The 72089-nt window shown below is 35.4% G+C and overlaps 3 protein-coding genes across 4 annotated transcripts; 2 read left to right on the top strand and 1 right to left on the bottom strand.

Moving 5' to 3' along the window:
• Positions 1 to 1082: 1082 nt before the first annotated feature.
• On the bottom strand, positions 1083 to 7644 carry Smp_165570.1 (putative ras-dva small gtpase; the record flags this gene model as incomplete). Of its 2 annotated transcripts, none has more annotated exons than XM_018788802.1 (2): positions 1083 to 2018; positions 7409 to 7644. In XM_018788802.1, one exon carries the CDS (start codon positions 2004 to 2006, stop codon positions 1125 to 1127), a length of 882 nt encoding a protein of 293 aa, XP_018654307.1.
• Positions 7645 to 9530: 1886 nt separating this feature from the next.
• Positions 9531 to 38630, top strand: Smp_165580 (putative rad25/xp-B DNA repair helicase; the record flags this gene model as incomplete). Its single annotated transcript, XM_018788803.1, has 7 exons — positions 9531 to 9729; positions 9898 to 10575; positions 10789 to 11036; positions 21214 to 21498; positions 31808 to 32053; positions 36765 to 36995; positions 38208 to 38630. 7 exons carry the CDS (start codon positions 9531 to 9533, stop codon positions 38628 to 38630), a joined length of 2310 nt encoding a protein of 769 aa, XP_018654309.1.
• A 16074-nt stretch (positions 38631 to 54704) lies between these two features.
• On the top strand, positions 54705 to 68764 carry Smp_180060 (putative coenzyme q10 biosynthesis protein; the record flags this gene model as incomplete). Its single annotated transcript, XM_018788804.1, has 4 exons — positions 54705 to 54848; positions 55788 to 56042; positions 66638 to 66706; positions 68420 to 68764. 4 exons carry the CDS (start codon positions 54705 to 54707, stop codon positions 68495 to 68497), a joined length of 546 nt encoding a protein of 181 aa, XP_018654310.1. The 3' UTR covers positions 68498 to 68764.
• Between the last annotated feature and the right edge of the window lie 3325 nt (positions 68765 to 72089).

The raw sequence follows: 72089 nt of genomic DNA on the forward strand, positions 1-72089 counted from the left end.
CGCCATCACGTTTGTTCCATGATATGGCCACTATTGAAGTCTTTAACGTCGATGTCTTGCGTCAGAACCCTGCATGTAAAGTTATCATGTTTCAAAGCACTAAGGCTAACAGAGCTGAATAAGGAGTGCAGCCATATATAACTACATAATCCGTGTAACCGTGCTTTCGCAGAAACAGTTGCAGCAATTAGCTAGCTATTTTATTCATGCTAATCGGTGCTAAATATCACCGGCATGCGAAATAAATAGTGCAATTGAATTTATCACTCGACAGCCTTCAGTACCGTGAGTATGATTACTTGTAATTGTCCTCGTAATCACTATACTTACGTTGCTTGATTATTATTATTACTACTACAAGTGCGTGCTACGTATGTTGACAGATATAAGCAGTATGTAACACTGATTAGAAGTGGAATGTCTGTCAAAAGAAGGTCAAGAAGATTGAACTTAAGAAAACATAAGGGAATTGAGAAATGGAAGAAGCATGAAGTCTTTAAAGGACAATTGGTCAAAAAATTTCAAACGAAGTATTTAATGTATGGTTTTCATATTTTACGAAAGAACTCTAATTTTTCACTAAACAATAAATTGGTTATATCTACTAAGTCTTCGTTCATAATACTACTACTACTACATGCTATAATATCCCTAAATACATGTCCAATGGATCTTTTCTTCCATAAAATCAGTTTATTTTACTTAAAAGCCCAAAACCTGTAGCCTTGCAGAAACTATGATTTATCAACAAAAACCGCGCTCTACTGCACTCAATCAAGCTAATATTAATTGACTGGTTTGTATTTTAGACTAAGTTTTGCTAAATGTACTATCCCATAACTCAGTCCACTTCCTTCTATTATCGTCTTTTTCTGATGTAAAACTAAACAGCATTTTTGTGTTTATATTAGTGGTAATATTTGTAACCTAAAAATTTAACCATTATATGTTTGTGTTTCTAGTGTTTTTGCACTTGATACTAGTTTGACTATATATTTTTATTTATGTTGTCATTCATGGCCTAAACTCTATATTCTAAACCAACTGTTTCTAATGGCTACGTTTTTAAAAAGCATTTATATACTTAAATTAAAGATCTTATATTACAGTCATGTATAGTTTTTTTAAGATACATTACAGTCTGGTTTAATAATAGAAGGTTCTCGTCTTGTTTTGTCTCGTTTATTACTACGATGTCCACCAAGACTTAGTCGCCCTATCTTTCTTATAAATGCTATTCCAAGTGAATTTTCATTTTGAAACTTAGTATTTGTGTCAAGTGCCATGTTATTGCTTTCTTGTGCATCAGAGTGCCTAGGACGTTGATTGTATCCTGTGTGAAGGACTGTCACGCCCTTAGATGATGAATTTCCGAAAAGTACTGCAAATGCACTTGCTCTTCTTTCGTCAGCTTTACCAGACTTAGAAGGCAGCAAATCAAATAAAATTCTATTCTCTCCAGCTTCTTGATTTTGTTCCCATAGTACTTTTAAAATTTCAATCATACCGTAATTGTCGCGAGCTGATGCAGTGACGACTGAGCTAAAAGGTATCTTTAAGTTTTCTGCTAGTTGTTCAACATCCTCATCTTTTACCAGCCATTCACTTTCTCTAATGTCACTCTTATTGACAACTATCACTGTTATTGATTTTCTGTAATTTTCTTGTCTTTCATCTTGAATTTCTTTCAAAATCGTCTTTATCCTGTCTAAACTTGATGGGTTATCTCTTGCACACACTAAGACAAATGCAGAAGCTCTTCGTTGCCACAGTCTGTTCATTGCTGGGAACGTGTAACTTCCTGATGTGTCAATAAGTCTCAACCTGCATAGCTTTCCCCCAACTATAAATTCTCTGACGAAGGAGTCTTCAATTGTAGGTTCATATTTATCGTCCCATAAAAAATAACTTGACCCTTTGATTATTCGTTGGACTAAAGCTGTCTTCCCCACTTGGGCTTCTCCCATGAATACAACTTCTGCATGCGGTTGCTCTTGATCATCCATTGGAAGTAGTTCCTAAGAACAAAAATAATATATTATTATCAAATGTATTTGTATGGATACGGTTGAAACTCGGGATCACCTTTCTAAATTAAGATAAAATTAATTGGAGCTCCAAGGTATATATACAAACCAAAATAAAGGCTTCAACCGTTAAACAAATCAATGCCTAAGAGGTGAACATTATTTCTGAATATAACATTGCTAAACATAATAGGTTATGGTTTTTCAGTGCCCCCAAATGCCCTGGTACGGCCGAGAGTGGGGAGAGTCCGCTCTCCCTCTCCAAATGCTCTCATATGGCCACGCGAATATATGGCCTCTGCCAGGGAAGTCCTACTCACTGCCTTCTCGTGGCGGGGGTGTTGTTTACGAAATTGAGAGGACGAAAAGCGAATGTCTGGAGCTTTAACCGGGTTGATGGACGCGGAAAGTTCACCTAGGGGAGTTGGAAAACCCTGATTCCAAACCAATGGTGCACATGGGCTCCAGTATCCTGAGGGAACGAATGGCGTATGAACCTATTGCTGGTCACCGGCTACCATGGGACTGCATCTCCTTACGATGCTCCACTGCCTTGTGGACTAGACCTTCAGGTCAAAGGCTCGGGATGTGGCCCCCTAATAAAACCACCTGCTTCAGTTTGGCCACCTGGGCAGTATCACAGCCCTCACACAAATCAAATGAGATTTGTGATGCGCATATTTATCTGGTGCTTCCTTGTACCAATATTTATGTGTTTAAATAAAATAAAATAATAAAAATGGTTTTTCAGTTAGTGTCTGCCTATTTCTTGATCTGCTGATTAAAATAATGAAGAACATATCCTAATCTCTCCGTTCACCAGTAATGTTTAATAGATTGATTAAAAAGCAGTGTCATTAGTCGTCATAGATCTTTTGTACTTTAGTTCACTAGTACATTGTCTGTGACTCCTATTTCCGACTCAAAAACCTCTACTTAATTGTCAAGTTTTGTCATTCATTCATTCATTCGTGTGTACAAGTACATGGCTTTGACTAATAAAATTTTGTAGATTTTATTTTATGTTTAAAGGTAAAGGTAGACCAAATATTAATTTGGATATTTTACTTGAGTTCATTTTTAGTTTTAATAGGTTTTGAGTTGTGTTCATAGCTAATTTCACTCTATTTTTGTTATAGTAAAGCAAGTTTTTGGTATGGTGTTGTAATTTACGTAACCATACTCTTTATCCTCCTCAAGACATTTTTTGATCTCTCGATCCATATTCAAAACTTATGTTCTCACAAATATTCAAAACATAAATACTAATAGTTTGTAGAATTTTCGTTTACATTGATCAGACTTATGAGTGGGGGAAACAACATAGCATTGATGGAACGAAGTTTGTAAATTTGTTGATTTGTTTACAAAAGTGAGTTTCATCATTTTAACATATACAGTAAATAGCTCAAAACTTATTGCTCTTGTGTGTTGAATGAATTAATCAGTATGAATATATAAATGTTTATAACCACCCCACACAAAAACATCTGGTAAGTTATGAACCCTATCAACTTCCAGGATCACTATACTCCCGGACTGTTTGATAAGTATTTAGTAATATTACAACTTTGATATGATGTTTGTAATTTGGGTATCTAAACCATTAAATTCACGGAATATATAGAATGAAATTCCGAAAGGGATTGAATTTTTCGATCGTCCACTACATCATTGTGTTGATAATCGTCCATATTATTGCAAAGAATCACAAGCTGAATGAAATTCATCCTAATGGAAATAGTTATTTATCTAGAAAATGACATTAGTCTTCTTAACGTTCATCAAAACATTTACTATATAATGGTTTTATGTAATTGCATTAGTTTAAGACCATTTAAAAAACTGCCGAATATATAAGTAAATTTGTTAGTATTCATTATTCACTCATAAAACGTTTCATAACGATAGTGGTTACATGATGTCGTTTTCATCTTACGATTCTTAAAATTGGAGTTTCATATCAATTTTTTCGCCTGACTTTTTCAAAATGCTGAATCTATTTATTATTGTTATTATTATCAGGTCAATGAAGATTTGAAGAGCAAATTTTTTGGTATTTAACGAAACTCACTATCACCCCAAGTCTCCGGTAATTTGAATTGGCAAGATAGTATCCACTTCGTCGTCGATTGTGGGATTATAAATGAAAATAACTTTAATTCTCTTACCCGTTTGTAGCCTAACGACCACAGATATCTACAAAAAGCCTGCATTAATTAATGAATTATTTAATTAAGCATTGTTTTAGTTGTCTCTGACTTTATTAGATTAACGTTGCCACCCACACATCGACAGTCAGTTATTTTCCAAACACCACACTCTAAGAACCCCAATTTATTTGATTTTTTTGTTTTATGACAATCAGGAGATGAATATGACCTTGGTCGCATCCTGAATACTCATGACTCATACTAATTACAAAGGCAACACCCGAAAATTACTGGACATTCGTTGAATGCATACTTTTGTTTGTCGCTTGATAATTTCGATTACTTTCCTGATAGAGCTTGTAAATCGGCTGCTAGGCTCGATGTTTGAGTCACTAGATTGTAATCGCTGAAAATTTTTAAGAAAGTTTTTAAATTCGGTGAAATAAATATATTATGCGTAGTTAGTCTATGAATAACAGGATGGAGAATAGTGATTGGCAGTCAGTCAGTTATAAGGAACGTAGAACCTGCCAGATATGTGTATGGGACAAAGTTGGCATATCACAACACAGGGAGATGAAATTATCCGGTTGAATATTAAAGCAGTAGAATTAGTATAACTTTCAGTACAGATGATTAAGCGTAGGTATGATGGTTAGAGAAGAATGAATTCGTGAAATAAAATTTATAAATTATTGATATGAACTGGTTAGGAGCTCTGTACAAATCTGTGAATGTAACAATAGTCTACCTTAGTTTTCTATTTAATGCTTACATGTGATTACTTTACTCTCTTAATATTTGTCGTCATTTGAATTAAACTACTGACTATTATTAAGTACTATGGTTTGGAATCTTGGTTACTCAGCAAAATTATCTTTTCAGCCTCATGCTGTCCGTGCATTCTATCTATTAAATTATTTCCCGTCATCCTGATAACCACCTTGAGAGAAACGTTTTTGAATTGTTTTAACCTACTTTCGATAATCTAAAGATAACTTTTGTGTATGGGTAATTTAGTTAGTATGTTTTTATATTAGGGGATTTAAATCAAATGATAAAAATTTGTTGTCTTGCAATTCAGTTTTTTACTCTTATTTTTAGTATTTATGTGAGACATTAAAAATCTACAAAAACCTTACACAGCTCTGAGTTTTTACTATTTAACTTTTTTTTAAATGTGATTTTTCTACAGCTTAAAGACAGTTTTGATACCTTTCGAATTATTCTAACTTGTTTCTTGAAATTTCAAAGTTAATTTCTGAAGGTTAACCGATGATTTGAAATATACTAGTGAATAATACACTTTATTGTTTTTCTAGTCACGTTTGTATATCTCCTCAATGTTTCTGACGCATAATCTTAATGTATATAGTTTTCGATTGAGATCATGAACGAATCAATGTTAGACCACTTTCGGAAACCTGGAAGCACTGGATGGCCTTCTCGTCCCAGTACGGGACCTCTCGGCAGTGCACACGCGGGTCTGGGACACAGAAACTTCGGCCTCGCATGAGAACGCCTAACCTCTAGACCGCTGGGTTGGCACCCACCAGCGTTAATGTCTAACTTCAACCAATCCACGATATTGCGCGACCGTCCACCATTGTCTTTAGTGAGTAACTGCCTCACAACAGACATGGTTGAACTCCACTGGTCACGGCTTCTCACCAGAAATCCAGGAAATACCTCTTGAAGCTAGTCACTAGCGAGGGCATGATCAATCTAAACTCAACAATCTCCACAACCCTATACTGAGAAAACTAAATTGTCAGTTTAGTAGATAAGGTTACTGTCGTGTGTAGCCGCGCTACTGTTAGTATCTAACAAACTCCATTAATATATATATATATATAATGTGTATTTTGTGTCCATGTAGGAAAAAGTCACTGATTATTAGCTAATTATTTTTACAGTTGTTTTGTGGAGATCTGTGAATCAATCGGAACTTGTCAGAGTAACATATAGAAACACTCTAAGTATTGATTGTTTTGAAATTGTTTCGTCAAAAGAAAGTGACAAAAATGCCCACAAAAAATATAGTAATTCCGAACAATAGTAGTATGCAAGCAAGCTAAAAATATAAGGCAAAGAAATCGATTGGTAACCGGTGAAAAAGTATGACTAAAATACTATTACTGATATGAATGGGTTTAAAGAACAAATGCATTTGCACTACTTTGGTCAGTATTACCAACAGTCTTTTTTCATCGATCTTTTGCAAGACGCAACAATAAAACTAAGTAGTCTATGAATAAATCAGCCTTTATTTTCATACCCCTTTTCTGTTTTCATTTGCAATTCCCTTTACCATTAACTTCAATATTTTTATATTCTCCGTCTATTAAAGTTCTCCTACATGTTCTAGTTTCAAGTAAATCTGCAACCGGTGCTAGTTTCTACTTTATTTTTATCTGTCCGACTTAATGGTAATATATTAACCGTAATGAATAAGGCATATCAATTGGAAATACTTAAATAATGCATCTGTAAATGCTGATTGATGAATATTCATTCGTTCTATCTTTTGCTAACAATCATTAAACTTCAGTTTTGCCTTAAAGGTATTAAGTAGTATCAATAGTTCTTTTTCCGTGTTTCAACTGGTTAATTTTCGAGAACTTTATTTTCCTCAAATATAGTTTTTCTCTGTGATTTAAATCAAAAATAGATATAAAATAATGGACGATTGTTCCTTTTTGATTTCAAATATGTCAACAGCGAGTACTTTTTTGCCCACGAGTTTGTGTTCTATGTATTCAGATTTCTACTTTGACTCATGAAGTTAGGAATTTCACTTGTTGCTAAGTGTTCATTTTAAGCTGATACTTGATTAATAATTACCTATAACTCATTACTCGAACCTTACTACAAAATCCTGCTGGGCAACTCTGACAGCTGAGGTCACACAAGTTGAGATATGAGACATAAATCGTTAACTCACTAGATCTCCATTATATCAAATGTTTGCCGCCAATCCAATGGTCGGATGTAACTTTTAAACTATAGTTATGTATCAATAGGTTCGTATTTTATGAACATGATATTCATATTGGAAATCCATCGATTTCGGAATTGCAGACTGGGTGAGAACGATTATTTCAGCCAATTATAGTTATCGATAACCGATTCTTTGTTGTGTCCCATAAAATTAATTGGGTCTGACATACATCTGTCTTATATCACATGTCATTTATAAAATATTATAACTATTCTAATCAAACTCACTTTTTTGTTTGTGAAGTAATATCCAATTTTCTTTTATGTAATAAATTCCGTATAGGGTTGGACTGACCAATCACATGTGAACAGCATTAATGATCATAAATGTTCATAAGTACATGTGAACTCTGTATATGTTAGTGGTATGTTTTCGTTCAGGCGTAGTAATAATTACAATTTAAACATTAAAGTAGTACGTCTTTCTTTTGAATCATAATAACTTCCTCATTTTCGGTGTTCTATTCTAATACATTTACATAAGAATGCATCTATATTTTAACATATAATAGCTTACAGTTATTTTATATGCTACTTATTGTGTTTCTTCATAAGAAAACCATTCCTTGTACATTCAATTATTCTTTTTCCTATTAATAGTACTACTTTAATATTTACTGATGTCCTTATTGGACAGTTCACCACATACATATAGAGCTTATATCATAACAATTAATTCTATTAGTTACCTGTCCTAATTCTGTACTAACGTTATATTGGTTTATATAACGTTGCGGTTGGCTGCTAATCAGCCAATAATATCATATATATATATATATATATATATATATATATAAAGCTGGTAAAAATCTAATTAACTATAATTGCTAGGTGATCAATCATGGGGATGAGATGACTAAAATAAGAAAGCTGGGCACATAAAAATGTTCAGACTTTTCGCGATAAATAAATAGTTCTTTTTCCAATTCGATCTTTTTGTCTATCTCAAAAGGAATGGTGAATTCGATAAGTATTACAGATCTAATTAATCATTTCAGCGTTTTATGTGTTACGTTTGAATTTTGCCATGATGTTTATGATATTTACTTGGTCATCAAAGTTATTTGTTATTTAATCCAACCAACATAAACGGTAGTTTACTTACTGGCGATAAATTACAGCTAACAACTGTTTCGTTTTACCACCGAGGTGAATTCAATTACACCTCATATTTCCTGATTCCAATCATCTTGTTTTCATCAATAAGAAGTCCATCCCTAAGTAGTCTGCTAGTTGGTATTTTTCGCTTACGATAATGCCATTTTTAAAAGAAAGACCAAACTAAGCAGTTGTTTAATCATTTACATTGCTGTTTTTATAACAACATTAAATGAATAAAGTCAGATTGTTCTACTTCTAGAATCTTACAATTGAGGTCAGTTCAGCTTGTAATCCGTAATCCACTATCTACCAATGATTATTGTCAATTGGCTTTACTGCTGTTATACGGGAATTCTAGTCTCTTATTTCTAAAAGTGTGATTTACAATGGGAATCTTAAAGTTTTATTGTACTTAGTGTAGTTCATTTGCTTGCCAATATTATAGTAACAAGTACTGTGTGAAATGTGACTCAAGGTTATTTGGTACTTTGTTAGTAATAGGTGTTTCCTACCAATAAATACTTACAAATACCTAAAAATACGATTGTACTACTCCATAAAATGATATCGTTGAAACGAAAATTTTCTTTTGTGAAACGTTTTATTCTTTTTAACGAATCAATGAGTTTCGTTGTCTCCTGTCTGTTTATGTTTGAAATGATTTTTATTTTCGATTCGATTATCCGACTGGCGGGATCCGCAGTCCTTTTGCATCTCTCACTCGAAATTTCAAATTATTGAGTTTTAATAAGACTTTCTGACCTTCGAATTCCAAGTTTGCAGTTCCTGTCTTGATCATATTCATAGAATATTTAAAAGTACCAGTTTGTTTCAATTTCTAAACGGTTTTATAGTATAGTTTCGCTCAGTATTTAAATCAACCACTGTATGGTTTTTGAGTCTTCACTAGTGGTACGTGCTTTTATCTCTACTAAAACTATTTATGATAATTGCGTATAGATGTTTTTTTTCTGAAAAAATTAATTACAAAATACATGGTATATATATATAGGTGGGGGATGGCCTGATTGTTAGAACCTACATATTTTGACCATAGAGTTTTGAATTCGAAGCTGCTTTCACATATTCTTCTTACAATACGTAGCCGAGAGCTAATCAGAAGAGTCACCCTATTGTTTACGTGCGTTATTTCTAAAAGTAGAAATTAATTATCTCTTTGCATTTCTAACTTGCTTGTTTTCATTGTAGATAAAATTATTAGTATTACTACAAATTATTAATTAACAATATGGGTCGTCCAGACAGTCGTAAACGTGGACGTAATACAAAATATGTCAAAGAATCTGATTCAAAAAGAACTAGGACAACTATTTATCGGCCTGAAGATGAAGATTCTACAATGTCAGGCTCACTGGATTTTGATAATGAATCTAATGAAGATGTTTATGATAATAGCGAGGTCAATGATTCTAATATCAAGAAAATTAGTAAAGTCGGCTCAGAGATTGATGATGATGTGGATGATAATGTTGATAATGATGGCGATGATGATGCTGATATCGACGAATATGAATCGGGCATAATGGATGCAGATGAATTACGTGTCGCTTCAAGAGCACAAATTACAAAAACCCGTCAGCAACATAATTCTTCAGTGAATAAACCTACAGAGACAACAGTTGTTTGTACACCGAAAGATGAATTTGGCGCTAAAGATATGAGGAATATATTAAAATTACGTTTAGATCATCCATCTCGTCCATTATGGATAGGTCCAGACGGACATATTTTTCTCGAAACTTTCAATCCATTGGCTCGTCAAGCTCAAGATTTTTTGATCGCTATTTCAGAACCAGTCTGTCGACCTTTACACATACACGAGTACAAACTCACCTCTTATTCATTATATGCAGCTGTTTCAGTTGGTTTACGTACTGGTGAGATCATTGGTTGTCTACGTCGTTTATGCAAAACTAATCTACCAGAAGGTATTGTTGCATATATTCGTAGTTGTACATTATCATACGGAAAGGCGAAATTAGTTTTAAAAGGTGGTCGTTATTTTGTTGAAAGTCCACATCGTCAATTTTTACATCAGTTAGCAAATGATAAAACTGTACAACAATGTTTGAATAAAACAAAGATTATTACAGAAGATGATGATATTAAACAACAAGTAGTGGAAGTTGTAAAGTTGTATAATGCTGCGTCATTAGTAATACAGCCACAACACCAGCAAGAAGATAACAGAGAAATTCCAACAGATAAAGAAACTGGTATACAAGATGAAATGTTACGCCTTTATGCTCGTTTGGATGCAGATGAAGAAGTAGGTGAAACAAATTCTATCGTTGTTGATACAACAAAAAAATCAGGGAACAGTTTCTGGGAACAACCTAGCGATACTGTAAATATTAATGCAATCGGTATTGAATCAGATGTTGCTGATCGTGAAGGTGAGTTGATGGATATAAAAGATAATGGAAACATTGCTGGTATAAAATTGGTTTTTGACTCATCTGTTCCAAATGATCCGAAAACTCCAGCTGTACTTGCTTTGGAAGTGAATCAAGATCAAATTGAAATTCTTCAACGAAGATGTATTGAATTAGAAGTACCATTATTGACAGAATATGATTTTCGTTTAGATCGTGCTAATAAGGACATTTTAATTGATTTAAAAGCCAGTACAACATTAAGGCCATATCAAGAAAAAAGTTTACGAAAAATGTTTGGTAACGGTCGAGCTCGTTCTGGTGTTATTGTTTTACCTTGTGGAGCTGGTAAAACATTGGTATGTCTTTCGCGTTTATATATAGTATTATAGTTTGTAGATTATCTTAATAGTTAAATAGACTTTTTAATACACTTCCTCAATGTACTTATCAAATCTAAGTTACACGGGTATTATGAGTACTAACGAAGTAATGAGTCCTGGATATTATTTTTTTAACATCGACATGATAAATCTAAGAGGATATATTTGAAACTGTCATATTGAATTTTGTACCTTGTGCTACAAAGTAAGCTGTACATAACTTACTAGCTTCAATGATATGAGTCTGTACAACGCGTAGTGTACGTATAGAGCACCTGAAAGCTAATATTCTTATCATCTTCAGTGTGAGCCATAATATGAGTCTTTTTTAAAAAAAGAGGTTCATCTGGAAATCTACATAGTTAATTTAACCAAATAAAACAAACAACTATACAGATATCGAATTAGTCAAACTGTTGAACCTTGTTTTCTACGTTATTAACAGAAAATGAACTACCTAGAAGTGGTATTAATAAAGTTGACGAAACATTTTTAAGGACTTTTTAACAGAAGGGGTTTCGTGGAGATTTTGTTAATTTTATGGTTGAATTCATGAGTTAGTTAAAGCTATACTACCATGGAGAGCCTGGAAGCATTGGTTGGCCGTCATTTCCTATTGTGGGACTCCTCAGCAGTGCGCATCCACGATCCCGCCTCGTGGGATTCAAACCTAGGACCTACTATTGGATGCCTGCTCAGTAACCTAGAGGTTGGGCGCTCGCGCGTGAGACTGATAGGTCCTGGGTTCGAATCTCGCGAGGCGGGATCGTGGATGCGCACTGCTGAGGAGTCCCACAATAGGAAATGACGGCCATCCAATGCTTCCAGATTTTCCATGGTGGTCTAGCTTCAATTGACTTTAAAAATTAATTGTTTTTCGAGCCTCATTTGTATATAAAATAACATATCTGGTACGAAGGTAAGAATCCTTCTATTTAATTTGTAACTTGCACATTCATCTAACAAAATGAGCTGCTTTCGAAAAGGTGAGATATCAGAATTCTTAGCATTTAGTACTGATGAATGAAATCCATTTTATCGGAAAAAATGTATATATAGCCTGAAAGCACATCAAGTCAGTATGATGTAACTTTAATTTACGTATCAGGTTTCAAGTAATTAATCGTGAGATAGCCAGTGACATGCGAATTCTATCCGTCATATCAGTTGATCAATCGATCATTCTTTCAAGTTTATGAGATCCAGTCAAGCTCATCCAACAGTACCGTTATATAGTCTTGTTTTATTGTCCATCGAACTGTTTTAAACTTATTTATTTACAATCAAGGAAATCGGATTTATTTATTTTAAGCTTTTGATACTGAGTTGTACAATCAATTTATCGACAGTAAAAAGACGCTTCTTTTTTTTCTATAAACTATTAACTACGGAAAGCTAGAAATTCTTGTTCAAGCGTAGAAATTATGTTAACACTTCAAAATTCTATGGATGATGCATTGTTTGAAAGTGTTCAAAACCCAGACTCATAAATAAGCTCTATGTTGTTATCGGCTTATTTCGTAAATTTAAATTTCTCTCTTGTTTGATACCTCGTTAATTTTGTTAAGGCCAGAAATACGAAGAAAATTAATAGGAAAAATTTATTGTCTTACTTTTCGGTTTTTTTTTGACGAAAAGGGAGTCATGTCATACTGAGCTCAAAGGAAGTAGCGGAAATAAAATAATACCTACAGTATTATATTTTAGAATTAAATAATTTTATTTATTTCATATACTTAATCATTAGATCATTGTCTATCTCCTAATCTTTATTTTGTGAGATTATATTGTAGGCAAATTGTTAAGGTTTTTTTATTTCTAGGCGTAAGTATGTTTTCATAGAATCGTTGATATGATCCAGTCATTAATACAATTTTCTAGTCCTTAATTAACGTAATTATAGGAATATCTATTCCCAACTAGATGGTACTCATGAATAATATGTATTTATAAACACCTGTTGTGACCCAGACAGTAGACATGACGGGACTGGTGATCTCGGCTTAGTAATTAATACAGTTGCTCTCTCCTCCTCTTTTCATATATGTCCAGATGAATTGCTGTACCTAATGTTGAAGGGACTGAATATATTTTTAACATCGTCAGTTTTCAGTGCCTAGTTGTAACCAGCATTTTTTATTCATTTTGTGGACGAATACTGCATATTAGAGTGTTATTTTACCAAAGATTTAATTTCGTACGCTTGGAGTTATCCTCACTTACCTTCAATAGTAATGTTAATGTAGCGCAGCCCAACACAATGAAAAACACAAATATTGTATGAGTAATGGCCGTAAAGCAACTGCCGAATAAAAATTACACTTCAATAAACATCACCCCAGTGCTAAATGAACAAAAAACTAAATAAAATTTCTGGACACGATACTTATTCGTTATTGAAATTGTTTAGTTTGTATATTTTTATTACCATTCAATTGTAATGTAGTCAATCTTTCAATTAATTCTAAAAGTAATTTTATATTATTGACGTGTTATGGACTGTGTTTATTCTCTTAATTTTTTCAACCAAAAACATAAATCCTGACCACTCACTTATATATAAATTGTGTTCGATCAATAGATGTTCACAACACTAATATTCCCCAACGTAGTGGTCGGGCTTGCCAATCCTGATGACTCAATCGAAGTGTATTAGCTGGAACTCATGTTCCTTTAGGTCCTACCATATCAAGCAGATCAGTTGAAGAACAGTAAGACTAAAAGCATCAATTTAAGGTTAATACTAGACATTGATCGGTTCATGATATCAATTAAAAACTCAACAATCACAATCCTGTACTGATAACTTGTGGTCTGCCAGCGAAGTCGTACTGCTGACTGTGAAGGGTGTAAAGGCGGTAAGATACTTCCCTCGGACAACCAACATCTGCAGCTATTCTGCCTCCACACAAAGTAATGAAAGAGTTTGGGAAAGTCGACCCTAAGAATGTCACATTTCACCTTACCTCACGGATTTCCGTTTCCGGCTGTAATACTTTTGGAAGTGCGGAGCTAACACGTCAACTTCCCATAAGAAGGCTATGCGTGACCCACCTGAAGCGGTTGTCCCTTGGACTCTGTGGTCATGTTACCAGGTCTCTAAGACCATCACTAATTCAGCTTCTTCAGACCCCACAAGAAAAAGTATCCTTCCATAGTGTGAACAACCGGGAAGCGAAAACTGCCCTCATGCCTCTATCAGCACCCGAGATCGTCTTATTGACGATAGAATCCCTCCCTTACCTTTTAATAAGTCTCGTACCCCTATGACTGACCCTTATCGTATATCTTCATCATCACGCGCCACCAATACTAATTATTTGAGTTCCCTAAATGTTGTTCCTGGTCTCCTGAAACCACGCTCTAAACTACATGTTGGGGCTTTTAATAATCGAACCTTGTGTCAGATAAGAACACTGGCTTCTTCGGCTAGGAGTTTAGAATCTCACGCCGTCGATATATGCCGCATCTTCGGAACGCGCTAACAGGATCCAAGCTCAACCATTCATTTGACCTCACCTTTTCAATATAAAATTCAGTCCGATTTACTCTACAAGTATCTGGAGACCCTACTGATACTTCCTGTAGCCTCATTGGTGTAGGTATAACATTAATTTCTAAAGCAAAACAGGCTCTGTTATGCTGGATTCCAATGGACAGTCGCCTGTGCGCTGTCCCACTAAGCAGGACAGTAAAAACTCAAAAGGATAGGGATATATGTCATTGCTTCTTCCTTGTCTCTGCCTACGCTCCCACTGATTGAAGCTCAGATGAAGTTAAAAATGAATTTTATCGGAAGATATCCAACGTCTTTCAAAAAGCTAAACTCTCTGATGCACTAATAATGGCAGGCGATTTTAATTCTCAATGTAGGTAAACTAAACCAAATCGAAAGGCACTTGTGTGGATCTTTCGACTCAGCGAACAGATAATGGTAACCGTTTGTTGGAACTATGCTCATATAACCGTCTGTCTCTGGGAAACACCAATTTTGAACATAAGGAGAAAGATCGTTTGACGTGGCGACCTCAACAATCGAATCATCGATGGACTCAGATAGGCCGTTAGCCATCGTTGAAGGGGCTCGATACGAGACTGGAGCACATTTTTAGACTCGGATCATGTCCTAGTTTGAGAACGTATTTGTCAACGTCTTACTGGACGTAGAAATGCCACTGTGAAAAACTCCTTGGAGTTCAACTTAGTGATGAGGAAGTTAAGGATATATTTCAGGAACAAACAGAGGAGATAGCCCACCGTGAAATTGATATCCACCCCCGGGGCAGCTTGGTGTGATATCCAAAAAGCTGTGGAAACAACAGTGATATATACTACTAACTTGAACTAAAAGGTTTTAAAAAAATCAGCGAATTTCAGCGACGTCGGCAGAACTACTCGGAAACGCATCTCGTCTGGCTCCAAGGACTCTGAAGTACAGAAGCAACTTAAACGTAGGCTGATAAGAAACCTATTTAGTGATCGTGAGCATTGGTGGTTGGCGAAAGCAGAAGATATTGAAAAGGTAGTGGCGATAGGTTATAGTAGGCAACTGTACAGATTTATCAAGTAAACAGGTCTTAAAAATACTCTTGTTAGTGAAACTACCTCGGAAAATGACTGGACTATTGTTCACTGTCAGTCCGGGAGATTGAACCGATGGGTAGAACACTATAGGGAATAGTTCGACTGGCATTCAGCTACACTTCATTTACCCATTGTTTTCAAGCGACCTGAATGACGGATGGACACATCTTCCAACTCTTGATGATTCTGAAAAAGGTCATAGGAAATCTGAAACAAGGAAGAGCAACAGGTTCTGATGGGCTAACGTCTGAGATTTTTGAGGGTGGTGGTCCAGTTTTGACAGCTAAATTAACTGAAGTCTTAGCTACAAACTGAGGACTGGACGTAATCTCATCTGACTAGTATTGAACACTGATAGTCCTAGTTTATAAAAAAGGACTAAACTCCTCTTGTGAGAATCACAGAGGAATCAGTTTAACTAATATAGTGCCTGAAATATTAGCCTCATTGATCATTCGATGTCTAACTCGAGCTCGTAAAGAGTAAACTCCCCAAAAAACTAGGCTGGTTTCAGACCTGGACGTAAATGTACAGATCAAATATTCCCCCTTCGGCAGGTTCTGGAAAATAGACACACTTTTCGGCTTCCGATAATAGATGTAATTCTTATCCTTAAGGTGGCGTTCGACTCTGTTAGTCCGTGATGTTCTGTGGAAGTGTCTGTCATTGAAAGTCATACCAAAGTTCATTAGCCTTGTACAGGCTTTCTATTCGGACGCTACTGGTCGAGTCAGAGCTTATGGCGAAATATCATCGCGATTAGTTTCTTCAAGTGATAGGTATATGTTCTCAAATTTAGTTTCATGTCTTTTAGTCTTTTTGGATTTATTTTATCCCAGTAAGCAAATGAATAAAAATGTTTATATTAATCTCCACGTGTTTATCATTATATCCTCTCATTTGGAAAATAAGGTCAACATAAATATTATAAATATAATATAATTACTTTCAACCTTTTGCGAATCATCACTATTTGACTTGTATTACTTCAACACGCAATAAGAAACTATACACTGATATACCACTAATTATGTTAATTGTCTTTTATAGAAAGTATATTACATCGGTTATTAACTGGAATTTCGTGCCTTTACATTAAACTAACTAGTTTTTTTTACATGATATTTTGTAACTGTGTTGTTATCAAAGTAGTTTTAATGTTCCGAATTTTTCTTTTATTAGCAATCCCTTCAGACCATTAATTTAAACTCATAGTTGCGAAAACCTAATAATTTATTGAAAAAAAGTTACTCTTCATTCATACATCTGAGCTACTATATGGTCAACCTATTACTGTTTATAACAGCTATTTTTTAAAAACTCAGGTTATCAAAAGACTGAGCCTTTTCTTTCCTAGCAAACCGATGAACTTATCTGTAAACTATTAACTCAAAATGAAAGATAATTAAAAATCATTAAAAGTAATTGGTTGTAGAATACAAATTTTATGGGTCACTCGTTAATGAGATTGAAACGTGAATACCAGGTCTCACCAATACGTACTCAACGCCCATTTCGTTTATAATAGATATTCAAAAAGTATAGAAAAATATATGACCACTGAATAGTAATAATGATCATACCGAAAAACAAATTACATTGTGCACTAAGTATATTAATTTGATACTGCTCACAATTGTTTTCTTAATGTGATTTAGATCCCTAATTATTCTCTTTCCATTACTCTCCCTGTTTCGCCCTTGTTTTATTTGCTTCTTATTTTTTTTATTAAACTCATTTTCAACAAAAATACATTATAAAAAATACTTAATTTTCTTATACTGCCTATACTAATAATTACAATAGTAAATGTCTTCGTGATCTGTGTTTTCACTCCCCCTCGATTTAATCTTCCTCTCTCTACCTTTTACTATTAGTTATAAGTAAAATATCATGAGTCATTGTAGACCAATCAATAATCCATTGATTTATTTTGCTCATGTCGTCAATATATCCACTTAAATACTCACAGCTGTATTTGTGTGTTAGAGAAAACGAAAGAGAGAAGGAGCGCGATAATCTTTGTTCGAGTTATTTTTCTCGTCTGTCATTATGACTATTACTAAAAGTCTTGAGGTGACATTATTTATACACACGTATTCTCTATTTTTTTCCCATCTGGCATGTGTGGGGATAACCTTTAGGGGAAATCTCTTTTGCTCTTCTCATACAAAACATCTGATTTGTTTTAGTAGCAAACCCTGTGTGTTGTTGTAATACTCTTATTTTACGCAGATAATTTCGACAGGCATCATGACTAATATATTTATCACAATTTTCACAGCGACGTATTTTAGAATTGTTTAACATATTAGATCTGGTTGTCTAAATTTCAAGTACCATTATTCTTAATGTTTGTGGTGTTTGTAATATGTGGTCCAGGCTTGAGATACAGAGGGAGGACGCCAGACGGCACATCGGCGGTGACTGTGTCGGAAGTTAATGCAAGCCAAAAACAAGTTGTAGTCTGTGCACAATTGCAGTAGACGGTCCCCGTTATCTGTCCTGCGACCAACAAGTCCACATCGGCCACCTAAACGACTCTCTCTTGTGCATTCAAGTCTCCGGCTAGTACTACAATATCTGTCGAACGCGCTTTCTGGATAAGAACAGTTAATTGGTGGTAGAATTCATCCTTGATTGTATTCGAGCTGCATTCTGTTAGGGCATAGGCGGAGATGACAAAAATACATCGTTTTTCACGCCGATTTCTCACTTTGATGGAGCTTTCTAATCTAATAGCATATAACTGGCTGTTAATGGGGATCCACTCGATCAGTGCTGCCCCAGCTCTAGCACTTAGTATGACACCAACACCAGCAAGACCATACGATGATGCCACAGGATCCCCGGATAAACGCATGTAAAACAAGCCTTTTGAAGCGACAGATGGAGAGCGAATTTGTAATACATCACTAGAGTTTTGAATACGGGTCTCGGATAGATAACAGACGTTGATATTAAGACTTTCTAAAGACATAGTCAGCCCTATCTGTTGTCTGATCTGCATTAGTGTGTGAACGTTGAAGGATGCGAGTTTGAAAGGTATACGTTGTTTCAGTATTCATATTCGGTGGCAGCATTAAATTTTCCACCAGACAGTGACTGGAGATCGTTTGGATAGAACAGAGTTTCCACCGTAGGCGAGCTGCTGTATAAGTTGAAAAATAAGGATACACAAAGCGGGAATAAAGGAGAGTGAATAAGTGACGGGGTAAATAATAATAATGTGAATTTTTTTACTTTTAATCAAATCGTGAATAGTATTTTCAGTGGGACTTCCCTGGCACAGACTGTATGCGCGTGGTCGTGTGAGAGCATTCCGAGAGGGAGGGCGAACCCTCCTCACCCTCGGTTATACTAGGGCATTTGGGGGCCTACCCAATTGTATGAACTATTTCGCGTGTTACTTATGTGTACAGTCATTTTTTTATCTCATCACTCCCGTTACTTTGACATTTGAAGATTGTTTTTTTCGACTTATTAATATTGTGATTAGTAAGTATTCGATACATTTATATACAGGAAAAAGCTTTTTTTGTCCAGTTATCAGAGTATCATACTTTTTACACTCACATATGGGTTGTTACGGGAAAATCATGATACATCTGTGAGGGTTTTTGTTTTATCGCTGATACTAAGGCTTGTATTTTGACCAGTTTGTAGTGGCATTCGACCGTCCTGAGCGAATTACCTCGATATTGCCATTTAGTAATAAGTTTCTATAGTCGGGTTTTGATTAGCCGTGAAATCCAGGATGCAACTTTCAGCCAATTCAGGACTTGTTATCCCAGTATTTATGTTCATATTGATATTCGAACCCAGTACCTATAACTTCAAATTGCAACTCACTATCCGCCAAGCGGATTTGGAGTTATTTGTAAGTGTTTTCAATGTTATTCCGAAAAAAACAATACCAAATGATTCTTTAAATTGGTATTGTTTTCATTTGAATATATAATCCACAATTTGTATAGTAAAACTATACTGAAAGAAATTGAACTATCCTCCTTAAATAGTTAACGTTCGTTAATATCAGGTCTTTAGAATACTCACATATGGTGAACAATATTGGTTTCTAAACTACTGAGGTTAGTATCTGTGCATAGTAAAATTATCAGCTTTTCAAAATTATTCACTAGATTAGAAATGCGTTTTGTTTTCGGAAGTTGATCATGTTTTACGTGATAAAGTGTTTCAATAGCAATGCCTAACTCATGAATTATCATTCTAATTAGCTCAAATGTAGTAGTTATTCTGAATTCAATTTATTTAAGAAATAACAATATTTACTTTTGGCAATAGTTTTCTTTCATGTCATAATAATAGTTGAAGTCAAAATTCACATATTTGGGCTTCAATTTGTTGAACTTGATATGAATAAACTAGAACTGCTAACGCTAGTCAATTTCCTAATGTTATTTTAGCAATATGTGCTTCTTTTTTCTTCATATTCCTCTTCTACGTTTACAAAAATGACTTTATTGTTTTTGTGTTGTTATTATTATTATTCCAAAGGTTGGTTTTACCCAGAATCCAAATTACCATTCACACATCTCATTCATGTCAGTTTCACAATATTCACAGTTGCTTGGTTCATCATACTGATGATGTATTTATCTTGCTTCATAAATGCCCTTCTTTAATAACTACCGGCTTATTTAAAAGAAATTATGTAGTTAAATTTCACAAGACAACAAAACGAATCCTCGGTACGCGGGTTATGGAGATCGCTGGATGTATTTGAGATCACTGACTATCTAATTCGCGTCAGTTCGTGATTTCAGTAATTTAATTCTTGCAAATATACAATTTGTTTTTAGACCTATAATTTACTACATGATTGTTTGGCGTTGAAATTGCACTCGTCTAAAAGGATTCCTCTTCTGAATAAATTGTTTTTTGATAGGTATATTGAAATAACATTGTATTCGTTCGTTTTTTTACTTAATCTAGGATCTAATTTATTACATCATCGTGCTGAAAAACAGATGCTTGAACTTAAATCCAAAGAATAACGGTTTATAATGTTCCGATCCTAGCTGTTCTATTTTTTTTAGTTCAAGTCACTTACTAGTAGTATTCATATTTTTCCTATACTGAGAAATAACATCCTTTCCTGTGGTTCGGTGTTTCTTTTTGGGTTTTCAGTAATTCAATAACTTCTTATTCTAAGTCTCGATATCACGTTTTTGCTCCATTTCGATCACGATTTGTCTCCTCAACACTTTTGATTTTATTTTTCATATAGTGGTCGCAGGATTTTTCCCGTGAAAATGAAGGAGTCTGTAGTATGAAGGAGAATAGAAACTAAAACCATTTAGTTTCTTATTACCCCGAATTAGTACAATATCTTTTGTTCTATTTTTGTAACCTAGAGTAACAATTTTTTCGTTACTGTTTATTCTCTACTGTTCAAACTTTATGGACTTTTTTCCATTGATTTCTTCAAGTTTGTTTTCTTCTTAATATTAAGTTAAATTTGTCGCGTAGCTTTAGTCTATAAGTCTTTATGATTGTTTGGGTGGTCGGCGATTTTTTTATTCGGAAATATATTTTCCTTTTTCAGGTTGGTGTTACAGCTGCATGTACAATAAGAAAGCCAACATTTGTTTTATGCACAAGTGGTGTTGCTGTTGAACAGTGGCGTGCACAATTTAAATTATGGTCTACTATTGAAGATGGTCAAATCTTACGTTTTACTAGTGATGCAAAAGATCGTCCAAATATAAACTCACACATTTGTATCAGTACATATAGTATGATTGCACATTCAGCTAAGCGTTCATATGAAGCTGATCGTATGATGAATTGGATCAGAAGTCAAGAATGGGGACTTATGATTTTAGATGAAGTAAGATTTGTACAAACATATAATCAAATAACAATTATATATATATATATATATATATATATATATATATATGGTGGTAGTGTTTGAATTAACACACTATTACTTTAGATTAGGAAGGTTACATTGTACTCTTTTGTGATGTTTTATTGTTGATTCATATTACTTAATTAATGTGATGATTTCTTATCTAAGTTTTTTTATAATTTAAATGGTTCAGTATACCGTTCTGATTAGTTACTGACTTCTTCAACCAGTATGTCTGCGTTTTTTAAGCATACTTTATCTATTTTGATTTCAACCAGTCGGATTATATGATAGTTGTGATTGAAATAAGTTCATATAGTTTGGTGGTGACTTTACTGGCTCTGACAATAATTGACACAGGTTTTTTATCTCACGGGATACATCAATACGTTCAATGTTCGGCCCCCTTATTAATGAGTATCGGCTAGGATCAAATCTAGGTGAAGATAGAGTTCCTGATGATTGTCTCAAATTAACTTAACATAGAATAATATATTCTGATCATTTCATAACAGTAATTTATCCTCATATTTTTCTGGTGAAGTATGTCTATATTTTGTTCTAAGAAATTTTCTCGATCGTTATTTTGATTGTATGATCTTTTCATCAATCAATCAAAAGAAGTGATTTAAATTGTTTTGTAACGTAATCATCATAATTTTTTTTATTTCTCCCATTTAAATTTTGTTTCATTTCTTGTTAAGTCTGAAGCATAATATTACTAATCTATAACTTGTTCTTTTTCTTATGTCACGTTCCCCGACTGTTTCTGATTAAATCATTTCAACCTATTTGCTTCTCATCTTATTAATTTCTGTATTGATTGTACTAGGCTGGTTAGTGCTAGAGCTATTCAAGCTGATACACAGTTTTGTGTCGGGTTTTCATTATTGTTTCCGACTATTCAACTGCTTGGTTCCATTGGTTCAAATATGATTACTTCTAAATATTCTTTCTTCACATTTCATTGCGTATTACATCCGTCGGAGAATAAAATTATATTGTCTGTTGGAATTTCCTTTAGAGTTATTGCTTTGCTATATTTCTTTCCCTTTCCATTCGTTTATTTTGTAACTATTCCACTTTCTTCAGTGAAATTGGAAATAATACTGTTTCTTTTTTTGTCGCTTTTATGTACGATTGCTGCGCATTTTTATTTTCTGAAAATTTCTTTCTTATTTTGGTTGATTAGTTGTTTAACTTTATGGATGTAAAATATTAGTGACTCAATCGATTCGGTTCATTCAATTTTATTTCGATGTAATTGTCTAATTTTTGTAAATTTCTCGCATTTTACTTAATTGACTTAACACACAAATCATGTACTTTCAAGGATTACGTAACAGTTTATCATATTGATACGGACACGATATTTCCCTATATTTCATTACTTAATGTTAGGTTTTAATTTTTCGATAGATGAAAGTAAAAGGCTATAATATGATTGCTAATGAAACAAACTAACTACGTTAACACAATTTTTTTATCCCCGGGTAACTTATAGAAAGTTTTCATGGTCAATAATTGTCCTCAATATAATTTTTTTAAACACTTTAATGACTCACTTGTTCAGTGACCTGAAAACAAAATAATAATATTGTAGAATAAGCAGGGAAGTTCCGAAACAGAAACTATAATAAATTACTTTTAAACTAATTACAGTATTCTGATTTGTTTGAACTGAATGTAGTCAAGAGGAAAAATAAACAGTTAATATCATATATTATATAAACTGTTATAGTTAGAAGCATGAAGTTATTATGGTACTTAATAAATAATTTATAGTATCATCTCTTCAATTGGTTTGTTTAGATTAGAAAAGGCAAACGCATTTTCTTTTTATGGTTCTTGTTTTGTGAGCAAATCCGTTGCTTTGATTCTAGCAATCGTGTGAAAGTTGCTGGTTTAAAGTTTAATTAGACACTACTCTGAATAAAAACCCATAGGTTGTGTTGTAGTTTCATTAAGAATAGGATACATCTTTTGAATAAACCAAATCTATCTTCCCTGTTTAATTACTTGTACTTTATCATTTTATACGAAAAACAGCTGACCGCATAGTGTCACGATAAAATTCTGAGGTAAATACAACAGGTAACAGTTATCAGCCAATAAATAAATGAATAAGCGTAGTATTTATGAAATGGTATGATTTCAACATGAGAAAACCCAGTGAGATTGTGTTCTTTCATGAAGGCTAATTTGAGATTTGTGTAAATTGTAATTGGAAACTCAGAGAGAAGCACCACTGTCTCATCAAGACATGTGTATGTCGTTTCGGCTTACTGAGTTGCGTGATCTGGATAATCCAGGGGGTCCCAATGGATCGACAAATAACGGTTCATATAATAATGTCATATAATAAATTGCCTTTGTTCCTATTCAATCACGGGACCGGCAAGTAGTCCATCATATAATAACCGCTGGGTCGAAATTCGTACAACATATCCAAGCTACTGAAGCTATTTTTACGACTGAAATTTATTGAATTATAATCACTATACCAAAGCACAAATTATTAGACCAGGTACATATAAATAACTAGTCTTAATAGGATGGAACGTGCCTTCTTGATTCCACTGCTAACCACAATCTATCTATTCCATAAAACTTATGACAAAAGGATTATATCAGGGCAATCCTCACAGGATCCACATGTGCTGATAAAGACTGACCGAAATTCCATTGTGGATACCAACAATCACTTAACTTAAATCCTTTTTAGTAAAGATATATTCAGTTGAATAATTGAAAAATCTTCGGGGAAAAGAATTTTCTTTTCGATTATATTATATACCCAAGCTGTTTTATTAGAAGTTAATTCATGAACAAAGTAGTCTATTGAAAAATGTGAGGACCTCTATTGAAGTTCGAACCCGAAATAGTCTAATAAATCAGGAAAAACAATAGTCTTAACTTGATGTATGCTCAAGAATCTTGTAAACTCTGCAAATATTTGGAAATCATTTAAGGAGCTTATGAGCAAAATCGAGTTAGTGACAACACACAATCGATTCTCATTTTCTTAAAAATATTTAATTTAATTCTATAAAATTTATTTATGTATTTCACGCATATATGTTTGTAAATATATTTTGTGATATATGATGATTAAGAAAACGTTATTAAAATATTGTTTTCTGAGAATTCCACATTATCATTATTATTACCAAAGTTTGATTTAGTTAGAAAGAGAAAGCTACATTTCCGATATTATAGAAAACAGTTCACAGCTGATGAATCTCACAGTTAATAGTAAATTAACAAACTTTAGTAAAAGAATAGGTTTAAAACACTTGAATCGTTGTTTGTTTTTCAATCCTCAATTAAATTGACAATTTGATTTACAAAGAATAGTAATCACTAATTAGTAATAAGACAGTGATGCAATAAATGTAATCAAAGATAAATTCGTATCAGAATTAAGTGTAGTAATCTAGCCAGGATATGCAGGAATTTAAATATTTGCCAACTAAACAGCTGAGAACTGTTCAGAGCAATGAATAATAACAACAACTTATCTACTAAACACATGCTATTAAGTAAATTTCTGAATACTCCAACTATTCAATAAATCATATTATAAATAAATGTTCATTGGTTGTTTTCGGAAAAAAAAGAACTGATTGCTTAAATAATTAAGTTATTAAATACCCGGGGGTATTCTTATCACGAACCAGCTGTGGCTGAAGAACAATCAAAAGACTAGGTACCACCAGATAGCTGTTTCGTGCTTGATTTTAGGGCTCCTTATTAGTGAGTATTCACGAATTCACACATACTGGAACGCAGAGCATTCAGGTTGGCCTTAAAACAAATAAATATCTGTCAATAACCTAAGTAAATAATAATTGTATGCTTACTGACACTCAGTTTCGTAAGTGGTTTTCCAAATAACCAACGTAATCTAGGGAGTTAATCTCTTTGAAAGTGTTGCACTTTGTCACAAGTTGACTGAAATATGGAGCAATAAATTGCAAATCAGCTATCTAAATGTGTTGTATTCATTGCGGAAGAACCATAAATAATTGATCATTATTTCTGAAGTTTTCAAATAAAACATTGAATAAGGCATTATGCCAGTTGAATATATGTAGCTTAAACAATAGTTAAAACTGATTTTTCAGTAAAAACATCATATATATATATATATATATATATATATATATATATATATATATATAAGTTGCGAATTAATAGGGGGATGAATTTTATAATAAAATAATAAATAGAGCTAACATATTTTTGCTTGTACTATGATTGTCGACTGTACTTCCAAACTCCCCTCCAACTATTTCATCGAGATTTCTTGTTTCATATTATATCTCGTTTACTATTACAAGAAAATATGAGTTTTTACACAGTACATATCCTGCCAATCTATTCGGTTGGTAGAGTTTTGTTTCCTCTTTTATCCATACAAGCGTACCGCATAGTTACCAGACCCAATTAGCTACTGGATGAAATAAGTACTAGTAACTTGTACCTTGCCCACTCCTTATACGAACTTTGGCATGATTTCTTTTTCTTTTAGATAAGTTGTACTTTACAATGATTTGTGTTTTGTAGTTAAGTGTGGTTGAATTGGTTTCTTTGTTTATTGGATTGTTTGATCGTATATTAACGCTAACATTTATCGACAAGAAATATCTCGATAGTGCCTGATGGTCTAGTGTTTGTTAGCAGTAGTGTATTAGTTCATTGAACCTAATACAATGGGATATTTTCAAAACTTTGTTTCAAATTTTGTAGACAGTATACTCACAAATTTATATTCAATCAGTTCAAAACATCTCACTCATTAGTAGAATTTCCAACTAATTACAACCGTATCTGCGATAAACTTCATTTGTTTTCACTCATGAAATATGAATTTTATTGTTGTTACACTGTAAAATCCTCTAGAGTTCAATATTATCAAGTTTTGATCATAAGGCGTTTAAATCACAGTTGATTCTCTATCCAGCATAGTACATTACAAAATTTGTCTTATAGATTTAAACTAGTTGGACAGATAAATAGTTTGCCGAAATAATTTTCATCCTTTTTAGACATAAAAAACAAAAAGAAAGTCAAAAGCTTTGGAAACGTATTTCGTCCTAGTTTAAGACTTCTTATTCGTCCACATATTTTATGCAGGATCAACCTCAGGACTTTCAGGTATTATGGAAAATATGATAGAATACGAATAACGATTATCATTTCCTATCTCAATGGATTCGCGAACTAGGACAAAGTAACCGTCCAGTAGTCTTTTATATTATCAGTTGATTAAAACGTATTTCTAAACCGTAATTCAAACTGATTAAGGTCGTTCATCAACTGTTAAGCCATATCCTGTATCTGTTTTCCGCTATTTACAGTTAATTAAATAACTCACTTGGACGCTTAAGTATCTAATATTACTATAACGCTATTCAGTCTATCATTAACAGTCACGATAACTATCCTTTATAATATGATTCCCTGGAAATGTTTACAATCATCAAATAATATTTTATTCTCCTCTAACATTAATATTATTATCCCAGTTAATGAATATAGTTTACGGTTTCTATATCCTATAAAAAACATATTATGTTACTCATTAATGTGAAGTGTTTGTTGTTATGTAGATTGTTACTGATTAAGGTGGATAGTGAATGAACAACACTGTTTTTGTCACAGTAAATCTATCTTAACTTTACGATCATGCTATTTCAATGTAGAAGATTCAATCAATGCACTTTTCATTTCGTAGCAGTGAATAGAAGTTGGTGTGATTTCAAGCATTGGTAATGCTTCGCTTCTGACTAGTTAATGAAAAGGCTAATACAGAAGATTTAGGTAACTATGTTCAAACTATGTTGATATTATTTACATAAAGTCATTCATAACAAGGTAGAATGGAAATTAATAAAAATAACAAAATGCTTCTGTAGCGCTATTCACTATTTACAATCTTCATGGGTAGCTCACATAGTTACTCAAAGGAGCACAATCGTAATATGAATAAAATTAATTACTAGATACTGAACTTCTTAACTAAGTAGAGTTATTGATATCTTAGTCTGCAACGTTCTTGTATCTACGTGTTCTAGAATGTAACCAAGAAATATTTCTTCAATGCTCTGACAACCGAACTCGGAACTTTTTGTTTATCTTTTAATTTACTATGAATTACAAGATGTTTTCTCTTAGTTCATTATAAAAGTACTCCACTGTTTTCCATTAATTAACAACAACTGAAATTTGTTTAAATCAATTAAAGTTCATCGCAAATCACATGAATTATTTATCATTCAATTCACGTGAACTGAAAGTTAACAATGATGATGACATTAATACTTTTCTTCCAGGATCTAACAACCATTTATTATAATTAGTTTTGTTTCATCAAAATCTACCATTTTTAATCATTAAAAATCATCACACAGTGCTGACTAGTGTTAGAAACGGATGGAAGACAGTTGGGGGCAGCCAAACCAAAACGTGGCATCAGTTCATACAGTCACTAATTTCTGGTCTGAGCCATGTTGGTAGATGCAGACTACTTGGTTGGGGGTCGCGCGACTATCGTAACCAGTGGTTGGATACTCTGGGTGACGGCTCAGAATCTATCACAGTGGCGTCGGTGTGTACACTCTTTGTCTTCCCTTAAACTGTGAGGTTAAAATTATTTGATACTTTTCTTTTTTATGAACTAATTCTTTCTCCCTGTATCATATCCTTATATGCAATCATTTTTTATATATTACTACCATTGAAGTAACTGCATCTATGAATTTTGTGTTCATCTTGTTGTGCTAATGATGTATGGCGACTTGGACCGATGAATATATGTGACTGGTCCTACGCTGTAGTTGACCGACTGATCACATAACCTTTTAGTCAATTTACTTTTCGTTCAATATTCTTCATAGTTTTCCGAATCAATTCAAACTGCGTTTATAGTTTGTTGAAACAGACTAAATATAGACTGATTATAGGTAATCACAAATGGTATACTTATATGACATTCACAATGAACTTGTTGTTTGGATCATTTGACTCTTTAGTAGTAAATTGTAAATTCGTGCTCTACTCTGCCGAATTCGGTTGAAATAACAAAAATGATATAACTAGCACTCTCGAATGAAATGTGTGAATTGAAGTCAAATAAATCAATTAATGTATGTCTATTGAACAACATTCTATAGCTATTCACATAGACCAGTAAAACAATTTATTAAGAGTTTAGTTAAGTAAGTTACACTTTACATAATTTTAATTTTATTTCCTTGTTCATCACTAATCCATACTTACTGAAGTAAAGCAATATGATCAATTTAGTTAAATTAATCATTTAAACAACGAGGAAAGTTCTTTTCTCAAATCTAAATCTTCTAAGGTCTGACATCAAAACATTCAAATTTACCATATATATATATATATATATATATATATATATATATTAGCTGGTTCCCTTTCTTGTCTATTTTTATTGTTTTCTCTCAATCAAAAGCAACTTTTAACCTAGTTTCAACTAGTTCATTCATTATGCTTCATAAAGTTTCATTTCACCTCTCTTTTTTATAGTCCTATATATTCCTGGCTGTTTATCTTAGACTAACTGGGATATTTTGTTTATTTCGTTATGCTCGATGTGTTTATTCTATGTTGATTTCTCCTCCTTTTCGGTCTTTTTTTAAACACAGAATTTGGATTAGCTCCCAACCTCCTTCACTTCGCCAGTTTTACTAGATGAGATTAAATTATTTACTTGTTATCATAACCTATTTTTAATTCTATTTACTTGTTTATCTTGACTCTAATCCTTCTTTTTCTCCTCACTTTTGTCTTGAAAATTGTCGTTAGTTCTTTCTCCTTGTGTTTGATACTTGTTGTGTGTATGTGTGTATGTAATCTGTTCATGTTTAGCAACTTATGATGGACTAGTCACTTAAATTTTTAACTTTTTAAAAAGAAAATTAATCAACGAAGTTTGATATCCTGCATATATTTATTTACACATAATTTTTGTATCTTCTTATCGGGTGCAATCTATGTGTGTGTAGGGGGGGGAGAGTTATTAAAGTTAGTTGTTGTGTTTCGTTTATTTGTTGTTCTTATCTTTAATTCTCAGTGTAGATATCTAAATGACCTTGAACTTTATTTCCGTAAATTAAGCAAATATGTATTTATTAAAATTCATATTATAATATTGAATTTCTCACTAATGGTAGTTTTTGTTCTTGTGTGGACAAAATTTTTCGTTACTTGGTTGAGAAGTTAAACTATTTTCCCTTAATAAATAGAATTTCGTTATGATGTGGCTTTTTAGCTATCATAGTTGGAGTCATGACATGATAACGTTGACATGAAACGATACCAAAAATAAATCCCATATAGAGAGACAACAGACATTAAGTTTGGTGGATGTTAAGTATACGTTTTTCTGGTGAATGGACACAGACAAGTACAAAACAAATTTTCTGCTGTAACTTATTATAGTAATGTATAGATCAGCTTAGTGATTATTCAGGTCCTGTCTAAAGATTACTACGACTTTATTTGTATTTAAACTACCTACTGACATATGTATAAATTCATGAACTAAGTCTCTGCTAATAATCAGATTCCAGTGTCCTAACTATCTGCAAATCGAAACGTAAATGCAAAATCTAGTTTCATAACAAGTTCGTCAACTACTTTCGACAGGATGTTTGAAGGATGAATTTATGGATTCGCACTCAGCTCCACTCACATCTACTTTCATAACAAGAAACTTTAATATCTCAACGCTTATAGATTTGTTGTTCTGCGTATTTGGACTACAATCGTACATCTTAACAGTAAGAATGTTGTCATTAACGCAATTAAGACCATTTTAATTGCTAAACTTCATTCGTACAAGAATTATATTCATAAAGTTAGCGGCGAAAACTAGTTGTGGGGTATATTAGATAAATATGTTTGCGGCCCATAAGTTGTTGAATTTATTTCAATCAGGTATCTAAGTTAGCTCTCAATTTTAATCATTCTCACGACGTGAAAAAAGTAAACACTTTAAGAAACACATCATCGAATTATTCAATAAACAGTGATTAGTTGATTCGAGATTTATTCAATAATGTTGTAAAATTAATTATCGAATAGTTATTTCAGATATATAATATTTACAGAAAACCAAAAAGAAAATAAATTTCACTAGTCAGTTGCATATGAATGCTATCAAAAGGGGGTTTTGTGGAGATTTTAGTCATTTTTATAGTTGAAACCATGAGTCAATTGAAGCTAGACCACCATGGAAAACATGGAAGCATTGGACGGCTGTTTCGTCTTACTGTGTATAAATTCACAAAATGACCGTAGTGTTGATCTATGTCTATTTATATTGATTTTGCATGTGTATATTTCTTTCTTTCTGGTGGTTACATAAGTAATAAATTCTGTTGACGATACTACTTAACTGCATGGTAAATTGTGGCCTATGCTACTTATGTCGACAATCATAAGTAGTATGTATTACTAATCAAAAGTTGAATGGCTGGCAGAAGAAGGCTAAGAAGATCGAATTGAAGAAGGCAAAAAGAGGAATAGAAAGGAATTGTAAGTTGGAAGAATCAAACAGAATGCAAAGGTCAATTGATGAAAGATTTGCAAATGAAACATTTAGTGTATGATTCATATTTTACCAAGACATTCTGTAATTTCGTATAAAATATAAATTGGTTATCCTCACATGAGTATTCGTTCATCACAACATAATCACAAGCTCATTTTTTAAAAACTCTAAACACTCAGAGATCCTTATCCTTTGACACCTTTAACTAATTTAAAGCAAATATCACTGAGACGATTTATTAGTGACACTAAAGTAAAACCATGCAAGGTCACATCTATTGAGCGTAAATATTTGTTTTTAGTACTCTAGAGAAATTAGCGCAAAAGTAACAAAATGATAAGTAATAAGCGTGTTAGGCAAAAGTAAAGATTTTCCTGCGTGTGACTCGCAAAAGATCAATTAAAATCTACAAAAAAAGACATCCTTAGGAATTCAAGCGAATTTCAAGGATTTAAATATTGTGTACAACATTGCTCTATCGTACCTGCTAAAAATTCACAATGTGGCTGTGATAGCTTACATATTCAGTATGATATAATGCTGAGTAACAAAAATACTTCATGTTATATGTTTTTCATGATCTGATTCAAGATGATGAAGAAAAATTTTCATACTACGTATTATGTATTTCTTATTTTACATGAATTAAAATTACAATAGAATAATGTTTTACACTTTATTCGTTTTAATTTACGTTAGGTCCACACAATTCCAGCTAAAATGTTTCGTCGTGTTTTAACCCTAGTGCAAGCACATTGTAAACTTGGTTTAACAGCAACATTAGTTCGTGAAGATGATAAAATAACCGATTTGAATTTTTTAATTGGACCTAAATTATATGAAGCCAATTGGTTAGAATTACAACAACGTGGTTTTATTGCACGTGTTCAATGCGCAGAAGTATGGTGTCCTGTTACACCTGAATTTTATAGAGAATATTTAAATGTAAGTTATTAGTTCACTTATGATATAGATTCTCTGTGTTGTATTACTTTTTATTCAGCCTCCTATTCATAGCTCAACACTAACATATCATTTTATATCTGAATATACAAAACTAATCAAATGTTGGTGAGTAAAATAACATAATAATAGTAGTTATGATTGGTGAAAGTATAGTTTGAATTTTTGTTTGTTTTCAACTCTAATTATCCGATTGTTTTAAAAATTCAACCAAATTAGTAGTGGGGCTGTAGTTCATTAATGGCATTATATACTGATCACGTTCCATCAAAAAGAAACCTAGCTTGGAAATCTGAGCCATTGACTCCTTAATAAGTGTTTAAAAGACGTTGTGCTCTTTGTCTGATCTGAAGACTGTGGATGTATATTACCAAAGAGTCTTAATTTAGAAGAAAGAAAGATCTATCCCATACTTTTAAAAATCTATCCCCAAGATAATCTAGTAATAACATAAGCGTTTAATCTTCCGCTCTATATAGTAGTAGTCAGTTCCGTGACTTGTGTATCGAACGTTTTCCCCCGTTAAAATTTTCATTTTGTCTTTGCTTTCGAGAAATGTTTTCTTCTTATTCTCACTAAACAAAACATAACCTGAACTTGTATAAGGTACGGGGTATCATTATTGAGGTCACACTCTCCAAAAATTCATCATAGAACATTTGAAGCGATATCTTTAATAATAACTATTCTGAGTGGCACTGTCCGTCAGTCACAATTAAAGGATTTTTTGTTAATGACTTGGTCCGTTTATTTTAGATATGCAAGTTTATGTTATGATAAAGTTGTGGTACACTCTGTTCATCATTCACTAAGAAGTACAATTAAGAACCAAACAAATGAGCGGAAACTTTATTATACATTTATAAAGTAGACTATATTAAGTTAACATAGAACAGTGAAAACTAAATTCAACAATCGTAACGCATCATTCGAACAGAATACTTTTTTAAATTCTGGTTTTCAATTCGAATGAAACAATTCACCAGTATTTTATAATTCCAGTTAACCATATTATTCGGAAAACCAATAAATGCTTATTCTTCCAAAATAGCGGACATTCACCAAATTATTTTACCGGATTGGAATTATTCAACTGTATCATTATTATTGTTACTATTACTATAATGATAGTATCGTTACTTGTCATATAACACTAACAATGTTATTTCTGTATCCTTGTTTCATACTAATATAATCCACATATTACCATTTTGCTGAATAATTTTATTCAAAGATACATCATTTTTGAAAAAAGAATATAGATTTATTACTAGATATAAATGTTAAATTATATTTATAAATTGTATATCAATTTCTACTCACTAGTAGTAGGAGTGGTATTAGCAACAGCAACTCCCAGTGGACTTCATACACAAGGACACGATTTTCCTCTTTTTTTTGATAAATTAGACAGAATTTTTAAATGGTTTGCTGTCATCACGATTCAGTGAGCTTACAAGATTCATTTATAATTGAAATTACAGGCGTTCGATAAAAATCACCCATACACAAGGTTGAATATTCAAGTTACTTGGAAAATTCAGACTAAAAGTTAATAATGAGAACTGTTTCGAATGAGTTACACATCTTTCTCCCGCTTTTAAGTGCTTTCAATTTTATTTATTACAGAATATAAGATGTTCACATTTGTATGTACTTATGTTTTAATGTACATTGTGTAAATGAATTATCCGACTAATCCAACTAAACACATACATTCACTTATTAATCAGTTTGTTTACTCTCACTTATCGCAAAAGGAAAATCAAGGTTTTTAATGTTGTTCAAATGTAGTTTATTTAAAGCTTTTTAGCAGAAATTCATTAAAGTGTTTATTTTATTATTATAATAGGCTTTAGGCAAAACTCATTTAATGTTTGTGGAATGATATAAAAGGGACTATTCTCGGTTAACCCGAATCTTTTATTATTATTATGAAGGTGAAAAATGCCATAAATATCGAATTTCTCTTACTTATCAATTTCATATCATTCCCCGTTGTATGATATTACGTAGAATGGCAATTACTGTATCATTCTTTGTAAAAGAAGCATGTATCATAGTTTTGTTACGTATTCTTATAAACTTGAAGTATTATTTTTAACGTGCAAGGGTGTGTGGTTGTAAAACATAACTTTGTATGATTGACAATTACCTACTTACGCCTGTTACCCCCAATGGGGCATAGGCCGCCGACCAGCATTCTCTAACCCACTCTGTCCTGGGTCTTCCTTTCTAGTCCTATCCAATTTTTGTCCACTCTTCTCATGTTCGTCTCCATTTCTTGGAGTAATGTGTTCTTTAGTCTTCCTCTTCTCCTTTGGCCTTCAGGATTGCAAGTGAAGGCTTGCCTTGTGACGTAGTTGGGTGCTTTCCTCAATGTTTGTGACAATTACTGAGGATATAACATAAAATATCCAGTTACTGCTTTGTCTGATCTCTATAGAGCTGTACTTTACTGAATTCAGGCAGTTGACTCTCAGCTGATCCATAATAAGCGTAAGTATTGTTGTTTGTTCGTATAGAATAGTTAGAACTTACAACTCGACACATTACTAAATAGACACTCGATTAAATAATTAATTTCGTGTATGATTCCTTCGGTAGACTTACTGCAACTTAAAGTGAATACTTATGACTCAATAAGATTAGGCTTGTAATCCAGTTTTCTTATTGTTATCACAATATTAAGCGATAGTTTTCTCCTGATACGAACTTCGCATTAATTTTCAACTCAAAATGTTAAAAATCGGGAGAGGAGAAAATCGTTTAACAAATAAATAACTTTTAACTTTTCAGTAAAAAACGACGTAGTAATGGATTCAAAGAAAAGGGGTTACTAATTTGATTGAATTTATTATATGTTAAATACAGCGAAACTTTGACTACACAGTTGATTGGTTAAGTAAATAGTGGTGTCAAGGTGCGTGATTTCAAAACACATCTTAAAATTGATAAATCAATAAGACAGGAGAGTGAATATACTCGACAGTTCATACCTTAATTTCTTTGAAACTGCTTAATATGCAGTCATGAAAACATCACCCTAATCGTAGAGCATTGAAAATACATTAGTTGGCATGTAATCTATATGTTTAGAACAGTCATATTGGATTTTCGAGAGTACATTAAAATCCCTTTATTTACTACCTTGCTTTTATGTTGTGTGCGTCTTTTTTAAAGTTCTAATTGAGCCTACAAAGTTGAGTGATTTATTCATCTTCTTCCAAACTTCAGTCAATGATTATAATCCTGAAAGTCATAGATACTTTGGTCATTACATTCATATTGTCTTATTCGGCTTTGTAGAATATACCATAGCCACCTCTAACGTTTATATTGGAGGTTAGAATAGTGGATCATCCTCACCCTTTACAATATTCAACGTAATATTTACTAAGAAATCGTAACTTATAAAATCGACTAAATCACCAATATTAGTAGTGGCTTACCGATGATATTAAAGAACATTTTTATAATGAAGAGATCTAATCTGGTAACTGAATTACATGAATTTGAGGATCAAGAGCTCATATGTTGAACAAAGTTTATAATGCATACTGCTGATGTGTCAGAAAGTGAGATAAACCATCAAACTGTATCTAAATTTTAATCGTGTTTTCGATTAATTTATCCATTGTTTATGCAAGTAAAAATATTTAGTAGTTATATATATATATATGCATGGCATTGTAACGAGTATTTATATTGTGTATACTTCGCCAGTTTATTTCTGTTTCTTCATTATTTCTGAATCCGTTTCATTTCAACAATAATTTTTTATCATACTGTACGCGACTTCGTTGACAATTATTAAGGCTTTTTAAGATATTCCTGATGAGTATTCAACATTAACTACATTCCCGGTATTTTGCTTTATTGAACATAACGCTCCTCTGTTATTGTATTCATTGAATTATTGTGATTAACAAACATATAATTGATTATCGCTGTAAAAGATAGCATATATTCAAAGCATTACAAAACATATTAAAATTCATGCCTGTTCCATAAGTGAGTGGCTACCTCGGTCAAAAGTTAGGTGAATAATATGTTGGCGTTTGAAGCGAATGGTACTGGGTTCGAATCCTAAAGTGAAGATCAACTCGTATGCAGGGACATCCAGCTGATTCCTGAACTCGATGAAAAGTGTGTTCCGGAGCTCAATACTAGCTGCATTTCGTCTGTAGGATCTCTCTGTGTTTGTACAACTTTAAGAATAAATTCACTAGAAAGAGATCTCACTTAACTACTTTTGATTGTTTCAATCAAAGTGATCACGTCAAGTTATTCACTATAGAGTCCAAGTACTTCTTATGTCATTAATCCTCAGATGACTCCAGGCTTGAACCCTGATGTATAAAGAGACATTTATAAATCTCACTCGTTTAGTATTTTCTGTTTTTTTAGTTATTTTTCAAATCATGTCGATTAGTGATATAAAAGCACGCTAAGTAGCCCTCTAGTCATTTAATTTAATACAAATCCATCAACTCTACTTTTTGAGTCAGCTGTTTTAAACAAGAGATTTCGTAATTGGAAGTTGTATTGATGATAGATCTGTTTAATCATCTTTTTTGTGAAGAATTACAATGTCCTAACTATTTCTCTCTGTCGTGTTTTGTATAATTTTATGGATAAAATGAAACAAAAGTAATAAAAACAGTACATTTATTATGATTATTATTGTCAGATGAAAAGTATGAAAAAATTATTATTGACTGCTATGAACCCGAACAAATTTCGTGTTTGTGAATATCTTATACGTTATCATGAGCGTAGAAATGATAAAATTATTATATTCTCTGATAATGTATTTGCATTAAAATACTACGCAACAAAAATGGGACGTCCGTTTTTATACGGTCCAACTGGTCAAGCGGAACGTATGCAAATATTACAAAATTTTCAACATAATCCTAATGTAAGTTGTTCTATTTGAACAGTTATTTAATTAATCATCTAATAATTAATTTTCATAATTAAACCTGTATTTATTATTTTCTGTTTGGAGTAATTTACCATCCCGTTAATTTCCTCTTCCCTCATATATATATATATATATATATATATATATATATATATATATATAATTCCGAGATAGATTATTCCTACTCACCTTTTTTCATGTTGATGAACAACAAGCTTTTCAAATTGTCGTGGTGAATTAAATCCTCTGTTTCATTGAGATAACGAACTGATCAATATTAAACCATCATTGAAAATATGGAAGCACTAGATGGGCGTTTCGTTCTAGTATGGGACTCCTTAGCAGTGAGCATCCACTATCCTACCTCCATAATCCCATACTGATAAATCCTTTGTTTTCATTGTAGAACTCAGTACTGTTTTGAATGCTTTCATGAGTTTAAGAAATCTACGTTTTTTTAAATGATACATAACTTAGATACTAGGAGTTCTATAATCTTTCTGATTATATAGTTTAATCATTAAGCTGGTCTAACTAAATATTGGTTCTTAGGTTAAAATTAAATCACACCTATTTTAGCTTGCCCGTATTTGATTGATTAGTTAGATCATAATAATCACAATCGGACTACTGAATACATATAAATGTTTCGTAAAAAATATAGCACACGACATTCAACAGCTTGATGGTTAAAACTTAATTACTGGCAACCATCAAATTATGCCATTTAATGGTTTGATTCATATGGAGCTCGACTATACTTTTTTATATCATTCATGTTCGCTCACTGTTCAACTAATCACGGTATAGTGTTTCTTATTGTTATCGTACAATCGTTTTTTCATAAGAATATTTATTAATCGTATGTTAGAAAAATTTATCCTTGTATATATGTGTGTGTATAGTTCGATTGTATTCTGTGATTGACTTAAAATGGGTGCCACTGAACGTATTTATGTGCTACAATAGTCATACTGGCGCCAAGAATAAAGTCAAAAAAGATAAAATGTAATACATTTTCTATAATTTATTTATGCACATGAGAAGAATGTTTCTTAAGTTGTTTTACTTTCTATTAGTAGGGTTCAACGTCTATTCGATTTAATACTTTTTGCTTAAAAAATTTAATTAATATCCTCAAAATTAACTAGTATGTATTTTACTTAATATAAACTTAAATTTTGTTCTATATATTTACTCAAACAGGTTCCGGCAATATTCGTTTCTAAAGTTGCTGACAATTCATTTGATTTGCCTGAGGCAACAGTTCTCATACAGATCAGTGCTCATGGAGGTAGTCGTCGGCAAGAAGCTCAACGTTTAGGACGTATTTTAAGAGCAAAAAGAGGCATGGATGCTGAGGCTTACAATGCATTTTTCTATTCTTTAGTCTCTCAAGACACTATGGAAATGCAATATGCTTTAAAACGTCAACGTTTCTTAGTAAATCAAGGATATTCTTATAAAGTAATTTACAATATTCTTAGTAAATTGATATTTATTTGTTCATCACAATTATTCCTCAATTTATGTATGTTAGGGAACTCCTCCATGATTTTTGAAGCTTACTTTTTAAATAAGGTGCGAATCATTAGATCTAACACTAGAAAAATTCTCACTAGTTTATAAAACTTATTTATTTACTCAACAACCGATAGATTAAATTATGTTAATGTAAAGCTTGTATGGGACATCTAACAACCCTAGACTGTTAGAAACAAGGCAGAAAATACGTCTTGGTTTGTCACTCTTAAAGCTTTGACTGAAATATCATGTGCATAAGGTAATAAAGCAACATCAAAGTCTCCATTCTTTTGCTAACTTAGCTTCTCAAAAACTTATATACTCCATCTGTTCTTCATTTCCATCACTAGTTTGGTTGGAAGATTGCTTCAACTACGACGGATGTAAATTATGTGTACTTAGCCATTCCTTCCATTCCATTGATATTCGTTTATACTTTTAGAAATTACTCCTAGTAATTACAGGGAATAAATTAAAAACTCCGTAATAAGGTTTTTAAGACAATTTCCAGGAGTAGATCAGGATGAAGACATTGATGAATTGTGTGGCCTTATATGTTATATAGCTCAACATCATGATAATACAAAAAATTAGAATTTCGCCAAAAGCTTGGTAGGAATATAAATACATTGTACAAAATGCATGAAAATCAAGAACATTACGTGATTTAGTGACATTCACACCAGACTTTTCCATTGGACATGTCGCCTTGTATAATAAAATTGTGACGGTTAAAAAGTGATTAACGATACTATCCGTATTTTCTAGTATTTTCTGCTTGCAGCAATTTATTCAAGATAAGAATCCTAGGCGTTCAATTTATCACAGCTTTGAGTAACGATATGTATCTAAATGATAGTGGTAATATGAAATTCTTGATACAAGTGAATCAATATATGTATTCACATTATGCGACTTATTTGTTCTGTGCGTTCTGAATGCTAATAATAATAATAAACAGTATTTTCAAAAGTTTATTTATCACTCTATAACACACCTGAATGACTGCTCAATGTCTCTGTTTATTTCTTATTTTATAACATATTTATGTAAACGTAACCGTTAGTGAAATACAGGTGTGTGTTATTTTTCAAGTACTATTTCAGAAAATGGATATTAAGTCAGCCTTCGATCCATATTATTGCTGGTTTTGTTTTTAATTTTCACATTATTGATGTAGAAATTGCTCTGGATTGTGAACAGATATTGTAACTAATCCTAGGATCTGAGAGCAGAAGAATCTATTTATAAGTGAACTACACATACTATATATGTAATACTCATTTCCTAAGTTGTAATATATTCATATTCGTTTCTTGTATCAAAGAAGAAATTTAGGTCAGTTTCCATCATCCAAATGATAACTCCTAGAAAATGAAGTCCGGAATGCACTGTGATCTAATCATATTAATATGATTAATAACTGAAACGAGCGAGGAAGAAACTAAATCGTGAAACTTTTCGTTTTATTTTCACTAGGGGTAACTGAAATTTATTGGGAGAAGGGATTTTTCAAACTTCATATATATATATATATATATATATATACGGAGAGAGAAGCTGGAAAGGTAATAGCTTATCAACTTCCAATATAGGAAATACATTCGCTTTCAAAGAGAGGAAAACTCTTTCACCATTATTGTAAAAGCAAACTATTCTTATGTTTCAGACTCGTTTGTCTCTCATCTACCACAAAACTTTTTAACAGTCATTATAGGCAAATAAAAAAATAAAGACAATCTAAACTGTACGTAGGGATATATAATTATGCTGAATCTTGTAGTTAACATTAAAATCTTTATCTTGTTTATTCGTCTTTAACAACCATCACTTTTAAATATCACTTTCTTATCAACAAAAGCATCTGTTTTGAAGACTGTATAATCTTATTGATAAGATTTTTTTATCTCTAGGATGGCTGGTCGAACTGGAATGAATAAATCTTGGTTATAACATGCAACTCAGTTTTCCTAAAATTTGAGTGTTCGAACTACTGAACCACTTTATTCTATTGTTAACTCCTCAAATATATAACAAAACAATCCCACGTAAACTTAATTGAATAGGATATTAAGGGAAACGTTTCACCATTAATTAACACTTATTTCTATGACTTCAAATTATATGCTGAGTACTATCTGAATAAAAACGGCACAAGATTGATTAGTTAATTAGGTTGATAAACATGTTCATTTTCATAGTTTATCTTTGTGTGTATGTTTTATTCCCCCTGAAGTCGATATATGGATATATGAAATTAATTAAATAGTGACATACTTATTGAAGCTTTTCTTCCGTTGTTTACTGACTAAATATTTACCCTTTTTATACATATGTATTTAATATCAGGCTGTCCAAAAATAATTTTTGTTTCCTTCACTTGTTCTCTACAAACATTTTTACATGTCGACCTTGATTTATTTATTTACTTGTTTATCGAGGAATGCCTAAGATGAATTCAGCAATTATAACTTCTGTAATAAATGATAATGCCGAAGAGGAAGAGTAGGTAGAGGAGGTAGAAAACGAAGTTAACGATAAAGTCGTTTTTTTATGATAATAATTTAATTTCTTTATTCAGTCCAAACAATCTTAAGATGATGACTGAGTGAGTCAGTAGATTTTGTAGTCATACAGTATTTATTTATTTTGTTAATGTTTCGCATATATATATATATATATATATATATATATATATATATAAAGCATTTAACTTGTGGCCAGTGTTTTTGAATGTTGTTCCATTTACTGAAAATGAAACAGTTAGAGATTAACATAGATCTCCCTGTAAACTGTATACGTCATTGCAAATTGTTGTCCAGTTCATTCCTCCATAATTCATATGAGGTTTTTAGAGAGTTGAGTTTTATTTGTTAGGTCACAGATATGTATTCCAGTCATTTAAAAATTGGACATTTTATTAGTATAGTATTTTTTAAAGAAAAATATACTAAAAGTAAGATGGCTTTCAGTATCTTAGTATTGTTTGGAGAGAAACATTGGTGTTGACTACATTAACTTCTTACTTCACAGACTTAAACTCTTTCATATAACTTGTAGAAATCACCAAAGAGTATTCATGCATCCACGTCCAACTTACGTGTAGGATTTATTGAATAACGTTATAGTCCATAATTGCCTCAACCATTTTTGCCATTTTGCTGTTAAACACAGGTTATCTCAAGGTCAATCTTTGTTTTATTATTGAATTGCACTCATTGTTTTTTTCAGTATGCACTTTGAATTTTAAAAATTATGAGATGATAATACATATCAACAACCTGCTGATGCTTATTTTCTTTTCTCTCTTTAGGTTATAACAAGACTAGCAGGAATGGAGACTGAGTCGTTGAAATTGAGTACAAAACAAGAACAAGCGGAGTTATTAAATCGGGTATTAGCTAGTACAGATGAAGATGCTATGGAAGAGAAATTACCAGCTGATCCAGATAGTTTTAATTATACAAACATTTCTACAGGCATATCTGGTTTGATTCGTAAATCTAGTAAAATGTCCAGTTTGTCTGGCGCAGATGACGCTATTTATGTTGATACTAGCTCATCTGCTGCAAGGAAAGACAAATTGAAAGAAAGGCATCCATTATTCCGTTTATTCAGAAGATAGATACTTTGTTTTGTATTGATGTTGACTATGGTTTAGTCTTTCATTTTGAAATCTGATTGTTGAAAAGATATTTCAATAATAGATTATTGTATTTTACTTCTCGTGCCTGATTATAACATCATATTGGTTATCATTTGTTAAGTGCTTTTCCTCGTTTAACTTTCTAAGGCGTTTCCTTTAACCATCATGTTCTCATCTATTAAGTTGTATGTATTACTTGGCTGACATTGTAGTGGAGTTTGAGCATTCATGAGATCATGTGAATTATTTAGTTCGATAAATCTAGGTTTTATTCTTGTCCAATTATTCGGTTATGTACTGTATTCACTAAAATATGTTACATTGAGTGCTGTCTAAGCAATGTAGTGTGATCTTCCACGTACAATCGCTAAAGGATATATAAGTACTGTGATTTCTAGGATTACTTTGTTGAAATACTGAATGCTGTCACTTGTGGGTTTTGCATCATTTTCTAGATTTGGTACACTTGTCTTATTCGATGAGGGCAGATTTATTGAGTGTATGTTTCGTATAAAAAGGTGAGATATTTATTTGCTTTTTCCACCTTAGACTGACTAAAATGAACTTTTGGACTTTTACTATTGCTCCTACTTGTTTTAACTAAATATGTAGGTAATGTTAGCTTTGTAGTCAACTTTATATCTGGAAAATCTTTTAACGTTTTCTGCTTTCCAGTCGAATAGTAACTATACCCTTCACATGTTAAGAATATTTGTTCACCTAAAAAGTGGGTTTCTATTTATAAGTCCAAATCTCCAAAGGGAAGATACTCATATGACAAAACGCACTTGCTTTAAACAAGATTCTTATCGACAGGTAGCCCTATTAATAGATAAAACAATTATTCCATTAGTGGATATGAACCACAGAGGGACAACTCAGTCCATACAGGATCAACGTGAAGTCAGGCTTTCATCGCATTCACTAGCATTCCGTTTGTTTGAAGAGAGATTCTCAGTTTTCTGGGTACCTCAACTTTCATATTTTTCTTCGACTCTAAGTACCACGACTGACATAACAACTCCTTCATACTTTCTTACGTTAGAACGCTTTTATTTTCATCATCGTACTGCTTGTGGACAACAAATTTTCAAACCACAAGTATCACCTACTCTATATTGATGCTGGTCTTGTTAGTCCTAACAAGCACAACTGTTTAAATTTCGTTGGTCAACAAGAATGTTTTGAAGATATCTGTTACAACCCTTGCACTATGCAACGTTAGAGACTAACGCTTATCGGGCAGCGCGCTACGTGTATTTTGCCGTGCCTAGTAGTCATGAATTGTGGTAACTGGAAGGCCTGCATAAGTACTGCGGCCGTGGTTCAACACAGAATACAGTGAGCACTCAAAATCGATGTTATGAAAGCTGGCTCAGACTGCTACAGTAGCTTCAGCAATCGTAAAAAGCTTCTATAGCCAAACTTGTCACTCTAGGATTTGTCTATGACTAGATTTAGCGTTGCTTGAAGAACAACTCTTGAATTAAGTGGAACAAGCCGGAAGGAGCTCTTATGCTACCCCAAAGACTTTCGCTAAACTTCTTAAAAAAACACCACACACGAAAAAGAAATTATCAATAAGGACAACCCCGCAAAGAGATTTGGTCCATAGAAAACACTTTAATGTGAAAGTATGGAAGATATGTCTAGTGATTAGTGAATTCGAGACTTACATTCGCCTGCATAATTACTGGCAGTAAATTCTGCGGTGGGATATCATGGTAATAATTAAATAGATCGATTCTTCAAACTCTTACTCAGTAAAATCTCTTAGGTTCCTGGACGTTAAAATTCATCAGTCAATCTTACAGATGCGTTTCGACAGATAATAGACAAACATTTTTGGGATCATGAGTCAATTGAAGCTAGACCACCATGGAAAACCTGGAAGCACTGTACGGCCGTTTCGTCCTTTTTTAGGACTCCCCATGATCTCGTAGTGACCTACTTTTGTGACAAGAACATGATTGGTATAATGGAAACAATTATTATTATAACCAATTGCACCAGTGGTTGTTTTACTGTAGTTGTTTGTTTAACTGTACCAAAGACACTTTCCCTTCCGTTGCCTGTGACCTTGCACGAACTCGCTTATGCTCGGCAGTTCCGTCCGTAAACTTTGGCACGTCTCGGTATTCTTTCGATACCACGAGGTCGCCAACAAATATATCTTAATTGGACCATCAACAGACTTCTGGTTTTCGGCCTACGCGGGGATCCAGATCGATAGCTGGCTTGCAATCTCCTTGTAGTGGTGATCGTAGTCAATCGGGACCCGACGCCATCTACAATCTAAACTATTAAAATTAATATAATATCCACAAGAAACCCTTCTAATATTAATCAACATATGCTCACTAGTGACTGGCTTCAAGAGGTATTTTCTGGAGTTCTGGTGAGAAGTAACCAGTGGAGTTCAACCAGGCCCGTTGTGAGATAGTAACTCACTGAAGACAACCGTAGATGTGTCACTCGATTTGTTGAAGTTAGACATTAACACTGTCGGATGCCGGCTCAGCGGTCTAGAGCTTAGTCGTTCGCGTGTGAGACTGATGGGTCCTGGGTTCACATCCCGCGAGATGGGATCGTGGATGTGCACTGCTGAGGAGACCCACAATCGGACAAACCGGCCATCCAGTGCTTCCAGGTTTTCCATGATGGTCTAGCTTCAATTGACTCATGATGTCAACTATTAAAGTTACTATGATATCCACAAAAACCCTTTCTGATATTAAACACTTTCGGGTTGACAGTAGTGTATAAACGTAAGAGACTCCGCTACGGCAAATATTTAATCAATCTGCTATTGGTTACTTTTGACGTGCACAAACTCCCTCAAGAATGAAATCAATTGATGACAGAAATATTTCAGGTACAAGTGAAAAAATAGTCTTAAACCCACCTCAGCGAAAGCTGCTATGAATTTGTGTAGCCAAGAAAAAACGTTCTTGATAAAGTGAAGAGGAGAACAGTTGTTCTGTCTCATAAGGAAACCCTGAAAAATAAAGATGCTTATTCAAAGGGCCAGGTTTCAATACTGTTATGATTTGTATGCGCATATTGTCAAAAAACGATGACCTGATCAGCTCACTGTTGTCTTAATCTTTCGAAATTAATATACTAAACAAACTTAACTGGGAAATCTTAGTCACTTTATGCCAACCATTCAATGATACCGAGATGAATTTATTTCACTTTAGTACTGGAAGACTGCAGAACCTGAAAATTACTTTGTAACTGAAGTTCGGAAACAACAATGGTCGCAAAACTCTATAGAAAAACATCAAAATTCTTAGTTTTCAATCTTGCACTGCTAAAGTGTAGATAGTTTGTTATTGTTAACAACAAAATTCCTGAAGCCAGTAAAGAATACTCAAGGGACTGAACAAAGCCTCGAATTCCACGTCAGTCTATCACTAGACTGATAGGTTAACTGGATTTTCTATTGTTTTCAACACATCTCTCCATTCTGAACGTTATAATATTTCGATTAACCTTCATGAAACCATACAAATCCCTTGAAGAAACTACTCAGGCAAGAGGTTTTAATCGTGAGAAAAAGCGACCCGTGTAGAATGGCGATAACTTTCATTTCCATGTTCCTGGGCAGTGATAGCTTTATCTGGGGGTCAACTCAAGATTACCCAAACATGAATGCGTACTTTTGGTGCATTTGCAGCTGAAAAAGCCGAAATGTATTTCGTGAACTATCACCAGAGGAGTTTAGACAGTGTTCCATAGCTAGAGCAATCAACTAAGGAAGAAGGTTGAAGACTATCAAGTCCACCCAGTATTGTATGTTGTCTCTGCTGTTCCAAAGTTTCCGATAATGTAAGACCAGAGCAATAACCACGCAGGGACGTTAGGATGTCCTTGGAACTAATTCATTGGCATGTCCTTAGAACAAATAAATAGACAACCACCTGTTGAGGTCATTAGGACGATTAGAAGTGAGACACTGAGCTGATCTTATTGCTTACTGACTTACGCCTGTTACCCTCATGGAGGAGCATAGAAGGACCGTCAGCATTCTCCAACCAACTCCGCCCTGGACAATCATCCACAGTTGTTATTCATCCTTCTAATGTCTGCTTCCGATTCTCGGCGCAGTGTGTTCTTTGGCCTTATTCTTTTCCGTTTCCCTTCAGGATTCCAAGTTAGCACTTGCCTAGTGATGCAGTTTTATGATTACTTTAATGTGTGCCCTATCCACTCCCAGCATCTTTTCCTAATTTCCCCTTCAGCTCGAAGCTGGTTTGTTCTCTCCCATAGTGGGCTGTTGCTGATATCCGGCCAACGAACATTAAGTATCTTACGTAGACAATTGTTTAGAAATACTTGTACTTCTCTGATGATGGTTGTGGTAATACATGCAAGTTTCAGCTCCGTACACTAGAACTGCCTTGACGTTCGTATTGAAGATTAGTTGTTTTGAGTTACATACGCACTTCAACTGTAGGAATGCGGCCCTCACTTTGCCAATCCTCACCTTCATGTCTACATTAGATCCTCTACGCTCATCGATGATGCTACCCAGATACATGAATGTTTCCACTTCTTCTAGAGTTCCTTCATCAAGTGTGATTGGGTTGCTTTCCACGTGTTGTATTTGAGGATCTTTCTTCTTCCCTTGTGTATGCTGACGCCTACTGATCCAAAGGCTTCTGCTGTGCTGTCTGTCTTGACCTGAGTTTGTTGTTGTGTATAGGATAGAATGACCAGGTCAATTGCGAAGTCCAAATCATCTAGTAGCATCCAACCTGTCCACTTTATTCAGTGATTCCCCTCAGATGTATAGGTCATCATAATCCAATCAGCCACCAGAAAAGAGAGGAAGGAGGAGAGTAAGCAACCTTGTCTGACTCTGGTCCTCACTTTGAATTTGTCTGTTAGCTGCCATCCATACACCACTTTGTAGTGTGGTCCGTCGTAAGAATTCCGAATGATGTTGACAATTTTCTCAAGTACTCCATAGTGTCTAAAAGGTTTCCATAAAGTCATCCTATCCGCACCGTCGAATGCTTTCTCATAATCAAGGACGTTGATGCACAATGACAAGTTCCATCCAATTGATTGTTCGACGATGATCCGTAGTGTCGCAATTTGTTCTGTGCACGACCAATACTTACGGAATTCAGCTTGTTGATCTGGAAGTCGGGAATCCACTGAGCCGTTCATCCTGCTCAGCAACACTTTGTTGAAAACCTCTCCTGGTACTAACATTAGTGTGATGCCTCTGTAGTCCTCACATTTGCTCAGATCTCCTTTCTTTGGTATCTTGTTCAGGTGTTCTTCTTTCCAGTCTGTCAGTGGCACTTATTCTTCCTCCTAAATCTTCCTGAATAGAGTGTGAAACATGTTTGCAGTCAATTCTATGTCTGACTTTAGTGCTTTGGCTTGTATATTGTCGGATACTATTGCTTTCTCACTCTTGATTTGTCTTATGGCCATTCTGATGTCTTCCGTCGTTGGTGGAGTGATATCTATAGGAAGGTCTGTAGGTGCTACTCCGATGTTCGGTGGATTCAATAGAGTTGGTCTATTCGAGAGTTCCTCGAAGTGTTCCACCCATCTGTTCCTCTGTTCTTGAATCTCGGTGATTGGCTTTTCTTCTTTTTTCCTGACCGGTCTCCCTTATTTAGTTTATTTCCCTGTCAGTTTCTTCGTTGCGTCATACAGTTGTTCCATATTTCTTTCTCTTGCAGCTTTCTTCACTGTCTTTGCTAGCTCTTCGACGTATTTCTGCTTGTCAGTCCTGATACTTTGTTCACTTGCTTGTTTGCTTCTGTGTATTCAGCTTGTGTCTCGACTTCCTTTGTTCTTGTTCGGATGTTGTTAATTGTTGTGTTCTTGTTCTTCCTTACTTGAATCTTGTTCACGGTTTCCGTAGAGATCCATTTCTTTATGATGATGCTCCTTGTGGCCAAGGACCTCATGACATTTTGAAGTTGGTACCTCTTTGATACTTTTCCATTTGTCCTCCATAATGGTTTCTTCTTCTTTCAGTAGATCCTGTAAGCCTTGTAACCTGTTGTTGAGAGTTATCTTGAATTGGTTGATTTTTTCAGCATCTCTGAATAAGGCTGTACGGAACTTTTTGCTGCTGTCTCCCCAGTTGTCTAGTGTTTCTTTAGCTTCAGTTTCATTTTGACAACTACTAGGTGGTGATCTGAGGCTATGTCAGCTTCTCTCTTGGTTCTCACGTTTCCCATTATCCTTGTGATTTTTTCCTTGATGCAGATATGATCGATCTGACTCTCTATGATGTGGTCCAGTGAGACCCATGTAGCTTTGTATATGCGTTTGCGTGGAAATATTATGCCACTTATAACCGATTTGTTGAATTCACATAGATTTGAAAATCTCTCCCCATTTTCGTTCCTTTCTCCTAGTCCATATCGTCCCATGGTATCTTCATATCCGGTGTTGTCCATCCCGACTTTGGCATTTAGATTTCCCATCAGGATGGTGAGGTCCATTTCTGGGCATTTCGCTATGATCGATTACAGCCTCTCGTTCAACTGGTATTTATCGTCGTCATTGCCATCATCAGTGGGTGCATAACATTGAATAACATTCACTGTGATTCCTGTTATGACTTGACCTAGCCGTCGCCAAATCGTTATATCTTGGTCAAGGTCGTTGCTAACTTGTTATGACCTTACGTATTAAATAAGGACGTAACTTGCGTGAATTATCCATCAATAGAAATACGACTTCTACGACCTTCACACTGTGACAATGACGTTCGATTAGTATGAGTAATCTAGCGTCCTTATTGGTCCTTAATCCGCCTAGCCCGTCCACTTGAGTCCAGAACACCAATAGCAGCCTCGGCAATATGAATCGTTTATTTCAAGCATACTTTATTTATATATCAGACAGACCACACCATAAAATAGAAAATAATGTTTGTACAAAACCATGCCAAATGAGGCTGTAAGCGTGGGAGACAATAATCAATAAACTGAGCATAACATAGGAACAGTAAATCATATAATAATAATCAATGGGTCAAAAAGAAGCTTACAATAAGATGAATGTAGATATAGATAATCTGGTTACTGAATAGTTATACAATAGGAATATACATAGAATAATAGTCCAATAATAGGTCCCGTAAGTTATCCGTACTTACTTCTCCCCTAGTATATAACAATTCCCTCCTTCTTTGTTTTCAAGGATGCTTTGATGATCGCGAGTCCATGAGATTCCCATCCTATAAGTGCATTTCGTACTTCTTTAGACAGCGTTAGAGCAACTTTCTAATGGTGTGGAGTATTTACCGGAGTACAGCAGCATCTCTCCCGTACCTAACTTTTGCTGTTCAGCTTGGGTCCAGCGTGCTTCACTGATTTGGAGAACTTGTATCTTTTCGTTTCTCCAGCTATTTGACTGGACCTCCTGGTCTCCCACATTGTCCGGACGTTCCATGTATCTATAAAAATTGTTGCCGTGGTTGTTAGAAGGAGCATTGGCCCCGTGACTTCCTAAGAATCTCGGCTTTCATCTTCAGGCATCATAATTTTCCTTCAACTGGGGGGGCAGAGTTTAAATGGTTTAATTTGTTTATTCTGGTTGGCGTTTTTTGGAAAGGTTGTTTTCTATGGGGCGGGGTTGCCGACCCTACACCTATCCCTTTTCCTTTTTGCGGGCTTGAGACCGTTAGTAGCCCTAGGGGACTATAGGCGGAGTTGATCTTATCACACCCTGCTGGGAACTTAGTACCATTTCCAACTATACGGTCATTCGCTTTCTATTATCATGAGATAAATTAATTGGATGTACATTTTTTTCGAACGGGAAGCTTAGTCTTATCATGATTTGCATTTCTCAAACTTTTGCTATGTTTTTACGCAACAAAAGTACCATTTCTGATCTAAATAATCCATTCTGAGCTATACGTTTGGTAGATTACTTATTTTGAGTTCCACCCAACTTAATAGTTAACTGTGGTTTTGCCTCGGCTTACTATCGGTTTTTTTCAGTTTTTCACGTGAAGGCTAGTTTTAGCTTATCGTAACCTGTTTTTATCCATTTTTGCCTGTTTTAGTGTACTGTGTTTCTTATAACGGTCCTAGGCTTACTGCTTCTATTATTAGACAGTTTATGTCAATAGTCATGAAAAATTCATGCGAAAGTCCCGGTTGCCGTTTTGCTGTTACATCTGGCATGCAGTGCGACAACTGCAAAGGTTGGTTTCACGAAGCCTGCACAGATCTAACAGCAACTGACTACAGTAGACTCAACAAGTCGGGTCTTGGGTGGCTATGTGTTATGTGCAACCAGGATAACGTAGTTTTGCTGAGTAACATCATTGCCCTACTGACAGGTCTGAGGAAGAATTTGCCTGAAAACTTGATAAGTGACAGTCATACAACGGGCAGAAAAACAGGAACGCGCAGCGTAAATAAGAAGAGGGATATCGACAGGTATAATATCAATGGTGCAGGTAAAAGCACTAGTGATGAAATACTGAAACTCAGCACCATTTTAATGTCGAAGGTTATTGGCTCCCTCGGTAGACTTGGGTCTCCAAGCGCAAAGTCCCTGAATGAAACAGTGGTTCCTAACAACTCAATAGGTGGTTGAACCCACGTTAACAGGGTTTAAAGGACCAGGCGTTAACGCCTAAGTATTGTACAGAAATCAACTGGTGACTGTGCCGCACAGTTTACCCCCAAGAATGTGCATCCGGTAATCAACGAGCCTAAGAATTGGAAACGCGCTTAGACCTCCAAACAACAAGCCGTCGAACCTGGACGCACTGGAAAAGTTGGGAAATCAATAACGGTTCGTGGTGACTCTCTCATAATTATGAACCTTAAAGACAACCCTGACCTTCCCCTCAGTTTGCAGGACGAAAACGACAGGATGCTCTGGAGAGAATTGAAAAAGAATATTGAACTCCCCCGAATAAAGCCATTGACGGTCACACGGCTCACTCAGGGGAATGACCCTAACGATCAAAATCATCCGAGGCTACTTCGTGTAACACTCAAGAATTCTTCAGACGTAGAGGACGTCCTGCTAGCTAGTCACTTACTGAAATCATATGGGAATGTATGAATACTGCCTGACATACTGTATACCGAGCAAAATTTCATCCGGAACACCCCTAAAGGATCTCGCGAGGTGTATTTCCGCGGAACAAATATCATTGTGCAAGGTGTACCGGAAAACACGGACCCTGGTCAAACAAACTCTGATACTAGGGAATAGACATTCATGAAGCAATACTTAAAGCTCAAAAACATACTGACTCAACATGTGACGAGACTAGGCAAGAAGGACTGCGATTCCAGACTTCTGCTTATGAAGATATTCTCCCCATCTTCCCATATGGCGGCTGCAATTCTGGAAGCATTTTGTGCCAACAGACGGCGGTGGTCAACTGGAATCCATATGCATTCGGATAGGCCACATGACACCAGGATCAATCACAAACTCAAGCTGGAGCTGACAATACCGCTTGTGGACTGTCTCGATCATAAAAAATACGTGTAAAGGACAGGGACTACCAACTCCGAAAACCTTGTATAGGTAGGCTACTTGTCCACTCACGTATGGCTTATACAGACAAACAGGAAGAAGCTCATGCATTCCAAGTTGAAAGCATAAACTGCTTATACATGAACGCCGCGAGTTTGTCAAATAAAATGGATGAGCTACGTGAACTTAGCATCTCTAATAACGTTCATCTAATACGAATATCTGAAACTTGGATATCTTCTCAGTTTACGGATCAGGAGCTAACAATACCTGGAATGTCTTTGTTTCGCCACGACAGACAAACAGGAGTGGGTGATGGAGTAGCATTCATGCCTGCAGGTGCACCAACTTCACAACCAAGAGTTCCTATGTCTTGATGAATCAGTATGGTTCTCAGTAAGATTGTCTACCACCTAGAGGTGTCTAGTTGGCGTCATCTACAGGAGGCTCACTGCTGACATCGCACACGACAATCGTTTGCTGGAAGAATTAACTCGCTCTACGCGTCTCGGATTCTCTCATGTCCTGATTCTAGGGGACTTCAATCTTCCTAGAGTCGATTTCGCGGCACATACGTATATTGGAGATGAAAACTCTACTGAAGCTCGACTCTTCAACCTAATTAATGATCTGTGGTTATTCGAAAATGTGAAGTCGGCAATTCATTGGAGAAACAGTCAGACGCCGTCGCCCTTAGACTGGGTTTTCACAAATGAAGAATTCCTAGTGGACGACCTCTCAATTCTGGCTACCTGGGGAAAAGCGATCACGCCGTTCTAACCTTCAGTTTTGTCAGCAAACAAGCGTTGGAATTTCAAACGGTTGAATGTGTTAGCTTTACACAACTATCTACAACAGGTGGATTTGGATGTTTACCATCAACTTGAAGTTGATACTCATTGGGATATCTTACTGTACACGCTCTTATGTGCTACTATGCATTCAGTTCCTGAGACGGTTCCCAAAATCTACGAGCAACCCACAATCATCAAGAACCACACTCTTAGTTTGCTAAGCCACAAAAGGCACTGTTGGGCAGAATACAAACGAACTGATAACAACGACGCCTACAGGCAATACAAACATATAAGGAACTTATGCACAAACGCAATAAGAGAAGACAGGCTTCAGTACCAGACCATGCTTATCAGTAAATTTATCTCCAACCCGGAAAACTTATTCCTTTATACAGCTTCTCTTCGACAAGCTAAAACTGGAGTTTACCAACTGCTAGGTCCTAATAGTCGGACCAATAACAATGGGGATGCCGCTAATCTTTTGGCTGAACAATACCCTCAGACATTTCAACCGACCCACACCAACTACACTGATGAAAGCCTCACCAGCAACTGCACAGGAATCTACGAAGTGAACCTGAGCGTTGACCTGATGTTCCGTAAACTGCAGCACATAAGAAAAGACACTTCTCCTAGTCCGGATATGGTTCATTCTTCTATACTGAGGGAAGGAGCTTCAATCCTCGCAACAACGCTTAGGGTAATGTCTTCACACTCGCTAAGCCGAAGCAAAATACTGGAAATTAGGAAGATGGCTCACATCACACCAATTTTCAAAGGAGGTCAACGCAACCAACCCTCGAGCTACTGACAGTTGGCCCTTCTCGCTATGCCTTCTAAAATCATGGAGTCTCTGATATGCGATAGTATACACAACTACTTATTATCTCTAAAGTTGTTCTCACCCCAAAAGCATGGTTTCAGGAAGGGTCACTGTTGTACAACCTACCTGCCGACTGCAGTGGTCAGTTGGACAAGCATCCTTGATCGTAAGGGGAAGGTTGACGTTATTTAGCTTGATTTCTCAAAAGCTTTTGATAGGGTCAACCATATATTTCTTATCAATAAGCTTAGACGATTAGGTATCAAACCACCTCTAATTGACCGGCTCACTTCATATCTAAAATCTCGACATTTTAAGGTCAGGGTGAACTTCACTTTCTCTCAAGCTATGGAATGTCCTTGTGGGATCCTCGAGGGCTCAACACTAGAACCTCTTCTCTTCTTGATTTACATAAACGATCTCCCACAACGATTATCGTCTGACTTATTGCTTTTTGCTAGTGATGTGAACTTTGGAGAGAGAAAGATACGCAACCGAGAGGATATACTGGCACTTCAGGAGGATCTGACTCGACTTCAAAGTCGGGCAGACGACAACGGACTTACCTCCAACACTTCAAAGTGTAAAGTAGTCCATCTGTGACATTTCGCAGACTACAGTTACAACTTGGGAAACTCCTCTCAATAAGTATTCCAAGTCTAAAAAGATTACGACTTGAAGTTGTTCGCTATCTGTGAAAAAATGCCTTTCAGGCAAACCTTGCACTGGTAACATTTTTGGCCAGTTTGACGGTAGAACTTTCCACACAATCTTCAACAGTTTTATTCGTCCCCATATAGAGTGCGGAAATATAGTATTTCCTCCATCACTCCAAAGGGATAAGGACACTCTTGAACGTATCCAACGTCGAGCCACGAAATCAGTTCGGGGACTCAAATTCCAACCTTAAGAAGAACGCCTCCAATCACTTAACTTTTACCCGTTATAGTATAGGCGCCTTGGAGGTGACCTTTTTATGACTTGTAGTATCCTTAACACTTCCGGTCATCCCCTTAAACATCTTCTTAAGCTTAGTCACAACCCTAACCTAAGAGGCAACACCCAGAAACTGGAGACCCAACATAGCAGAACAGACTGTAAACACAGCTTTTATTTCGTAAGAGTTGTCAAATACTGGAATTCGCTGCCGACTGAGCTGGTCCCAGGAGTCCTTTAAGAGGAAATTTGACCTATTCTTAAGGACTAAGGATAACACATTAGTATGATTTACCAATTTCTTTTTTCCTATTATTGTTAATATACCTAGGTTTTTGCCTGGAGGTATTGGTGATCCACTGCTACCAGACGCGGCAGCCCGTTAAGCGAAAGCTTCTTCTATTCCGTCCACAATCGTTTGAATCCTTTGAACTGCATAAATAACTAGGTCGTTTATCGACGCGCCATATCAACTGCGAAAAATGGCTAGGTCAGTTTCTCCTAAAGTTAGGGCTCTTGTGGATCGTATTATTAGAGTCGATCATGCAGGAGAGTTAGGTGCCAATAGAATTTACCAAGGACAGCTTATAGTACTTGGGAAATCGAGTATAGGCCCGAAAATAAAGGTAAACGTTTACCAAACTTCATTTCACATGTTTAATTATCATTATGATTTGAATTTATCTCAAATACTACCAAGTATAGCTTACGATAGTATGAATTTACTAGCTTAAAATAATTTCGTCTTTACTGATTCAAGAATTGTGAATTAGGATTTATGAATTGGTCGGTTACTTAAAAGAATGGAACTTTAGAGCATCTCTCTTCGTGCATCTACCCAAGCGATAGTAAAAAACTATTTGCTTTGTTACTTTGTGATCTCTGGGCAATATTTTCGGTCACAAGCATTTCCGAACTCACCAAAATGAAATCCATCACTTTGGACTTAATTAGTTTGGTAGTATATATATATATATATCCTGAAAAAATGCCCAAAGTATTCAGAAATACCCCACTACACATTCCAGACTGTCTTCGTAATCGTCATCACAATCTCTGTGTTTTTCGGCTGACTTAATCATTCTCATTGCATTTCAAAGATTACTTAGTTTCAAATTTCAGGCGTGTTTGAGAACGTTAAGTCAGTTACCCATATATTCGTTCGGATTTCAAGATATCTTTAGTTCCATGGCTAATATAATGTTATGTTGTGATTACTGAACGATAGAAGCATATATTTTTTTAGTTTAGGTTCAATAGGTTCCTTTTGGGTATATTCATTTGTGTTGCTTTTATCACACGAAATTTCAAAGGTACTAATTATTTACATCTATTTAAAAGGAGTTATTCAACCGATGTTTTCTGATCTCCGTGTATCAAAGTTGTTTTGGATTGCTTTTGTCTTTCCAAGTTGTCCCTTAGTTATTTTGGTAATGTCTGACACTGGTGATTAAATGCAATTAAATGCAAATCCAAAAGCGATGCTATTAGATATACTAGTTTGGTTTTTCATTATACATGGGATGTTTGCAAACCCGTAACAATAATTTTTACTGTATTCGTAGAAAATGCATGATCAAGAAGAGGAACATTTGAAAAAATTCCAGGAACTTATTCCTATTCATAGAGTCAGGCCAACATTACTTTTACCTTTGTGGAGCATTGCTGGGTTTGCACTAGGTGTGGGAAGTGCGCTTTTGGGTTCTAAATCTGCTATGGCTTGCACCGTTGCTGTCGAGTCAGTGATATCTGAGCACTACAACAATCAAATTCGTGAGCTTGTCGAGAGTGACCCTGAAACCTATCAAGAGTTGCTGCAGGTTAGTTGTTATTTAGATAGTTTGCTGTTTGGTTTTATGTATTTGTTGATGTACAACAGTGTATTTCGATCCTACTTTTCTTGTTGATCAGTTATCAAAAACGTGGTCTGAGTTGCTGCATTCCACACTAACATATCGAGAGGGGATTAATAAGGGAATAAACATAGGTGAGAAATAGCGTCAAATTCAATGTAAAGCTACATAGTAGAAAAATGATTTAGAAGGGATCGATAAAAGTACTGAAATTATGGAAAAACATAGTAATAAAGATCCTGAAGAAGATAGGTAATAAATTCAAGTGCACCATTCTAAAATATTTCATCCAACCATAGATTACGATCATTACAGATCCAGACTTGGAGTTTTACATTCACTGACATGATTCAGTCCATCATTCGTTGCATCTATTATTCAGAGTCGTATCTTTGTTTAGCTACTTGTAGCATTTCGCATTGTGCGTTGTGGCATGGTTCTAACAACGTTCCAACCACCTAAGTTAGAATAGGATAGCTCGGTCAGCTGGCTTACTATCTCTACGTAAGATTTTACACTTAACTAGATATTATAACAATTGATCTAATGCTTGTTAAATTCTTGTCTGTAAAATAGTTCTGTACATCTTATTGTCCAATCTATTCACCTTCGAAATGGAGTTCATTTATTGTTGACTTAGATATGAAGGTTTTTCAAGCATCGTCAAAGCGAATTAAGATAAGTTCAAATATATCGTCCTAATTTTGAACATTTAAGAGGCTTTTGCGACTAATTATTTCACCCTGGTTCATACTTAGTGAAACGCTTCCCACTTTAGCCTTAATATTTTTTAATTATCAGAAATCCCGACCGTTGCTGCTACCTTGACGTGGTGGTCGGGCTTGCCTATCGTGATGAAGCAATCGAGCTATGCTGGCTGGAACAATCGTTCCTCGAGGTCCTACCATGCCAGACAGGTCGGTTGAAGAGTGGTAAGACTAAAAGCAGCAATCCCAAGGTCCGAAGGCAAAGTCGTACTGCTGACTACAGAGGTGTGACGGCAGTAAGGTGTTTCCTTCGGACAACCAGCATGACAGCGATGCTGCCTTCCCACAAGGAGGGGTGGGGTTAGAAAAGGTCGACCCTAAAAATGCACACCTCGCCTTATCCACGGATTTCCGTCTCCGGCGGTAAGGTCCTTTAAAGAACGGAGCTAACACGTCAAAAATCCCCCACAAAAAGGCCGTGCGTGACCGACCTCAAGCAGTTGTCCCTTGGGCACTGCGGTCACGCTCCCAGGTCGTTAAGACCAACACTAATCCGATTTCTTTTTCAGGTCCCTCAAGAAATACCCTTCCACGGTGTGAGCAGCCGGTAAGTGATATTAGCCCTCATACCCGTAACAGCACACGAGACCAAGTTGGTCACTTTCAAATCCTTCCTACACCTAATAACTCTCTTATCTCCACGACTAACCCTTCTGACGTCCTTTTATCACCTTGCACCGCTAGGGAAAACGATTCAAGTACACGGAACGTTATTCCTGGTCTCCTGAAACCACGCTCTAAACTACATATAGGAACTTTTAATGTCCGAACATTGTGCCAAATAGGACAACAGGCTTCCTTAGCTAGGACTCTAGAATCTTACACCATCGATGTGTGCTGCGTCTCCGAAACGCGCATACAAGATCTGAGTAGCGTCATTCATTTGACCTCACTATATCAAAATAAAGAACCATCTCGATACACGCTTCTTGTATCTGGAAGCCCTGATGCTGCTTCCCGTGGCCTCGCTGGAGTAGGTATAGCATTAAGTCGTAGGGCAGAACTAGCTCTTTTAGACTGGATCCCAGTAGACAGTCGTCTATGCGCTGTCCGACTCGGAAAGATAGGGAAACTCGTCGTTGCCTCTTCGTCGTCTCTGCCTACTCTCCCACTGACTGCAGCTCAGACGATATAAAAGATGAGTTTTACAGGAAACTTTCTGACCTTCTCCGAAAAGCTAGGCGTTCTGATGTAGTAATAGTGGCTGGTGACTTTAATGCTCAAGTAGGTAAACTAAGTGAAAGGGAAAGACACCTGGGTGGATCTTATGGTGTCGTGGCTCAAAGAACAGATAATTGCGACCGTCTGTTGCAGCTGTGCTCAGATAACCGCCTATTTCTTGCAAATACTAACTTTAAGCATAAGGAAAAACATCTTTTGACATGGCGACTCCCGAATTCGTCCCAACGTTGGACCCAATTAGATCACATTGCTATCAGCCACCGATGGAGGGGCTCGATAGAAGACTGTCGATCATTCTGTGGCACATGTTTAGACTCAGACCATGCTCTAGTGCGAGCACGTATCTGTCTTCGTCTTACTGGACGTAGGAAAGACACTGCAGGGAAGCCTCTAAGGGTTCTACTTAATGATAAGCAAGCTAAGAATATATTTCAGGAACAACTGGAAAAACAGTTAGACAGACATGTAAGTTGTGCCCACCCCGAAGCAGCGTGGAATGGCATCCGAAAAGCTGTGGAAACAGCAGTGATATCCGCTAGTAAGGTAAGCCATAAGGTCAGGGAGAAACAATGGATCTCAACAGCATCTACCGCACTGATAGATGCTCGAAAACTTATCCCACCTGGCTCTGAACATAACGAAGAGCGGAGTCAGCTTAAGCGAAGGCTAATAAGAAGCCTACGCAATGATCGTGAACAGTGGTGGGTAGCAAAAGAAAGAGAGATGGAAAAGGCAGCGGCAATAGGTAACAGCAGACAACTATCCAGACTTATTAAAGAAACCGGCATTAGGAACCCAACTATTAGCGAAACTATCTCAGACAAAGATGGGCATATCATTCACTCTCAATCCAGGAGATTGGATCGATGGGCAGAACACTTTAGGGATCAGTTCAACTGGCCTTCAGCCATACTTCAGTTACCCACGATCCCCAGTCGTCCTGAATGGCAAGTTGAGGTAGGTTCTCCAACTCTCTACGAGGTCGAAAAAGCTATAGGAAATCTAAAGCGAGGGAGAGCCGCAGGCCCTGACAGGTTTACCCCTGAGATTTTTAAGGATGGTGGTCCAGTACTAGCAGCGAGATTGACTAAGGTCTTAGATAGAATATGGGAACTGGACGTAATTCCATCTGACTGGTCCCAATCACTGATTGTGCCAGTCTATAAGAAAGGACAAAAGTCCTCCTGTGACAATCACAGAGGAATCAGTTTGACTAATATAGTGTCTAAAATATTAGCTTCAATAATATTTGGACGCCTAACCAAAGCTCGTGAAGAGCAGACTAGAGAAAACCAGGCTGGTTTTCGACCTGGACGTGGTTGCATAGATCAGATATTCACTCTACGTCAGGTCCTAGAACATAGACACACATTCAGATGTCCCACAATAGTAGTATTTCTTGACCTTAAGGCGGAATTTGACTCCGTTGATCGTGAGGTTCTATGGCAGTGTTTGTCAGTGAAAGGAGTACCAAAGAAGTACGTTAACCTCATAAAGGCTCTCTACTCGAACACAACTGGTCGAGTTAGAGCCTATGGCGAACTGTCATCAGAATTGGTTACCTCAAGTGGTGTTCGTCAGGGCTGTCCACTCTCCCCATTCCTGTTTAACTTTGTTGTCGACATGCTTTTGGAGATAACACTTTCATCATCTCAATCTCCTGGAGTTGAACTTTTACCAGGAGGCTCACTTATTGACTTAGAATACGCCGACGACATAGTTTTATTTGGTGAAGACGCTGACAAAATCCAGAGTCTTCTGACCACCATAAGCAACTATGCAGGCATGTTCGGGATGCGATTCTCTCCCTCGAAGTGCAAAATGTTACTTCAGGATTGGGTTGCATCGACACCTGAACTAATGATAGGGAGTGAAGTAGTTGAGCGTGTTGACAGCTTCACTTATCTTGGGAGTCTCATCAGCCCTTGTGGTCTGGTGTATGACGAAATCTCAGCACGGATACAGAAGGCTCGTCTAGCTTTCGCCAACTTGCGCCATTTATGGCGTAGGCGAGATATCCGTCTAGCAACAAAAGGACGGGTTTACTGTGCAGCAGTTCGTTCCGTCCTACTTTATGGCAGTGAAACATGGCCCATAAGAGTAGAGGATATTCGTAGGCTACTAGTTTTCGATCATAGATGTCTTCGAAGGATTGCTCGTATATTCTGGGACCACCGAGTAAGTAATGCAGATGTTAGGAAACGGGTACTAGGTAAGGATGGAAAATCGATTGATGAAGTAGTGAAACTTTATCAGTTGAGATGGCTGGGACATGTGTTACGTATGCCCAACCACCGACTGCCCCGACGTGCAATGCTTTATAGTGTAGGAGCAGGTTGGTAGAAAGCTAGGGGCGGCCAGACCAAAACATGGCATAAATCCATGAAGTCACTGACAAGTGGACTGAGCCATGTTGGTAGGTGTAGACTACCTGGTTGGGACTCGCGAGATGATAGCAACCGATGGTTAGAGACCTTGAATGACGTGGCTCAAAATCGTTTGCAATGGCGAAGGTGTATCCACTCTTTGTGTTCTCTCAAATTCTAATCTTCTGAATTATTTGTGTCCTTTTCCTTTTTCTCTTTCCAAATTTATTTCACTGTATTATACTCCTTGAATAACATCTTCAAACCCTAATCTTTCGGATTACTGTTTATACTCTTACTACTTCTACCACAATGGGATTTGAATCGACAACTTCATCTCTGTGGTAATGTGGTATGGCAACTCGAACTGATGTATGTACGTACGAAGTTCTACGTTGTAACTGACTGACTGACTGAATTATCAGAAATAACGCATCTGAAAAGACAATTCAATTATCCAAACATTTGCGTTTGAAATATCGGTATTCTTTTTTTAATAAAACGGTTAAATGGATTCTCTTGTCCATGGTTTTTAGAGATATTGCAAAATTTTTTACCCAGGCTCTAAATCCGTAATTAATTTTGCAATGATGTTTAGGGCGGTTACCTCAATTATAGAGGCTCATCTTCGTGACTGGATGAAACAATGGACAAGTTACATTTTCTTAATAGCACTGAAGACTGCTGAAAGCAGTATGTTATGATGATGTTTATATGTGTATTTGAAAACTAATTTTCACTTTTGCAACAAGTTGCATCGCTTAAAATAATACAACATTATAAGGATGCATAAACGAAAGAAGTAAAACAATAATTATTATTGGTTTTCAAAAACATATACAGAAGTCTGTTGCATGTCTAGTTTACTTGTGTTTATGAGGAGCCTGAAATCAACTTAGCTTTGGCTTGATTTTTTTATTTGTAGAGTGTGTGAGTATATCCAAGAAAGGTAGTTTGTTTTTTGACTCCTGTTCCTGGAACAGAATGTGTTAATCACCAAAACTGGCACAGGAAAACAGGAGAGTCAAGTATATCGGAAGCCGACTCACACAGACCAAATTTCCAATTACTGAAGCAACAACTCAAGAGCCCACAAAATCAACTGCGTACAAGCTTTGTTCAAGAGGGCGAGTACACACTTGCAGCGAAGAAAAATTAGAAAAATATCTAAAGGCAATCTTCCAAAAGTACGGCTAACCAATCAACTTTATCAAAAAGTACCAACAAAATGCATCAGCAGAAACCAACAAACGGATCGTAAAGGGCATATCAGAAATTACAGCGAGATTGTTGAAGCCTTTTAGAATAGGTGTAGCACATAAACCAACAAAATCACTTCAATCAATCCTATACAAACCAAAGGACAAAAGATGGAGAACTGAACTGGCTGCTAAAAACACTACGTCGGACAAAGCGGATTCTCTCTTCATCTTCGCCTGCATGGACATCAATCAGCGGCCAAGCGCCATGACATTTTCGCTCGTATCAATGCATGTGGACAACTATGGATACACATTCGACTCGGAAAATGTTGAGATCTTGGATAAAGGCAATTCTAAAAACACCAGAGAGTTTTTCAAGCAATCAGAAAAATTATGGACAAGTATAGTACCACAAATAAAATCAATGGGCAGTAAAATCGAAATAAAGAAGTAAAAAACTGACAGGTTAAGGGTCAACAATGACCAATCAAGATCGAGGTCTACAGGACAAGCTGTGAGTCATATGTGGAGAAATTCGAACACTTCACCTCTACCAGAAGTTTGTTCTGATGATGTCTTTCGGGATAGCGACGAAAGCTCCACGACCAAACCATCCAGCCCAGAGAACAAAACCCCACCAAAATATTTCTATATTTTGGTGCAAGACATTTAATTGATTGATTTACTGCATGGATGTTAGTTATTAAGTGTCTCTGATTAAAGGACCATTTACAACATATACCAACTACAGACTACAAAACGTACAAGTTGCTCCGCAAATTTTTCCTCGAAATTTAGTTATGTATCTTACATAATACTATTCACTACAAAATATGTAATCTATTTACATATTGTTCCTCTGGCACAGTAATTTAATCACTAGAACTTTGCTTATCCTCTGGGTCATTAACTATGAGTCCGAGCTGCTCTGGTAGTTTCAGACTATTTGATTGTAGTCTGCACTACCAGTGATTGGAGATGTTAGGTGACATAGCTCTTAATCAGTCAATTAAGATGAGATACATTACATATTTGTTTATTTGCCTTGAGTTTCAAAATTTTACCTTTTGTTCTATCAATTCTTTCTTCATCGTCAAGTCATATTTTTTTTGTGTTGGAATCTATGTATCATGTATCCAAGCCAACTCAATCGATAAATATTCACAACCTTATCAACCGATTACGTATCTCTCACTAGTACCTCACCTTCGAGCTAAGCATTTCTTACTCAATTGTCTCACTAAACCCTATCGACGCTGCAAAGACACTTGTTATCAAGTAATTGCCATCTGTTTGTGTTTTATACTTTTATAGTCAGTATTTTACAGTTATAGGATAACACATAACGGAGTGGTACACAGTAAACCCAACTTTCTGGTTTACAGGTGGATATCTCATACTAGTTAGCCATAAGCAGTGTTAATCCTGGAGCATTTGTACGTCAGTCTAAGTTGCTACACCGCATCAGCACAACGTGTTCAGGAGATTTTGTTTTGCTACTATCCTTACCAAAAAGAGCTATGTCGTTTGCGCATTGTAAGTCGATAAGTGAATATCCTGGTGGATGATTACTCCATTAAAAGTCAAGCATAGAAAATGTTGCCTCTAGAAAAATATTTGAGACAAAAATAAAACGGGCAAATGTTAACACTCTTGACAAACACCACTTTATGTTGCCAATTCGGATGACTGTTTGTTTTATGCCCTAACTCAATTGATGCTGTTCAACCAAAGAGCCCTCAGACATCAATACCAAGTTTGAACTTGATAGTTTCAAGTAAACTAAGCATTTGGTAGAGAGTTAATAATAATTAGCTTTTCCGTGACATCACAATGAGTGGAAAATTGTGTTTCTGATGTTTCGTGACTTAATGTATTGTTTCCTTTCTACCGTTTAAACTTGTATTAATTTCATTTCGGTTATTTATTTACTCTGAAGGAGTGGCTTACATTAAGTCATGAAACATCAAAAATGCAATTTTCTGCCCTTTGGGATATCATAAAAATATATCTATTATTAGCTCTCAGACAGTTTATATAATATTGTGGCACACTTCAATAATAAACCGCCATCAAAGCTCTAGACTAAGGCGGTTAGAAGTCACTTCAGTCCGAGGAATACTATTAAAACCAGTCGTTTGTCTATGTTTCGAAACGTGTTGTGTTGTATCGGAGAGTCTTGCTTTTCCCTTTGTGTATATTGAGACCTACTGCTGCTGCTACACTGACCGTCTTCTCCTGCATTTGTTTTTGCGTGTGTGGTAGAAGAGCCAAATCATCTGCGAAGTCTAGATCGTCCAGCTGCATCCTAGCCGTCCATTGTATCCCGTGCTTCCCTCCAGACGTTGACGTCTTCATGATCCAGTCGATCACCAGGAGAAAGAGAAAGGGTGAGAGTAAGCAACCTTGCCTGACACCGGTCTTTACCTCAAACGAGTCAATGAGTTGTCCTCTATGCACGATTTGGCAGTTTAATCTATCATAGGAATTCCCTATGATATTGACTATCTTCTCAGGCATACCGTAGTGTCGAAGAAGCCCCCATACTGTTGTCCTGTCTAAGCTATCAAATGCTTTCTCGTAGTCAATGAAGTTGATTATTCTACAATGATCCGTAGAGTTGCGATTTGGTCTGTACACGATCGATCCTTACGGAATCCAGCCTGTTGGTCTCGAAGTTGGGCGTCTACGGAGTCCTTCATTCTGTTTAACCATGCCCTGTTGAAGACTTTTCCTGGTATTGAGAGAAGAGTGATGCCCCTGTAGTTATCACACTTGCTGAGATAGCCTTTTTTAGTATCTTGATCAGGTTTCTTTCTTTTCAGTCTATTGGTACTTGTTCTTCATCCCAAATCTTGTTGAAGAGAAAATGAAGTATCTTTGAAGTTACTGTCACGCCTGCTTTCAGTGCTTCTGCTGGAATGTTATCTGGTCCTGCTGCTTTGCCACTCTTGATTTGTCTGACGGCCATGCTGACCTCTTCAATTGTTGGCTGGTCAACATCGATTGGGAGGTCCGTGGGTGGTACTTCGATGTTGGGTGGGTTCAGTGGTGCTGGTCGATTCAAGAGTTCCTCAAAGTGTTCTATACACCTGTTTCGTTGTTCTTCAATGTTGTTGATTACCTTACCTTCCTTGCTTTTCACTGGTTTACGGTAATTTCTAGCGAGTTTCTTTGTTGTGTCATACAGTTGTCTCATGTTTCCTTCTCTTGCAGCCTTTTCCGCCGTCATTCCTAAATCTTCCACATATTTACGTTTGTCGGTTCTGATGCCCCTCTTCACTTGCTTGTTCGCTTCTGTGTATTCGGCCTATGCCTTGGCTTTCTCTGTTCTTGTTCGGCTGATATTGATTGCTGCCTTCTTGTTCGTCCTTTCTTCAATCTTATCCAGTGTAGTGTACCAACAGTGATCCATTCCTTATGATGGTGCTTCTTGTAACCCAGAACCTCCTGACATGTTGAAGTGATTGCCTCTTTCATCCCTCTACATTGAGATCGTAAAAGGCCTAGGACTTATTGCTGAGGGCTATCTTGGATTCTTTGAGTCTGTCAGTATCCCGAAGAAAGGCCATATTAAACCTTTGTGATGTTGTTCGCACCGTTGTCCAGTGCTTTCTGAGTTTCAGTTTCATCTTGGCGACCAGCAAATGATGATCTGAGGCTGTATCATCTCCTCTCTTGGTTCTCACGTATTCCATCGTCCTTCTGAACTTTTTATTGATGCAGATTTGGTCGATTTGATTTTGTGTAGTGTGATCCAGTGAAGTTCATGTGGCTTTGTGAATGCGTTTGTTTGGGAATATGGTACCACCTATGACCAGTTTATTGAAGGCACATAGATTTGCAAATCTCTCACCACTTTCATTCCTTTCTCATAGTCTATGTCGTCCCATGATGTCTTCATATCTGGTGTTGTCCATCCCGACTTTGGCATTTAGATTTCCCATCAGAATGGTCAGATCTTTTGTTGGGCATTATCGACGATTGACTACAGCCTATTGTAGAATTGATCTTTAACGTCTTCATTGTAATCGTTGGTAGGCGCATAGCATTGGATGACGTTCATTGTAATACCCTCTTTCTTTGTTTTGAAGGAGGCTTTGATGATCCTTGATCCATGAGATTCACACCCTGTGAGGGCTTTTTGTGCTTGTTTGGATAGCATCAATGCCACTCCTTGTGTATGTGGGGCATTTTCTTCTTCGTGGCCGGAGCATAACAGCATCTCCCCTGAAATTAGTCTTTGTTCTCCAACCTGGTTCCAATGTGTTTCTTTGATTCCAAGCACCTCTCAGTTGTATCTTTTCATTTCTGCAGCAATTTGCAGGGCTCTCCCGTTCCCACACATTGTACGAACATTCCATATACTTAGACAAATGATTGCTCTGGTTGTCATAAGCGGCATTAGCCTCGTGACTTTCAAAGGAACTCCACTTTCACCATAAGGCGTCATAACTCTTCTAAATGAAGACTTAACCCCCAGCGTAGAGTTTGAATAATTTGAATTTTTCTGGTTAGCGTTTTTTAGCCAGTTAAGTTTCTGCGGGATTGAATCATTAACCCCATCCCCAACCCTACTCCTTTATCTGGGCGTGGTACCGGCAGTAACCCCAGAGGGACTCCAAGTGGGGTTACCAGCCTTTTACTAGTGTCATAAAAATAATGATAGTTTTAAGAAATTTGATATAGAAGAGTTCAAATCTTTATCCTTCATGGTTCGAGACTATGAGCTTATACTTTGACTGTAAGGTTCAATAGCTAAGGATATATTAATTTTTCCCTACTATAGGACTGTAATACGTATGCAAGACGCGGAAATTTTCGCGTTTTAAAAAAAATCATTCAATATAAGGTAGCTTCAATTTTGAAATTATTTTTATACATGGTAGTAATTTCGAGCAAAAGAACTATTTTCTTTCAAGACTGTAGTTCACAGCTTCTAGGTTATGGGTAAGCATCGTTTTATTTCCCCACTTTATGTTATTTTAAATACTCATTGACAAGTTATCATAATATTTTTTAAAATTTATTTTGTATTTTTCTAGACATTAACCAAGTTTCGGGATGAAGAAATGGAGCATCATGATACAGGCCTTGAACATGATGCTGAACAGGTAAGTTATTATGAATGTATAATTTATAGATAAAATTAAAAATGGTCTACTTTAGTATACATTATGTATAGTGCATAAAGTATATATTTCTAACTTGATTGTTAAACAGGTGGTGGAGCTGTTTAATGTCTTAATTATGTCTGCCGTTTACTTGTTCTATAGTATTAACATCTTACCATACATGTGGTTTTTGATGACCTCTGAACCTAAAGCTTTGACTAAGTAGTTTTAATTTCGAAATCTTCAGATAATGATTCATCATGGTAAAATTCAGTTTAATCTCCTTTCATATTACTATGAATCATTCTCTTTCACACATATCTATACACCACAGGCCGGTATTAATAGTTTCTGTGTCGGATGTGTCATTTATCTGTTAATTCAACAGTAAAATAACGATGGGCTTAGATAGTATTCTGAAAAGACGGAGTATATTAGACCCATACGAATTTCCATACAGCAATATTTAGTTCCTTACTTTTTCTATTGAAAATTATCGTTTTCATTGAGCCAAAAATATTTTTTTGGTGTTATCAACAACCATGGGTATAACTTAGTTGATATTTATTGTTTTTATGAAACAGTATAATGTGATTATGGCATCAGTTATACTGTGTAATTGGAAATATATTCAACATGATTAAACAAATAGAACTCATTGGATGACTCAGCTAACGCTTATCTTTTATTTTCTGTAAATGCTTATAAATATGTTTCGGATAAATCAAAAATATGGAGTAAGATGCTCCCTTCTATCACTGGATTCACATTACTTTCACTATCATATTTTTATTTATAAGCTTGAAGTAAAGCAAGAATAAGAAATCGAACGGAATTATGTAAATTTGTTGAAAACTAATCCTTATCAATTCATGCTCAGTGTAAATATTTTGTTGTCCTTCAATTCTCATTCAGCTGTCATGCAGTCAATAATTTTACAGTTACTTGCGACTAGTTATTAAATTAATGGTATTAAATCTAAGGAAGATTATCCGCTTTTTATTAGGTTAAATATCTTATTTTGTACCTTTCAATGAAGTAACTATTTTTCTTCATATTACACAGCAAACATAATCGTCTATTGACATTATTTATTGATTTATATCCAACCTAATTATGTTAGTACATTATTGGGTGGTTATAGAAACAATGAATCCCTAATTATATGGTTTAGACTTATCGAAGTAAGTCACAGAATTTACAGTTTGCATATCCACGTGAAGTTGTAGATAAATTCAATCTAGAGTGAGAAATATCCGTCTAAAACTCTTACGTATATGATAGTAGGACATAAGGACTATGTCACAGTATAACTACAGTAAGACCATTTGGATGTAATTACATAACAAATACAGATCTACAGAATGGATAAAATGGGTTAAATGATATGACTAATGATCAAATTATTTTTAGTTAATGTGGACTGTCTTCATAGAAAGGTTCTAGTGTTATATAAAAACTAGTCTGATAATCATCCAACAAAATGTTTGACAGACTACCCAAAGGGTTTCGATTTATAATGTATAATTCCTTTGACATGTTTCTTAATTGCCGAGTTTAGTCTTGTTTATATTGTCTTCAGACACTGAATTGTTTTTTTTAAACGACAGCTCATAGAGATACTTAGCACAGGTATCTCTTTAATTTAATCGTTTTTTGGAATTTAAACTGTACTCCTGTCATATTGTCTAACAATCTTTTGTTTTACTCCAGGCTCCTTTCTACGATATCATGTCTCAAATAATAAAAGCGGGTTGTCGAGCAAGTATTTTTTTGGCTGAACGTATATGATGAAAAATTAGCTTCAATAATAGTTACTTTGTACATTTATTAATGATTACTCTCTAAATTACGTGTTCTCACTTTATCACACGTAGTGTAAATTTCCTACAGATTTTAATTCTTATTACTTTGGTTTATTTAGATACATTGTGAATGTTTTCCATCATGAATTATTGTACGTTGGTTCATTAAAGACCTCATAAATAATTCACTTTTATGTCACGTAAATTATGTTAATCAAATCAAATTTCTGAAGTAAATAATTCAGCTGTAATTAAATACTTCATCTAGTTTTCAACCGAAAACTGTTAGCTTTCATATAAATGTTTTGGGTATTGTTAGTTGAAGTTAGACTGATTATCATGATTCTAATGAGAATTTTACATATCTTGTTTAGTGACTGACCTATCCAGTGTTATATTTCCGGTACAGTGGGGAATTTCAGCATGAGATACTTCGACATTTTTCTCTCGTTTGTTTAAACTACGGAATGTATACATTTGCATATAATAAATAAAAATGACTATTAAAAGGCTTATAACAGTTGTTAATGTCTACATATCTTCAACCGCAAAGATTGTTCGCTGATTCTCCTTTTACGGCTTATACGTCGCGAAATATATTTGCCGAATAAGATATCGTAGAGATCTTGTTCTTCCATATTTCAGACAATGGTCAGTCTTAAGTGTAGCAGACGACCTATTTACAGTCAATCAGCACTTACTAGTTTGAGAAATTTAAAATAACTATCTACAACCCTATTATTAGTTCAAAGATTCACGACCAGTAGGTTTCATTGATTATTTGAAGCGCATAGGTCCTGATATCATAGAGCACCAAAAGCAGCCTTCACACAAAGGACATAAAAACATTGTGGGAAATGGGGTTAGGAGTACATATCCAATCGATAGATGAAGAAGAATAGTACCTAGCAAGAGATAGTTCAGCTAAAAGTACAGCTGTTAGAGGAAAGCTGGAAGAGAAGTGCTGATTTTCGGCTACCGTCCTGTTGTATTTGTACTAATTGATGATTTTATTGTACGCTTATTATGAATCTCGGATATAAGAAGTCCAGTTGCTCTCATTTAGTCCTATCTGTCTCAAATTCAACTGTCCTAAGGACTACTTCTAATTATCACGTTGACGTCGCGACGGAGCCTTTGATTGGATATACACTGGAATTCTGAAGCTTTCGAAAATTGCATAGGTTTGAAATCTGGAGTGTGATCAGGAAAGATGTCAAGGATAATAAAAGTGTGGCTCATTTCCTTACATTCATCGGCAAGGATGCCTACATCTTACTAAATCTTAAGCACTTCCAGATAAGCCTATTTCACTTCCCTACGCAACTCTCAAAGAACTACCATTAAATCATGTGAGGTGTATTTTAAATACCTTGAAAGAGCGAAATTTCATAAAATTATTCATCAGGACAAAAAATGTTTAAAGGGTCTGTCCTCGGATTACAGGAAATAGTCGTCAAATGTAATATTGGTGGTCGAATTCATGTGCAGCTGTGTGATCTTTCAGTCGCAGTAATTAACATACCAAATATGGATACAGTTCTACCTATCATAAGTGGGACTATTCTTAGCACATCAATTCGATTGCTTCTTATCATCATACGTACCTAACTCTAGTGCTTGGCCCGATTGAATATACCGCAGGTAATCGGAGTTTGACAATACCGTAACTAGTATCACCTTGTAGTCGAAACGTGACAACTCAGTCGAATCAAATTCAGAAGTGAAGATATTCGAAGATATATTTGATAGAATATCGAGAAATGACTCATCTAAGCTAGCTAGAAGTTGTAGGAGATGTGTAGCACGGCGTACCCAATCGTGATCTGATGCGAATGCGTGACCGAGCGCTTTCAGCTAGGAGAATCCATTAAAACTAATGTGGTCAACATTAAATATCGAAGACTTACAGGGTTGTTTTTGGGGATTTATTTATCGCCAAACGATTAGTGGAGAAAGGTGACTGTCTTCTTACTGGTTTATGGATGTGTACAGGGGCATCTCGTTTATACTTCGACACCCGACTTGGTCAATTAAACCAGATATGATCACAATAACTGTTCAATGTAAATCTTTGAGATCCGTGAGATGTTGTTTGAAGTCACTCTTGATTCCCTGAAGAATACAATCTGTTGTAGACTACAAAAACAGGTCGCTTTTCATACCACTCCCTTCTCACCATCTTGAAGTCATTTATTCTAAACGTAAAAAAGCGTCTATTAATTGATATCAAACTAGCTAGTCCTTTATTTTGCTCTAATGTTTAATACAACACAAGTATAATAAAAACTAGATGTCAATGTTAAAACGTCCTGGAGTTCTAAGAACTTCAACAAAATCTTGATTGCAGTCCTCGGAGTATGGTATACCTCAATGTTAGGGTTTCCGAAATACATAGTCAGACTTGTCTGTTGTTTGATCAGTATCAGCCTGCAAAAGCTAAAAGAGGTAGTTCAGTTGATATATGTGGCTTCAGAAACAATATATCATATCTTGTTTCGATGGAGGCATTTAATAGATCTTTCAGCGACTTGTGACTCCCAGAACGGGGTAGAACGTTTGACAGATACGAACTACTGAGGAAGTTGAAGAACGATATTACGCAAAAGATGATAAGGAAAGTCAAAGAAAAGTGAACCATGTGCGTTTCAAAAGGGCATACTGAATCTGTCGTTGGTTTAGCTGTCTACGAAGTTCGTATTTATCTGTTCGCGATGACGTTTCTTTAACTAGTGCCCATTACTGCGTTGCAGTTAGTAGGAAGATAGTTTGAAACAGGATGGCAAAAGATGCGTTTAATGTTTATTACTGACAGTAATATTTGGAATTTTGTTCGACCTAAAAATCTGAAGACGTTCCCAATTTTGTTTAAGTGATTGTTGTTGGTTACTGTTACCATTAAACATTGGATCCTATGAGATTGTTTATTCGTTTTGAGCTCAAAGCTGAGTGACAACGGTTGTATAGACAGTGTTGTAAATTAGAAGTGTTCATAGTCATTAGTAACAAACGTGACAGATGCAGATTAAGCTGAGTAAACAAAGTAATTGGTTTCTTTTAATTGCTAATGACATATTTCTGTGTTGGTTGTTATGCAATACGGATGGTTCTGTTGGGAAAGCACATTCTAGGCGTAAAAGTGACCAAGAGTTTGACACCATAAGACAGTTTAAAAAGATTGTGAGTTGTTCACCTATGGTAGCCTTTGATCAAAATAAAGTTTTTAATCTACTCGCTTTCTCAGGTCCTTGAGGCCTATAAACAACACATTTCAGTCTCCAGTTAACAGAATGTTAATAAGTAGCATAATATTTTCGGTAATATTTAAGAGATCGCAAAGCTCGGATTTAAATGCTAGGGAATTCACAAGGTTGGTGGTCTGTATTTATATTCAGATAGGAAAAATGCTTTCATTATTATTCACAGATTCTACGAAAAACGGAACAAAGTCCTGTGGCAAAATAAATGAAACCTGATACAGATTCCTGAGAAACAAATTGACTTTCGTTTAACAGTCTTCAAGCATGGACGACCTGAATTGCTTGGTTTCATGGGGACATTATGTCTTGTCGAGTAAT

Source organism: Schistosoma mansoni, chromosome W (genome assembly GCF_000237925.1).
Source record: "Schistosoma mansoni strain Puerto Rico chromosome W, complete genome".
In the NCBI taxonomy this organism is placed as follows: domain Eukaryota; kingdom Metazoa; phylum Platyhelminthes; class Trematoda; order Strigeidida; family Schistosomatidae; genus Schistosoma; species Schistosoma mansoni.